Below are 72,089 nucleotides of genomic sequence, written 5' to 3'. Positions count from 1 at the left end.
CACTTTCTTTCATTTTTTTTCCTTTCTTCTCTCCTTCACTGATGGTCAGACTTACATCATAATCTGACAGTTCTCCCAGCCTCTCCCACTCGCTTCCTCATCTGTTCCCACAGGAATTTTTTTGAATCCCTTCTTTGTACCTGCTTCTCATAAAACTCCAACTAAGACATCGTGTCACCGAATACTCTTGCTCATGTTTCTGGCCATTACCACCTATGCATTTCATCTGATTAGATCAGAAAACCAATTGGGATTGGGTTGTTTCTCACTTCAGGTTGAATAGAGGACAGGTATCTTATCTCCCTTCCCCTGCCTATCATGTCTTTCCCAATGTTGGTTGGAAAATTCTATCTGCAAGCCCAGGGCTACCTTCCCCACCACTCCACCCCCATCAAGACAAAAGGCCTGAAATATTTTAAGTCAAACAATGCCCTCATCTTGACACTGTGTGTCAGATGTCACTCTCCTTGATAGGCTGCCTGGCTGTGAATGCTGTGACCCAAGATTGTGCTCTCAACCTCAGATCCCTCCTCAAAGTCATTCTGATGACAAGACACTATGTAGAAATGCACTATGTCCCCCACTCCCAGGCTACATCCACTTGGTCCCACTGGGCCATTTATGTGTTCCATTGTTAAGGCCTAAGCTTCTTGCTTAATCTTCATCCCAAATCACTTTTCCAATACTGTTTAGTTCCAATGTTTCCTCAAGAAGACTGATACTCATCATTTGTCTTTCCAGACCTCCCCCAAATCTACAGCCCAGCACCCAGCAAGACGACCTCATGCTTCTACAGTCAGAGAGAACTTCCAGATATAACTGTCTGTGTAATTTTGAATCGTGCCTCTCTTCTCTACCTGTAGGGAGATCTTCTGCTTGACCTTGGATACAACTTTGGCCTAAGGAAACAGTGGTCACAGCTGTAACGTTGGATATTAGTTTTCATTTATCATGCTGGCATACATCCATCTGATAGGCTAATCTATACCCTGAACCTACCCAGTTCCAGGGAATAACACAAATATTAGGTCCTTGCTCCTCCTTCTACCTGCTTTAGCAATATCTCATGGACAAATCCCAATATGTAAGATAGAAAAATGGAGTAAAGGAGCCAATTTTCTCTCTCCAAGATCTTTCTTTCTAAAATAAATGGTGAATTGAATATCAGACAGAACTAAATATTTGAGACATACACTCTAATAGTTCATGGTAGAAAATGAAATGAAGATAAAGGCATACTAGGTGCAGTATTTTCCTTCAAAAAACCCAAGACTGAAAAATTCATAGCAACAAGTCCAGAATAAGCAGTTTCAGATTTCCAGTTCAGTAAATGAATCATTAAGTATTTCTTTAGTACTTGGTTAGTTGCATGTTCAAATGGTGTGAAGCCCTGGCAATATAAAACAGGATGGTACCTCCAAGGCACTTACAATGTGCTTGTTGAGTGTTGATCTTTCCCAAGATCAACACTTGGGAAAAATTCTACAGCAATAGAAGAAAGTTCAATAATGGCACACATTTGGTGTAAAACAGAACTTCAGAGAATAGGTAGCTTTCTGAAGGCAGGAGTGTTCTGAGAAGGCCCCGTGGAGAAGAAAATTGAGGCTGAATGTTGATGAGGCCAGATTTGATACTGGAAGAGAGACAAACTCTGCAGAGAACAGAGTGTGGCTTCTAATCACTGAGAATTACAAAAACATGAGGACACTGTGACTCCTCAAGCTCAGAGCATCTGGTTAGTGGTACCCAAGTTGCATAGGATGCTTAAGGCTGGTAGTGCCCAGTACAAAACATTCAAGTGCTGCTCCTAGAGGCAGTGAGAGGTTTTCCTAAGCACCAGTCTGGGCTCTAGAGTCAGCTGTCTCAAGACAGAGTTTGCAGATGCTGAGAGCCTGGCTAAATGACATCTTAGTAGTCACCTCCTCTGAAAATTTTCTTCCTCCAAATATCTGTAACTTAATCTTTTCATTTTACCTCCTCCCAAATAGACTGTGGGTAGAGATGCTTGAAATCCTTGCAACCCATGTTCACCCATCAGCCAGAGTGGCCACAGCCAGAGCACTTACACCTGGGAAACTCTCTCTAGCCCATCACATCCTACTGTTGTTCATCACATGCTCTGATTTGATGTGAGTAGTCACCATGGCCAGGTGAATCCCAATAGCTATAGACAATGTCAAGAGCTCTGAATTATGACTTGGGGTCCTTTTGTCAAGTAGTCTTTATGACATATAAATAATATAAGTTAAATGTTTAAAAAGCCAATTCAGATGCAAGTTCAAGTTGAGTATCAACACTTTATTATAGTCCTTAAAGAATTGGAAAACAGTATCCTACTAAACTGTGTTCTACCAAGAGTTAACCTTGCTAAGTAATATGTTACTTGAGTAGAGAAGAGAGTAGAGGGAAAGAAATGTCCCTGTAATTGATTATTTACCTATTCAGTGCTTTTCTGTCACCACAACTTCACAAAATAGGAATGGCACCCCCATTTTACAGATGAGGAAATAGGTGTTCACAAAGATAAAAGAATCTTCCCAAGTTCTATAGCCTGAATATAGTAGGGCCAGTTCACACCTCTGACATGATGATGCCACTGTGTTGAACTTTTGATTTTTAGTTGTCTGACAATGCACCATTTCATAACACGCCTATGCATGTTCAAATCTTCCCCTCAGAGATCGTAAGTGTTCCCAGGCAGCTTCCCTGAATGAAAGGCTTCCCAGAATGTGAACATTTTTCATAAATGCATTAAATAGGAGCTTTGAGGCGTTACCTTCATATATATTTATGAGTAAAAAATCATGTAAACCCAAATAGATCATGGGTTATTTTCCATAAAAATATAGGGGAAAATACATTGCAATATGATCACCCGGTTTTCCACCTTAGATACACTCCCGCAAAGCTGAGCATAAAGTGAAAAAGTACAGATTTTATATCAAGGCATCTTTCATATATGAGTTCAAAAAACCCTGACTAAAAGCAAAAAGGCATTCTTGTCTCTAAGATAAATCCATTAAGTTATAGGCTAGTTTACAAATCCGTCAAATTCTAAATATCCATATCAAACTTTTGCACTGATGGTTTTATACCAGAATATAGCAACCTCAACTTTGGAACACAATATGCACTAAATCACACGACACTATCTCTCCCAGTGAAACATATATGGGTCTTTGCTCCTCAAGTTTGTACTACTGACTCACTTTCGAGGATTTTTTTTTTTTTTTTTTTTTTTTTGGTACTTTTATCTCCCTCCAGGCTTTGGAACCCAGTTATCCATCACCTGGAATATTGCAACTACCCTCTGGTTGGTCTCTTTTGCAGAGGTATATCACAGGTATCTCCAGCTTTCTTCCTATCCTAGTTCATTCTCCTTACTGCTACAAAGTCGCTCCCTGTTCAAAATCCCCCGTCAGTTACTAACCAGTTTTCAAAAGTCCAAGTTTCTTTACTTGACGCTGAAGTACCTTACTGATATGATCCCAGTTTGGCTACACTAAGCTTCTCCATTTCCCAGCTTGGCACCTCCTTACGCACCTCCTTCCTTGGGTCATGTGTGTGCACTTCAAGATGCCTTTCCTTGTTTGCCTGCCTGTCCAAATCCAATTCCTGAATTTAAATAATCCAGCATTGGGTTTACTCCTCCAATGGAGCACGTGTTGCATCAGATAATTGTAATTTACCTTGACATATCTATTCACACCATGAGATCTCTAGTTTCTTGAAGTCGAAGACTGTGTATTATTTAGTCCTGGTGCTCTCAGCTCTTAGCACTAGTCTGAGATGTGGTAGGTATGAATAAAGGGCTATTGGGGGGATAAATGAATGAAGGGAGGTCATGAATTGGTAGTACTCCAGACTTCCTTGTGACGTATCCTTATGAAACAGCCAACTGATTTAGAGAGGTTGAGTTTATATTTTGGTACACCACAATTCAGCACATAACATGAGAAAAAAAATGTATTCCTTTTCTATATTTTATTCCTCATTCACCATTCTTTATGGTCTTATTTTTGAAGGCACAGCACACAACTTTACTGAATAAATAATGAATGAATACCTTCCCATTTTATAATTCAAAAATTTCAGAGTTGAAGGTGAGGTGCTTATGAGGACAGTCAGAGCTAATAATATTTACAGAGAATTTATTATGTGCCTGGCACTGTGCTAGGCATTTCATGTGGATTATCTCATTTAAATCTCAGAGCATTTTACCCTAGATACTATTCTTATTCTCATTCTACAGATTAAGAAAACGAAACAGACACAGGAACTTAACACAGGCAGTGTCATGTGAAATGTCCTTTCAAAACTATTGTCCTGCCTTGTTCTTTGATGGAGCAACACATTGAATGTAAACATTTCGGTTTTCTTTTCCTAGTTGCAGGGTTTGCCTCTGTAAATCCCTGTAGTTTCTGGATGCACACAGGTCAACTGTAAAGCTTGTACAATACGTAGTTTTCTACAACCAAAGTTTCATTGGCAAGTTTCTGTCCCACAGTCCCTTAAGTCAAGCTCAGTTATTCCTACAGCAAACCTTTAATTTTGCTTCTCTTTATTTTTTCCCCAGTTTCTGTTGCTTTTATTCTCCCAGCCCCAGTTCTGAAAAAGAACCAAATTACATGACAGAAAGAAAGTCCTTTTTTTCCTCTACTGAGCAAATAAATTGAGATGCAGCTTACTTTGTGTGTGTGGGGAACGGGGAGGCGGGGAATATTTTCTAAGAAAATGTCAGGAACTCAGTTTAAGGTAATTTATTTATACCAGCAAATGAATGCTTTGCTACAGCGAGCTGAGTGAAATACCTCACCGGAGAAAGGAGAGATTGTTAAGTCCAGGAACATTAAGACAACCTTAGCTGAGTGAAACATGACAGATCTTTTAATCTGTAATTAAATGACTCCCCTGTCACAGCAAAACACTTGAGAAGGCTCTGGGACCCTTCCTTTAAGTGTACTTTATGAGTGTGATCTAAAAGGCACGCTTTCGATTTGTTGTGAAACAACAAATGTGTCGGTTGTGAGACGCACTGACAAACCATTGAGTAATGCCTTTCAATGGTTTGTTTCAAAAATTTGCATAAGCAGATATGAGGAAATCTGGGATAAACAATAAGATGGTTCACTGTTACGCAACTACATTTTCATAGGACTGTTCATTTCTGATTTGCTTAGCAAAGGAAAAGCTTTAACATACTTGCCTTAAAAAGAATAATTTATAAGTCCCCATTTCACAGGTCGGGAGCATGAGAGTGTGGGGAAAAAAACAAAAGCAATTTCTGCTTAGAATGGCAGTTTTCGAGTTGATATAATGTAACTCTAAATATCATAGGCAGTTGTTGCATGAGAAAGAAAAAACTTGCCTCTATCTGATTCCACAAGGCTTTCTTTTTCTTTTTAAGATGTTTTTATTCTTATTTTTTTAAAACATCTTTATTGGAGTATAATTGCTTTACAACGGTGTGCCAGTTTCTGCTGTACAACAAAGTGAATCAGCTCTATGTATATGTATATCCTCCTATCCCCTCCCTCTTGCGTCTCCCTCGCACCCACCCTACCTCACCCCTCTAGGTGGTCACGAAGCACCGAGCTCATCTCCCTGTGCTAGGCAGCTGCTTCCCACTAGCTATTTATATTACATTTGGTAGTGTATATATGTCAATGCTACTCTCTCACTTCTCGCCCTTAATTTTATAAGCATAATTCCAATAGGAATATATGTCAAACTACTTAAGTGAATATTCTAAGATCTTATGAATCATTAAATTGTAGATGAGTAAGCTATAGAAAGCTTTTAGTAAGAACTCAAGTGACTTCCAAGGATCATAAATAAAAGGGGAAAAAAAATAAGGGAATTTTAATCACAAAGTGTTAAGGATATATAAAGTTCCTTTAAAAAAATTATTTTAGCTCTCTAGTTTCTAACATATAACTTGAATTAAGCCAAACTGATTTTGAGCTGACCCTCTAAATTTGGATATCTTATACAAGATCAGATGGTGTTTGATAGCATATTTAGATCACTGGTTAGCTTTGAGGAAAGGAAGATTAGTTGGCATAGAGATGTCATTAAGTTTATAAATTCGTTTTCACCCATATTAATTTATATGCTATAATAGTTTATCATGCTTAAGAAGCAATATTATAATATTAAGTAGGCCACAAACACAGAGTATTTTCTGTAAGCTTCCTCATTTTTCTTTTGAGATTTTAGAGTTTTTTAATGTCCATTTCTTCAGTGGGTGCATTTTGAAATTATTAGAATTAACAACTTAAAAAGGGTAGAGCAACGGAAAAATGGAGAACGCAAACAATTGGCTCTCGCAGATTTAATTTCAGATTCTAGGCGTGACGTGATTTTTCGAAACAACCACCAAAGAAGTGCTTACCTCGAAAATCTAGAAATGCAAACGCGGATAGATCTTTGGAAACTAGAAATCACTACAGCCCACATAATGGGGAAGCACGCGGCCCTTCGGCGCTCAATGTCAAGAGCAAATGTGCAGGTGTCTCCACAGCGCAGCCAGGGTAACAGAGCCGTGAGCGGCCTCCACCCTCCGTGAGGGTTTCACAACTGATGCTCTGCATTTGTTTGCACTGGATGCAATTATGTGTGCTTGTTTATTATATATTTATACATATATAACTTGATCTGCCCTGAGGCCAAGAAGAAACTAGCAATTGCAACTCAAAGCAACTATTTACACACATTCAATTCTGAAGTATTGCTTCCGGCCCTAAGTTCACAGCAGGTATTCCCACTCTGAAGAACTCCTCCACCGAATGGGAAGCGCTTGAACCCGATGCTCAGAAGCCCGTCTGCGCAATGCCCACCGAGTCAGAGGCCCAGCTGCTGCAGACACTCCATGGGTCTGTGTTGAGGTATGCTTCCAAGCAGGGGCTGGGAAGGACCCGGGTCACTGGTGGCCCAAAGAGAACATCTGTACTGGTTGCTTAGGAGGACTCGGGGGGGGGTTTTAAAGTCAATTTAAACCGCCTGTCAAAGGCTCCCCTTTGCACAATGCTGAACCCCTCTCTCTCTCTCCCTGCGTCCGCAGCCCCTTGGCTTCCCAGGAATCGCAGGAGGGGAAGGGGAAACAAAAGATAAGATAGCAAAAGTGGTGAGCTCATACTGGTCATAGCTCATCTCAAAAGTATATCATGGCTGAGTAATATTCCAGAGTGTGTATATATATATATATATATATATATATATATATATATATATATATATCTCACATCTCAGCCATAAAAAAGTGTACATATATATATATATATATATATATATCACATCTCAGCCATAAAAAAGAATGAAATAATGCCATTTGCAGCAACATGGATGGACCTAGGGATTATCATACTAAGTGAAGTAAGTCAGACAAAGACAAATATCATACAATATCGCTTACATGTGGAATCTTAAAAAATGATGCAAATGAACTTACTTGCAAAACAGAAACAGACTCACAGACATAGAAAACAAACTTATGGTTACTAAAGGGGAAGGGAGGGAGGGATAAATTAGGAGCTCTGGATTAACATATACACACTACTATATATAAAATAGATAACTAATAAGGACCTACTGTATAACACAGGGAACTATACTCAATATTTTGTAATAAGTGATAAGGGAAAAGAATCTGAAAAAGAATATATATATTATAAAAGAATATATATTTTATATATATTATTAAAAGAATGTATATATATACACATACATTATAGCTGAATCACTTTGCTGTACAACTGAAACTAACACAACATTGTAAATCAACTATACTTCATTTAAAAAAATACACATGGATTTGAAAAGAAAAGCATTTCAATTGCTAGTTTTATTTTATTTTATATTCAAGATAAACCCTTTGAGAACACACACACACAATTTCTTATGGATATGAGGGACAATGAGAAAAAAAAACACTTTATGAAGACTAGTGAAGAGTACAACCTACTTCTCACTAAGAGCTTGAAGTGTGCATCAAAAATGTATAACTGATTCACTTTGTTGTAAAGCAGAAACTAACACACTATTGTAAAGCAATTATACTCCAATAAAGATGTTAAAATAAAAGAGGCCTGATTCATTGATAGACGAATGGATAAAGAAGATGTAGCACATATATACAATGGAATATTACTCAGCCATAAAAAGAAATGAATCTGAGTTATTTGTAGGGAGGTGGATGGACCTAGAGTCTGTCATACAAAGTGAAGTAAGTCAGAAAGAGAAAAACGAATACCATATGCTAACACATATATATGGAATCTAAAAACAGAAAAAATGGTTCTGAAGAACCTAGGGGCAGGACAGGAATAAAGATGCAGATGTACAGAATGGACTTGATGGAACGGAGAGGGGGGGAAGGGTAAGCTGGGATGAAGTGAGAGAGTGACATGGACTTATATACACTACCAAATGTAAAATAGATAGCTAGTGGGAAGCAGCTGCATAGCACAGGGAGATCAGCTCAGTGCTTTGTGACCACCTAGAGGGGTGGGATAGGGAGGGTGGGAGGGAAATGCAAGAGGGAGGAGATATGGGGATATATGTATATGTATGGCTGATTCACTTTGTTATAAAGCAGAAACTAACACACCATTGTAAAGCAATGATACTCCAATAAAGATGTTAAAAAAAAAAAAAAAAAGAGGCCTGAGATATAAACACAGCATGGGCTCCACCAGTTTGCAGAACCATATTGTTCTGTCCACATGATACCCTGAGACTTAATTCTATTCTTTTAGATGGGGTATTTGGCAGAAACCCACTTCAACCTTGCCACAATCTTAAATGAGCTACCATTATCATTTTTTACCAGTCATGTTCTCTTTGATGGAGACCCTACAAATTATGACAGTGTCCTGGAACGAAGATTGGCCGGGGTGAATATGGGGAGAATGGGCATTTGGCATCACTGATTCATACTTTGTTCACTTCAAAAGGTAAACCAACTCTTTTTTCCATTTTTAAGAGTTTGTTTTTGAGGATTCAATTTTATGTGTCCGTGTGCATGGGTTTGAAAGGACTGGGATAAACCTTTCCTAGCCAGTACTTATTACTTCACACACAGAAAAGCAACCTCACAGCAGGTCCAGATCTGGCCTAGAAGACTGAGGGCCACATGATCCCTTGACACTATGGGTAATGACTTTTGTCCCTTTACATTCTTAGGAAGCCGTTCTATCTGGGTGGGTACTTGCATGTGGAGGGCTGCATGCTGAATTCACTGCTAAGTTGTGGTTGGTGTCCCAAGCTATGTCACGGGCCCACCACACCTAACTACCATAAAGAAGCAATTTAAATCAGTTTCAGAAATTGTGCATGTCAAATCCCATTCCACGGCCACCTCAAGTCCACCATCTTGCCAGGATATTCACCTTACACGTTACTTTAAATCCCCTACATGTGAACCTTCAAGTTGCGAACTTTCAAAGATGAGAACGTGCATTCGCATGTCCCATCACGTAAGTTAGTTCACACATCTGGTGTACACTGTCATCTGTGTGCATCCTCTACAAGTGGTTGTGCTTCTGCGTCCTTTACTGTACAGTACTGTATAGAGTACAGTATCTTTATTTCAAGCCCAGGATGTCTGGAAATAAGCATAAAAGCAGTGGCGTACTTTTCAATGTACTGTACTGTAAGATTTAAAATGTTTTCTTTATTCTTGTGTTTGTTTTCTATGTATTATTTGTGTGAAAAGTATTATAAACCTACTGCAGTACAGTACTATACAGCCGATTGTGTTAGTTGGGTACCTAGGCTAACTTTGTTGGACTTCAAACATATTGGACCTAAGAACGTGCTCTGGGAAGAGAACTCATACGTATGCAGGGGACTTACTGTAGTGTATTAAGGCTTTTAGACATTTGGAAAAAGATGGTTAAAGATTTTCCAATATCCTTTTCTCCTCCCTCATTGTAATTATAGAATCCCCTGTCACCACTGACCTTTTGTGAGCAGCATTCATCCCTGCTGCCCCACCCAGAAACTACAATTCCCAGCCTGCTTTGCATCTGGTTGTGGTCATGTGACTAATGGGAGGTGAGGGGAAGCGATGTGTGCACCTACTGAATTACTTCTCTAGAAAGGAAGCTGCTTCCCTTCTAGGGAGGAGGAAACACTGAGCAGCCAATCTAGACTCAGAGGTGAAATCCAATGCCTCCTATCTTCCCTGGATCTTCTGCCCAATATAAACAAAATATGAGAGAGAAATACATGCATATCTTGTTTAATCCATTGTAGTTTGGCCAGTTAGCCTGCACCTTAAATAATACATCAAGCTGTAAAGAAACCTGTTTAACTATTAATAACCTGGTGCAACCAAAATTTATGATGATAGAACCAGAAGTTCTACTGAAAAACTAGTGCTCCAACAACATGGTGATTTAAAGAATGGGGGAAGGTAACTAACTCATACCTTAGAATTTGTATATTTTCAAATATATTCTAAGGTTATCATACAATTGTATTGTTTATTCTATCCAGATTTTTAAACAGGCATTTTGGGTTTTTTCGTTTCTTTTCCTTTACCTATTTTATTTAATACATGTAATATTATGTTATATATATGTATGTTGGTTATAAAGTATAACAAGATCATGGACAAAAAGAAATTTTTTAAATAAAATTCTCTCTTTACCTTAGGAAAAAAATATCATGAACACTTATGAGCATTTCATCAAAGCTAGTAACTAGAATCTTACTAATAACTTGCATCTTCTTATGTGTTTCTGATCACCTAATACCTCTAGCACCAGCTCAGAGGTGCTCAGGATTTGATATTTTAAGAAAAAAATAAAATAAAAAATATGTTAATATCACTTGTAATCACACATAGATGTTAACCATGATTCAGACTTTGGGTTTAGTTCTGAAACTTTAAACATTCTAAGCCTGGTTCTGTAGAACACTATATTAATTCCTCCCTCAAGATCTTCTGAATAGTTCATAATGCAATAGTGAAGGTAAAAGGCCACTGCTTAGAGCCTCACATATGGGCGTGGATTGGAAAAGAGGATCCGAAGGAAAGAGGAGTACAGATGGTGGAAAAGAGGTCAAGTCTTCCCAGCACAGCCAAGGAGAGGGCATGTGGAGTCAAACAACCAGGGCTTTGGCATGCATTCCTATCTGTGGGTAAGAAGCTGAGATGTGGGTAAGGGGACTGATGAAGAATACTCTTCTGTAATCTTTGAATCAGTGATAAGGTGATGTCTCTCAATACCTTGATGCATATAAAATGCACGTTTAGAACAGTGCCTGGCACATAGTCAGCATTGTTTAAGTGTTGCTAAAACTGCTATACTTGGGAAGGACATAGAAAAGCTACTTCACCATATAAGCTATTCCTTTGGATAAAGACCATGGGAATTCACTGGCGGTCCAGTGGTTAGAACTCTGCACTTTCACTGCAGAGGGCACAGGTTCATTCCCTGGTCAGGGGACTAAGAACCTGCAAGCCTCGGGGTGAGGCCACAAATAAATAAATAAATAAATAAAAATAGATAAGGACCGTGAACATGTAAAGTGATCCCTTTATTGATTTACACTGAGACATTGGGATTTAAGCTACTAGAATGTTCTTACATTACAGTAATTTACATTCTAGTGACTTGGTTTAAATAAACGGATCATCGTTACTTATGTTTATCTAGTTTGTTGATGTATCCCCAAGACTTAGCATTATGTTTGACACATCGTGGATGCTCAACAATATTTATTGAATAAATGTCTAAGAAATTAAAATTTTCCAAGGAATTTTCCTATTAAAAGCATCCAGGTTGCTCTCTGGCACTGACATAACAAATATTCCACGAGGCAGGAAGACAGCAGATTCCTAAATAAATTCTTGTAATTCAGAAACTTTTGAATGTGACTGATGGTTTCAGAACCCGACTGCTGAATGGAATTATCTGAAGGAAACTTATAAGTACAAATTCCTGGGCCTGACACAAGAAAATCTCAATCAGTAGATCTATACTTTTGGTTTTTTTGTTTGTTTTACTTAGTTAAGGTCAAATTTTATCTGCAATTTAATAACCTGCTCTATAGATTAAATCATAAGAGACTACAAAAATATCAATTTCACAAGAATACTTCTTCATGAATAAATGATACCCCATTGAGTGAATATGCTATAGTTTATTACTTTTTATTTTCATTGAACACTTAAGGTGCTTGCATTCCTTCTATCACTATTATATATTTAAAAGTTAATTTGTATATTTAAAAGTGCATTTGTTGACAAAGGGTAGAGCTTTTTAAAACACATTTTGTTGGGGTTTGTATCCTGGTTTGTTTTTCCTGAGGTTTTTTTCCAGGTTTGTTTATTAATGTCTATCTCCTCATTTGTAAACTATCAAAGCAACTGTCAAGATCTGCGCTAGATTTCTCCCCAGCACAATGAGATTGGAGGGATGTTCCAAGAGGAAAGAGACTAGTGTAACAAGTTATTTAAACCTCCATTTTATAGGGTAAATACCCTTTAGGTCCCCTATAAATATACAACCAATCCTATTCTGGTTTTGTTTTCTGAATGTCTCAGATTTTTCTGCGCTTTTCCAGAATACTGTGGTTACCAAATTTAGAATCGTAACCTTATACCTTGAGTACTGAGAAGAATAATTCCTTATAATAGTCTTGACTGGTGTCTAGACTTCAAACTTCTACCCTAAACAATACATTCTGCTACTAATGTAAAAGTTTCAAAAAGGCAAAATCACAACTCATTTAAATATAAAATGAAGAAGCATCAAAGTGAGGGAATTAATGACTGAGGAAACCAGTAAGATGTTAAAAGTAGTTCAAGGAAGAACAGACTATACACATATACATATATCTGTACATGTATTCATTTACGTATGTACCTGTATACATATATGTGTATGTGTATTATAAAATTAGGAATGCTAGACTAAAGTTGTTAGTAGATGCAATACTGATTAATATTTTATAATATAATAAAATCTCAGGTTTGGGCTCATCTTTTCTACAGAATATAAATCAATTTTATCAAAATTTATTTACATCATCATCAGTTTTTTACAATCTAACTTCTGCCCCTACTGAGTTACAATACAGCTTAGTCAATAGAAAAGCAATCAAAGGTGCACATTCCCAAACAACTAGATAAACCCAGCATTTCACTGAAAAAACACCCAGTAATCACTTCTGCATCATCACTTATAATTCATCTTTATTGCTATTTCAGCATTTATAATATAGTCTATGTCATGCCCCTTCTCCACCGTCCAAATTAATTCCAGAATACACCTGCCACTCAATACAGGTCAATTTTTGCCATTTCCTGCACACTCCATAAGTTTCTTCCTGCTCTACCCAAAATTCCTTCCAAATAATTCAGCCAACCTGTGTAGTAGATACCTGGCACAGAATAGTGAACGGATATACTTTCTACTCCCATGGAGTTTACAGTCTAAAACAACATTTCCTTTTTTCTCTACGATACTGACACTCAGCACTTAAGATGAATGTGTTGTGTGAGCTTTGAATTCCTGATTGGTTTACAAAATTATTTAGGATGGGGATTCTGTTTTAACCTTTAATTTTGACTAACTTCTGCAACATCTACTACTTTTTTGTTTAAAAGTGATAACTGTTACTTGAGAGGCAGGGACTGTATATAAAAACTCACTTCTCCAGTCTCCATGTCCAAGAGTTTCTGGAACAATTTTGCTATCAAACTTTCCTGATGTTGCTAGTTGAGATTATCCTAACTTATGATTCTAAAGCTTTGGCTTCAGAGTGATAGCTGTCATGTAATTATAGATTAAAATGAGCATAAATACGCAGGTGCTGATCTATAAAAACATCTGTACTGTGAAGCAAACCACTTATAAAACATCAACAGAGGAAAATTTCTGGAGGAGGAGATAAGAGCGGTTACATTCCTAGTGTTTGTTACAGAGACTACTATTTCCTTAATTCTTTAGTTTATTAAGAGTTCCCCACTACAGTGGAAATCTCATTCTCTTTTGCTAAGAACGAGTAGGTAAAAGTTATGCGTGTCTATGAGGCTGTGCATTTCAAAAAGAAAGTAAGAGAAAGTATAGTTCCACAAGGTTAAAATATTAGCATAAAACAATCTCAAGTCCTTGGTTATATTATTATGAGCCTCTATTCGAAACAGTCACAGAAAAGTGCCTCATGAAAGGTTCAGATATTTCCAAATGGAAATGGAAGATCTGATCTGAATGCAAACTCAAAAGACCATCTACCATAGTAATTTTATGTGATACTTGTGTCATCTTGTTAACAATTCCTGAAAATGAACAGAGTGTAAGCTCTGGTAAGGAAACTATTTTTTAAATTAAAATTTCTTTCTCTATTGTAAGTTTCTTATGAAGAATGTGCATCCCATATCTTTCCAGTGGAAGCACAGTAAGTTTAGGTAGAGTCAAATTGCTTGCTTCATCAGTTAAAGGTCGATGGTTAGAAATAAGATGACAATGAATTTGCACTTAGGACTGAATGAACTTGATAATCATCTACCAAATGCATTAGACTAAGGAAGAGCTTCATTTCCATCTGCCATTAGTCTCCTAATCAAATTGCCTAAACACCATAAAGCCTCACAGCAAGATAGAACAAACACTCAAAATGATTTTTTTTTTTTTAATTATCTCGTTTTCTTCCTGAGCTCTCTGCCAACCCCTCCTGGTCCTTATTACAAGAATTGAAAATAAATTCAGGCACAAACCAAACAAATAATAAAATTTGAAGTAATGAAAGCTAAAATTATTTCATTTTCTGCTATCTTCTGTGAAATTATAGAAATTCACACTAGAAGCACTTTAATGCTTCTTATGAAAATACGACCAATATTTTAGAATAAGTTTCTGAAAGTAAGATAAAATTATAGCTGCTAAAAACAATTCCTGAAACCAAAGACTTTATGACTGATTGACACAGGTGACCAAAGCACGAGAAGATTTAACACCAAGAGGTAAAATTCAGGGGCTTCCCTGGTGGCGCAGTGGTTGAGAGTCCGCCTGCCGATGCAGGGGACACGGGTTCGTGCCCCGGTCCGGGAAGATCCCACATGCCGCAGAGCGGCTGGGCCCGTGAACCATGGCCGCTGAGCATGCGCGTCTGGAGCCTGTGCTCCGCAACGGGAGAGGTCACAACAGTGAGAGGCCCGCGTACCGCAAAAAAAAAAAAAAAAGTTAAAATTCAGAGGCTAATCATTTGCTGTAAGAGAGAAACAGCAAGGATCTGGATGGAAAAAACAGCATGGGCTTGGCAGAACATGTCATGCTAGAGCTAGACCAAAAGTAAAGTATTTAAACTCCCTTCTTGTCTACTTAATAGAATTCCAGAATTGGTAACCATGAAACAATATCTTCTTGAAAGCACCCAGATAAATCTGATGTTGGTGGTCCAAGACCATACTTTAAGAAAAAGTGCTTTAGAGAATCATCACCTCATGGAAGCTAACGTTAATATTTTTTTAAGTTATTTTTTTGGTGTGAATGTGATGACATTCATCTCTCAAGTATCTATGGAAATTGAGGAAGAGCCATGACATAGCTAATCTAAAAAAATAGATGACAAAAGTATAGATGATTGACTCTCCAATACCTTATTCATATTCCTAATTTTGTCTAATGTAATTTTAGAGTAAAGTGATGTTTCTAGCCACATGCTAGGTACGTTGTGAGAAAAGAGGCCCCAATGACATGTTGAATCATCGAAAAGAGATCAGATGATGGTTCTTCTCCATGACAAGCTTTTGAAATGGGGTAGATTACCGTAATACTGTACAATATGGGAGCTGGGATTTTATCCTCTTTTATGCCAATGTTGGATGATGCCATAGTGAGTGGAAATTTCCAGTTAGGAGAAAGATTCAAAATGACAGTGGAGGAAAAAACAAATGATCTTGTAATCGACTAAAACCTCAGCCAGAGTGGATGCTCGATAAACTCTCCAAACACAAAAATGCAACAAAAAACACAAAAATATAGATTAGATGTGGGTGAACAAGATGCTTGGTGCACAGGACAGTGCCTCAGAAGAACCATTACTGCTCACATCGCCACATTTCTCCAACAATCATCAGAATTGTGAATTTTCAAAAAAACCGGCTCCGAGCCGGAAGCTTTCGTTTGCAGTGGAAACGACTTACTCTTTAATTTTCAGACAAGTATTTTCTTCCACTTGAACTTCTTCTGGGCCCTAAATAGACACTGCTAATGTACTTTTTAAAAAAAAAAAAAAAAAAAGTCAGAATTTTAAAGAAGCAGTGCATGAAGCTTTAAGACCAGTTCATTAAATGTGCATCATTAATATTGGTTTTTAATCTTAGCTCTCTTGTCCCCTCATTGGGCACACACCACTTTCATTAACTTTCAGGGAGTTGCACACATGCATGAAGGGAAAGAAAGTTCTTCAGAGTAATGAGGCCAGAAGTGTATGACAGCTTCATCGCTTTTCCCCCTTGCTTCGTACTTACACAGAGTACCACTCGGCTACCTCCAAATAAGGCTTCTCAGCCTTAGTTTCTAAACATAGATATATCAAGCCATTCTTTGTTGTTTCATAACCATTGCCACTGTAATTTTATAGAAACGTGTATTTTCATAATGAGAGGAACGATTTAAGTGATTTTCTTTAACATCTGCTAACTTCCATGATTGCCATGAATTCGGTCTCGGAATTTGCTAGGGGCTATTCTAGAGCTAACAGAAGAAGGTCCCTGCTGGATTTGAGCTTACAATTTAAAGAAACAAAGCAAATAATAAAATAAGCATAATAACGTGTTTGTATAGTGTTTATGATTAACAAATTGCTTTCCCATGCCTTATTTCAGTTAACGCTTCAAACTACCTTTCGGAAGAACAATGTGACATGATTACCCCAGTTTAAGTATGGACTAGCTGAAAGGTGTAGGTGTTTTTAAGTTACTCAGGGTCACCGAGTCAGGGCAGTAACAGCCCAGGCTATGTTCATCTTTGCTGACTCTGACACTAATGTTCAAATGCTCTTTCCACGCACCAAGTTAATGTAACTTTCAATAATTGCTGTACATTACCCCATAGGTGGAAAGATTGGACTGCTGCCCCTTTGAGAGGAACAATACATTCTTACACTATTTACATCGTTTTCCTGCAGTTGATGGGAGTTGACTTGAGACTTAGGTGGGAAAGAAACAGAGAAAAACAGAAAAACCTATTTTGAACATGACCTAAGGGCAAGCAGAATTTAAAACTGGGAAGGGGAAAAAGAAGAGAGAACAAAGCAAAGACTAGATCCCCTTGAAAGAACATGAAAGATCGTAAGAAAGACAAAAATGTAAAGGGGATTCCGCATGAAATAAAGTCACATGAAATGGTTTAGAGAGAATGATGTTTACCATTTCTAAATTTTAAGGCAGGGCACTTTGGGGTTCTCTTCAGAGGTGTGACTGAGACGTTAAAGTAAAAAGAAAAACCACGGTTCATAGTGAAATCTTAGCAAGCCCTCTTTATATCTGAACTGAATCCAAAACGACTGGAGGTGGAAATTGAGAAATACGACTTGGCTCTTGGGAAGAAAAAAGGGTGAATACTAAAACTATACTGAGAGAATGGAGAAGCAAGATACAAAGGGGGCAGGAGAATCAATAAGGAATCAAAGATCTTAACCCTTTAAAGTCTTAGCACTAGGATAAACAGTGCAATTTATCCCGTGAATTAGGAAAATGGTGGAAACAAAGCAAGAAATTTAGTGTTTCCTGAAGTCCTGACTCTGAAGATTAGGGTTTGAGATTGCCGAAGATAATCATGTTAATTAAATTAAGACACAGTCAAGGATAATACATTCCAGCTTATATGTGGATGCACTTCTGCCTTTTTTTTTTTTCTTTTTTTACTAGTCAGTATGAACCGAGACACGATCAACTGCCTTCTGTTAATGGATGCATTCCATTTAGCTGATATTTGGATAATTATTTTCTGAAATATCTTCAGATACTTAAAACAGAAACAATGTCTAAGTTCTGATGGGAATAATAGCTCATTTTTCAAAAACAGATGAGATATTTGTCTCATCTTTCTTCAGGTTCTATTTTTTCATTCAGGCTTATAATACAGGAGAAGAAATATTGAGATGAATTTCATATTTTCTTAATTATGTTGGTCTTCAGGTCAGGAGAAACCAATCAAGCACATGTGCTGATTAAACTTCTAAGCTTGGTTATGCTCAAGTGGCTAACTTTTAAGATTAGTGAAGCAAAACCCTAGCTCATTTTTCTGTCTATTTATTTAACTTAATTAAATGTGGGATTTTATATTATGCTAAGAAAAGAGTTTTAAAACAGCTTATTTTTTGGCATAATTTGCTAAACCTTTTTATTTTAAACATCTTTATTGGAATATAATTGCTTTACAATGCTGTGTTAGTTTCTGCTTTACAACAAAGTGAATCAGCTATACATATACATATGTTCCCTTATCTCTTCCCTCTTGTGTCTCCCCCCTTCCCACCCTCCCTATCCCACCCCTCTAGGTGGTCACAAAGAACCGAGCTGATCTCCCTATGCTATGCAGCTACTTCCCACTAGCTATTTTACATTTGATAGTGTATATATGTCTATGCCAATCTCTCACTTCATCCCAGCTTACCCTTCCCCCTCCCCGTGTCCTCAAGTCCATTCTCTACATCTGCATCTTTATTCCTGTCCTGGCCTTAGGTTCTTCAAAATCTGGTTTGTTTTTTTTTTAGATTCCATATATATGTGTTAGCATATGGTATTTATTTTTCTCTTTCTGACTTACTTCACTCTGTATGACAGTTTCTAGGTCCATCCACCTCACTACAAATAACTCAGTTTCATTTCTTTTTATGGCTGAGTAATATTCCATTGTATATATGTGCCACATCTTCTTTATCCATTCATCTGTCAATGGACACTTAGGTTGCTTCCATGTCCTGGCTATTGTAAATAGAGCTGCAATGAACATTCTGGTACATGACTGTTTTTGTTTGTTTGTTTGTTTTGTTTTGTTAACATCTTTATTGGAGTATAATTGCTTTACAATGGTGTGTTAGTTTCTGCTTTACATGACTGTTTTTGAATTATGGTTTTCCCAGGGTATATGCCCAGTAGTGGGATCACTGGTTCGCATGGTAGTTCTATTTTTAGTTTTTTAAGGAACCTCCATACTATTCCCCATAGTGGCTGTATCAATTTACATTCCCACCAACAGTGCAAGAGGATTCCCTTTTCTCCACACCCTCTCCAGAATTTATTGTTTGTAGATTTTTTGATGATGGCCATTCTGACCGGTGTGAGGTGATACTTCATTGTAGTTTTGATTTGCATTTCTCTAATGATTAGTGATGTTGAGCATCCTTTCAAATGTTTGTTGGCAATCTGTATATCTTTTTTGCAGAAATGTCTATTTAGGTCTTTTGCCCATTTCTGGATTGGGTTGTTTGTTTTTTTGATATTGAGCTGCATGAGCTGCTTATAAATTTTGGAGATTAATCCTTTGTCAGTTGCTTCATTTGCAAATATTTTCTCCTATTCTGAGGGTTGTCTTTTCATCTTGTTTCCTTTGCTGTGCAAAAGCTTTTAAGTTTTATAAGGTCCCACTTGTTTATTTTTGTTTTTACTTCCATTTTACTTCCATTTCTCTGGCTCAAAAAGGATCTTGCTGTGATTTATGTCATAGACTGTTTTCCCTAAGTATTCCTCTAAGAGCTTTATAGTATCTGGACTTACATTTAAGTTTTAATCGACTTTGAGTTTATTTTTGTGTATGGTGTTAAGGAGTGTTCTGATTTCATTCTTTTACATGTAGCTGTCCAGTTTTCCCAGCACCACTTATTGAAGAGGCTGTCTTTTGTCCAAAGTATATTCTTGCATCCTTTATCAAAACTAAGGTGACCGTATGTGCATGGGTTTATCTCTGGGCTTTCTATCCTGTTCCATTCATCTATATATCTATTTTTGTGCCAGTACCATACTATCTTGATTACTTTAGCTTTATAGTATAGTGTGAAGTCAGGGAGCCTGATTCCTCCAGCTCCGTTTTTCTTTCTCAAGATTGCTTTTGCTATTCGGGGTCTTTTGTGTTTCCATACAAATTGTGAAATTTTTTGTTCTAGTTCTCTGAAAGATGCCATTGGTAGTTCAACAGGGAGTACGTTGAATCTGTAGACTGCTTTGGGTAGTATAGTCATTTTCACAATGTTGATTCTTCAAATGCAAGAATATGATATATCTCTCCATCTGTTATCATCATCTTTAATTTCTTTCGTGTCTTATAGTTTTCTGCATACAGGTCTTTTGTCTGCTTAGGTAGGTTTATTCCTAGGTATTTTATTTATTTTCTTTTTTTTTGCAGTGGTAAATGGGAGTGTTTCCTTAATTTCTCTTTCAGGTTTTTCATCATTAGTGTATAGGAATGGAAGAGATTTCTGTGCATTCATTTTGTATCCTGCTACTTTACCAAATTCATTGATTAGCTCTAGTAGTTTTCTGGAAGCATCTTTATGATTCTCTAACTATACTATCATGTCATCTGCAAACAGTGACAGCTTTATTTCTTCTTTTCTGATTTGGATTCCTTTTATTTCTTTTTCTTCTCTGATTGCTGTGGCTAAAACTTCCAAAACTATGTTGAATAATAGTGGTGACAGTGCACAATCTTGTCTTGTTCCTGATCTTAGAGGAAATGGTTTCAATTTTTCACCATTGAGAATGATGTTGCTTGTGGGTTTGTCATATGTGGCCTTTTTTTGTTGAGTTAAGTTCCCTCTATGCCCACTTTCTGGAGGGTTTTTATCATAAATGGGTGTTGAATTTTGTCAAAAGCTTTTTATACATCGATTGAGATGATCATATGGTGTCTCTCCTTCAATTTGTTAATATGGCTTATCACATTGATTGATTTGCATGTATTGAAGGATCCTTGCGTTCCTGGGATAAACCCCACTTGATCATGGTGTATGATCCTTTTAATGTGCTGTTGGATTCTGTTTGCTAGTATTTTGTTGAGGATTTTTGTATCTATGTTCATCAGTGATATTGGTCTGTAGTTTTCTTTCTTTGTGACTTCTTTGTCTGGTTTTGGTATCAGGGTGATGGTGGTCTCTTAGAATGAGTTTGGGACTGTTCCTCCCTCTGCTATATTTTGGAAGAGTTTGGGAAGGATAGGTTTTAGCTCTTCTCTAAATGTTTGATAGAATTTGCCTGTGAAGCCATCTGGTCCTGGGCTTTTGTTTGTTGGAAGACTTTTAATCCCAGTCTCAATTTCAGTGTTTGTGATTGGTCCCTTTATATTTTCCATTTCTTCCTGGTTCAGTCTTGGAAGGTTGAGCTTTACTAAGAATTTGTCCATTTCTTCCAGGTTGTCCATTTTATTGGCATTTAGTTGCTTATAGTAATCTCTCATGATCCATTGTACTTCTGCAGTGTCAGTTGTTATTTCTCCTTTTTCATTTCTCATTCTATTTATTTGAGTCTTCTCCCTTTTTTAATTTTTTTTTTTTTTTTTTTTTTTTTTGCGGTATGTGGGCCTCTCACTGTTTTGGCCTCTCCCATTGTGGAGCACAGGCCCCGGATGCTCAGGCTCAGCAGCCATGGCTCACGGGCCCAGCCATTCCACGGCATGTGGGATCTTCCCAGACCGGGGCACGAACTTGTGTCCCCTGCATCAGCAGGCGGACTCTCAACCACTGCACCACCAGGGAAGCCCCCTTTTTTTCTTGATTAGTCTGGCTAATGGTTTATCAATTTTATTTATCTTCTCAAAGAACCAGCTTTTAGTTTTATTTATCTTTGCTATCATTTCCTTCATTTCTTTTTCATTTATTTCTGATCTGATCTTTATGATTTGTTTTCTTCTCCTAACTTTGTGTAGTTTTTTGTTCTTCTATCTCTAATTGCTTTAGGTGTAAGAGTAGGTTTTTTATTTGAGATGTTTCTTCTTCCTTGAGGTAGGATTGTATTGCTATAAACTTCCCTCTTCATATTGCTTTTGCTGCATCCCATAGGTTTTGGGTCATAGTGTTTTCATTGTCATTGGTTTCTAGGTATTTTTTGATTTCCTCTTTGATTTCTTCAGTGATCTCTTGGTTATTAAGCAGTGTGTTGTTTAGTCCCCATGTGTTTGTATTTTTTGCAGGTTTTTTTCCTGTAATTGATATCTAGTCTCATAGCATTGTGGTCAGAAAAGATACTTGATATGATTTCAATTTTCTTAAATTTACCAAGGCTTTATTTGTGACTGAAGATATGATGTATCCTGGAGCATGTTCCGTGAGCACTTGAGAAGAAAGTGTATTCTGTTGTTTTGGGATGGAATGTCCTATAAATATCAATGAGTCCATCTTGTTTAATGTATCATTTAAAGCTTGTGTTTCCTTACTTATTTTCATTTTGGATGATCTGTCCATTGGTGAAAGTGGGGTGTTAAAATCCTCTACTATGATTGTGTTACTGTCGATTTCCCCTTTTATGGCTGTTAGCATTTGCCTTATGTATTGAGGTGCTCATATGTTGGGTGCATAAATATTTACAATTGTTATATCTTCTTCTTGGATTGATCCCTTGATCATTATGCAGTGTCCTCCTTTATCTCTTGTAATAGTCTTTATTTTAAAGTCTATTTTGTCTGATATGAGAATTGCTACTCCAGCTTTCTTTTGATTTCCATTTGCATGTAATATCTTTTTCCATCCCCTCACTTTCAGTCTGTGTGTGTCCTTAGGACTGAAGTAGGTTTGAAGTGGGTCTCTTGTAGACAGCATATATATGTGTCTTGTTTTTATATATATATAAAATATATATAGATTTATAAATATATATATTTATATAAAGAAATGTAAGAGAGCAACCAAATCAATAAACAAATCTACCAATGATAATAAACTCTAAATACTAAGCTAAGATATACCTAAAATCAGAAACCAGTCAGTCGCATAGAGCAAAACCCAAGTCTACAGTTGCTCCCAAAGTCTGCCATCTAAATTTTCGGGTGATTTTTTATCTACTCAGGTATTCCACAGATGCAGGGTACATCAAGTTGATTGTGGAGATTTAATCCTTTGCTCGTGAAGCTGCTGGGAGAGATTTCCCTTTCTTTTCTTTGTTCCCACAGCTCCTGGGGTTCAGCTTTGGATTTGGCATCGCCTCTGTGTGTAGGTCACCTGAGGCCATCTATTTCCCGTGCAGACAGGAGGGGGTTAAAGGAGCAGCTGATTCGGGGGCTCTGGCTCACTCAGGCCAGGGGGAGGGAGGGGTACGGATGTGGGGCGAACCTGTGGCGGCAGAGGCTGGCGTGACTTTGCACCAGCCTGAGGCGTGCCGTGCATTCTCCCTGGGAATTTGTCCCTGGATCACGGGACCCCGGCAGTGGCGGGATGCACAGGGTCCTGGGAGGGGAGGTGTGGAGAGTGACCTGTGCTTGCACACAGGCTTCTTGGTGGCTGCAGCCGCAGCATTAGCATCTCATGCCCATCTCTGGGGTCCACGCTGATAGCCGCGGCTCACGCCCGTCTCTGGAGCTCGTTTAGGCGGTGCTTTTAATCCCCTCTCCTCGCGCACTCTGGAACACTGGTCTCTTGCCTCTTCGGCAGCTCCAGACTTTTTCCGGTCTCCCTCCTGGCTAGCTGTGGTGCACTAGCCCCTTCAGGCTGTGTTCACACAGCCAACCCCAGTCCTCTTCCGGAGATCCAACCAAAGCCCGAGCCTCAGCTCCCAGCCCTTGCCCGTCCCGGCAGGTGAGCAGACAAGCCTCTCGGGTTGGTGAGTGCTGCTCGGCACCGATCCTCCGTGCGGGAATCTCCGCTTTGCCCTCTGCACCCTTTTTCTGCGCTCTCCTCCGTGGCCCCGAAGCTTCTCCCCTCAGCCACCCACAGTCTCCGCCCAGGAAGGGGCTCCTAGTGTGTGAACACCTTTCTTCCTTCACAGCTCCCTCCCACTGGTGCAGGTCCCATCCCTGTTCTTCTGTCTCTGTTTTTTCTTTTTTCTTTTGCCCTACCCAAGTACGTGGGGAGTTTCTTGCCTTTGGGGAGGTCTGAGGTCTTCTGCCAGCGTTCGGTGGGTGTTCTATAGGAGAAGTTCCACGTGTAGATGTATTTCTGATGTATCTGTGAGGAGGAAGGTGATCTCCGCGTCTTACTCTTCCGCCATCTTGAAGGTCTCTTCCTGGCTCAACCTCTGTTTCACATTTTGGGTTGTTAAGACAATCTGTAAATGATGTTTCTAATTACTTCAGATTCTTGCTAAGTGCAAAGTGTGCTAATTATTGGAGTTCTATAGATTGTAGTTTTATTTTGTGTCATCCCAACCTTCTAGGTTCTGAAGAATTCTCTTTATAATACATTCAGCAGAGAAAGTGTAGAAACACTTGACAAATTGGTTAATAGAAATAAACCAGGACAAATTTGAATGTGTTTTCTTTTTAAATTTTACATTATCTTCATATAATATATGCTGACAATGTTAAAGAAAAACTTTTACAGGCCCAAAGTTCTCTTTGCATGTAAACTAGGTATCATATAAATAATATTAATCCTTTTTTAGTTCTAGAGTCAAGAAAGAGGCTGACTTTTTTTTTAAGAAGAGTCAATTTTTTTTTACGATAAGTAGCCAAACCACTCTTACAATTCTCCCAAATTAAAAAAAAAAAGAACAACAATCAAAGCAACAATTTCCAAAGCAACAACAAACAAACCTAAACATATAGAAGTTAAATTATTATTATTTTTTAAAATCTTTATTAGAGGATAATGGGAGGGAGATGCAAGAGGGAGGAGATATGGGGATATATGTATATGTAAAGCTGATTCACTTTGTTATAAAGCAGAAACTAGCACACCATTGTAAAGAGGATGACTTTTTAAAAAGATAATGTTTGTTGCCAAGGTTTCGTCCTGTTTATGGTATGATCTAGGAATTTCAAAGGGATGCCTTTACTGATATTTTGATTCTATTTGCTATGGGAAGAGAAAACACAATTCTGACCTTTATCGTGATATAGTTTATGTTCACAGCTATTAAATCCCTATTCCTAGTGAATCATGTGTTTCTCTGCTCCATTTGCAGTGCAAAGTGAAGTTTTGTCCCCTCGTTAGTTTAAATCATCAGTCAAATATGCCTATGAGAACTAAGTAAAGAAATATAATTTTCATCTGACATGAGCCTCACTGGACTGTTTTCCACTAAGGGAGCATACATCCAGCTTTATCATCAATGTTTTAAAATAAGAAGTTCTTGCAATTTAGGGTTGAATGATTCCTCTATACTTTCATGCTCTTTTTGTGATAGATTTTAAATTGCTTGAACCTGCTTTCATTTATGGCACTTTTAATATATAGAAATAATAGAGTTGTCAGTGTCCTCTTTAAGCTGAGGGAGGAAAAACTGTATTTCTTAGAGTTATAAGCAGAAACAGCCTTCTCTGGATAACCTTATGCTCATCCAGGTAACCCTCTAAGGAAATGCTGTTCAGTGCTTGTGTGTTTAGAATAGTTCTTACCTGAGCCATCCTGTGACTTAGGGGAATAACATTCCATCATCCTCTGATGGCCCAACTGTGACAGCGGGAATGTTCCTATGATATTTGTTGGCAAACACGAGTATTGAAAGAGCAAACAATTAAATCAACAACAGTGTAAGATAGCCAAGCTTCCTGGGCATTTGGGTCTTACAAATTGAAGTCCAGAACGGATGTGCAGTAGTTGTTAAGTCAGTAATTACTGAGGGTGTTTTCTAGATGGAGTCTGCTGGAGGCTTAAAATCCACTACCTTGAGAACATCAGGTTGAATAAAGGTCTAAAATGGAGGTCTGTGAATTTTGAGGATGATGATGGACCCAGACTCCGCTAGTCCTATCCCAAATATACTTCACACACACACACACACACACACACACAAAATATATATATATATATATATATATATATATATATATATATATATATATATATGTGTGTGTGTCCTTCTACTCTCACAACCAGAACTAGGCCTGCAGCCCATACTTCAAAGATCAGTGATGCTTCCACAGTCCCTACAGCTAGGTTTTTCTGTAGTTTTCCAATCTACTAAATTGGAAAATTCACGAAATCTGATATTTTGTGTTGAGAATGAGGTCATCCAATCAAAGATAACAGGGCTGCTGGGAACTGTCATGAGATATCTACTTAATTCCAACAAATATGGTTGATTACCATAATTTTATAGAACTGGTAACTTTATTTCAAAAAGAAAAAAAGGAGCAAAGCAGGAGGGAAAAAGTATTAACATTGGTTTTATGATGTTTTCAATCTTGGTTTACTGCTGGTGACCATATAAATACCATTCACCCTGAACAATTCACATATTTTTAAATGTAGCAAAAAAAAAAAAAAAAAAAAAGCAGACCAAAGCATGGCAGAGAATAGGATAGGAGTAAAAAACAAAGAAGAAAAATCTTAAAATGTAAAGGGATTTTTATATGCTGTTTTCTCTGTGAATGGAGCAAATGTCCTAATACATTTTAATGGATTTTAATAGGTAACAGTTTTATAATATTCTTTTTTAACTTCTTGGAATTCTTATTCCTCATGAAATCTACGCCTTAAGAACAGGGAATGCCACAGGCTCTTAATTTTTTTTGCTGACTCCCTCCAATCCTTTTTCTTTTTCACTTAATTTACAAGTGTACTACTTAAATAAAATCTAACATTTTATTTTTAATTTTTAATACAATTTTTAAAGGTTACACTCCATTTACAGTTATTAAAAAATATTGGCTACATTCCTTGTGTTGTACAATACATCATTGTATCCTATCTTACATCCAATAGTTTGTACCTCCCACCATTTTAAATTGATAGGAATCTTAGGAGAGGCTACCTCTTAAGGAAAAGGGATGAAAATGTAGCTTCTTTGATGGTAGAAGCAGTAGGATCTTCCTGGCTATAACTTCTGCTGATGCTTAGAATGCTGAACATTTACTATAATTTAGATGGAATTTTTCAATTCAAAGTAATGCTGGAATCCAAACAGCATAGTGCTAGGAATGCTTTCATCTTAACTGGGGGAAAATGTTGATTTCATTAGCTATAGTATTTACTCAGGAAATTAAAATTTGAATACTGTGACTTGGCTAACTTATTTTACATAAATTCTCCCTTGTTAGATCATCCAATTGTACATGGAGGCTCCCCATTCCTATATAAAAAACAAGAAAGAGAGAGAGAGAGAAAGAGAAGAGAGAGAAGAAGGCATGGAGGGAGGGAAAATTGAAAGACGTAATAGTTAACATATTTTACTTTCTTCTGCCAGGCAAGTGTTTTATATATTTTATCTTAATTAATCATTGTAGCAACCCTATGAGATGGTCCTATTGTCTTCTTCATTTTTCAGATGGAAAACCTGAGGAACAGCAAGTTTAAATGATTTTTCTAGCTAGTAAGTGGAGATAGATCCATTTTTACTTGATTAAAGAATGTGCAATGATAATCTTGTGTTTATCAGTGACAATATGGCTTAATATTTACTAAATGGGATATTAGAAGCTTGATAAATTGAACCCCTTCTCCTCTCCTCATTATTGTTTAAAAGAGAATAAAGTCTTTAGGGACATAAAAATTTATTGCATTTCAGAAAGAAAAATGTGGTCGAGGAGAAATGGATTAAAAATTGATAAAAATGACAGACAAATTGATGATACAAACTATCAATACTGCTGTAGTTCAATATTTATTCCTTTATTTGCAGTCTCTAAAAAATTAACACCAAGAGAAATAATTTTACATATATTCCCTTAAGATTATCAATATTATTTCTCTTCATTGCGTCAACATTAAAGAAGAGGACTTATGTCAGCCCAAAACTCCTGAGGATGAAGACCTTTTTAATTAGTAAGCCAGAATCACAATCTTTGGGATTTCAAATGAAGCTGAATGCATGAAAGCAAGTACAGTAAATCTACACAAAAGACAAATATGCTATGATTTGCACATGCTTATAAATGCTGAAGAAATGTTAGAAGTTACCTTAGTCTGTTTGGGCTATTACAGCAAAGTACTATCGACAGAGTGGCTTATAAACAACAGAAATTTCTCACAGTTCTGGAGGCTGAAAGTCAAAGATCAGGGTGCCAACATGAGTGTGTCCTGGTGAGAACCCTTTTCCAGATTGCAGACTGCAGTCTTCTGTGTTCTCATATGGCAGAAGGGGCAAGAGAGCTCTCTGGGGTCTCTTTTATATGGGCACTAATTCCATCCATGAATGAGGGCTCCACCCAATGACTTATTTCCCAAATGTCCCACTTCCTAATACCATCACACTGAGGGGTAGGATTTCAACATACGAATTTCAGGAGAACACATTCAGTCTGTAACAGATGGATACCAGGAAACTGACACTCAAGAAGAATATGGGGCTTCCCTGGGGGCGCAGTGGTTGAGAGTCCGCCTGCCGATGCAGGGGACACAGGTTCGTGCCCCGGTCCGGGAAGATCCCACATGCCTCGGAGCGGCTGGACCCGTGAGCCATGACCACTGAGCCTGCGCATCCAGAGCCTGTGCTCTGCAATGGGAGAGGCCACAACAGTGAGAGGCCCGCGTACCACAAAAAAAAAGAATATGATGTTCTCTGATACATAGGCTAGAGTGTGAATTTTGATACCCAAATGCCTAGGTTCAAGGTTCAGCTCTGTCACTTACTACCAATGTGACCTTAGGCCATTACCTAACTTCTTCGTTGCCTCAGTTTCCTCATCTCTGGAGTCTAACCGTTTTTGCCAATATTATCTTTCCATCTTTGCTGGCTGCTCCCCCCTGGCCTAGAGCGTAAACTCCCAGATATTTTCCAGATAGATGAGGTGGCTTTTATCAACCTAGGGCTATTCTCAAAAGGGTGAAGCTGTGAGCTATTAGTAGCCAACACTCACAAAGGGGGTATGGGTGCACTGGCTCCTTTAAACAAAACATTACCATCTTATCTTAAAGTGGCCTTGGAAGCTTTGACCTAAGAATTTACAGATGGGAGCCATATATTAGCTAAGGTCACCTGCTGGCATATTTGACTTCCTTAGTATGAAAGTTTGGAATTCTATAAATGGGTGAAAAAAATCCACCAAGTTTTAAGAAATAATTAAATATGAAAATTTACATTAAACACTGCAAATTAAAGACGGATTGTTTGTCTTTAAAAGACCAACCAAAACTTTCATTTTTGAAGTAGTAGCCTTTAGAGGTAATTAGCTACTTCTAAGATTTTTTTCCTATTATTTCTGTTGGATTTCACCACTGATTGGTGAAAGGTGGGTGACACCCACCTTTCCATACCTGGAGTAGCTTAAAATCAGACTGAAGACTCAATTCTACCCTTTGTCCCATGACTTTGATAAGACTGTTCAGACTAATGAATGTTCTGCAGTTCTACTATGAAGCACTCGTGCTGCTCATCTGATAACTCCATTCTCCACCTAAGAAAACTTCTTCATAGCAATAGTGTTTACATGGTAGTAATTATCAATGGCATGCTTCTGCATGAGAACTTTCTACAAGATTTCTGGTGGTATTTTTCAGTCCCATAATATAAAAGTTGGAATGGATTTGCACATTAACCAACCACTCTCCCTATTGACAGATAAGAACATTGAGGTTTATAGAAAGTAATGACTTTTACAAATTATCAGTGCTGATTAAGGGTGGAATGTGAACCGAGCATGAGTTCTACTGTGAAGTAGTTTATTACTTTTTCACTGCACCACACATCTTTATATTTCTACTGTTTAATGAGACTAAATTCAAGATTATCTGTTATCTATCTATTTGCCTATCTATCATCTATCTAATTTGTTTATACACCAGCTTGCTTCAGAAAGGATTTAGGCTGGCTTACAAAAAAAGACACAACACAAAGAGATTTTAGACATTTAATATACGAAGTAGAAGGAACATCAGTTTGGGAAAAATAAGCTAAATCCATGATCAAAGGTAATGGACAAAGTGTATGTTGGGAGACTTTTCCATTGGCTAAAGATAAGACATCCTCTAAGAGCTGAGATTTCTACTCTGCAGAGAAAGAACATGGATTACAGGATCACATCAGTGTGGATCCGTTAGCTGGATTATTGGTTACAATGGATCATAGTCACCATAAAATAAAAATAAGCTAGTTGCTTAAAAGAACAGTCAATACTTTCTGACAAAATTGTTAAACTGTTTTCTTGAAGAGAATGGCACCTGTCCAAAGAAATAAAATGCAAGTGAAATCAGCTTGGTGCCATTGCTCTTTTCTGACCATGTGTTCTGTCAGAACCTAAAAAGAAACTAAATAGAACACGTTTTTTTGTTATAGTTTTGCAAAATTATAAACAGATTTTTGTACTCTTCTAACTTAAAATACAAATATAATTAAGCTCCTGCCTTACTATAATTATACCAGTACATTTAAGAATAGTTTTATGTAAAGTCACAGTACATAGTAAAATTGCTGTCTCACAATATCATTTGCCTACTAAAGTTTGAAACTGTCATTTTAAGGTGAGAAGTCAGAGGTATTTGGGAGGTTCTGAAGGTGTAAAGGACATCAAAAGTCTGAAAGATCACTAAGTCTGTAGTCACAGAAAGCAGTCATCCAAACTATATACATTTTAGAAATAAGCCCAATTTATTTGTTTAAACTCTGCCTGGTTTCTTCAACCATTCTTCAAATATAGCTTATTATGCCTCCAAAAATCACTTAAGAAATGTATGGAAAAAGAAATACAGCTCCAGTTAGATCTGTACCATATCTAGGTCAAGCTCACTAATGTTACATATATGAAGAGAAGATTGTCTCATTATTTATTGTGAAAACGTCACTGGTTGATGAAAGCAGAGAGCCTTTAGCTTTGATTGCTCAGAAGCTCAACATTGGGCTTCCCTGGTGGCGCAGTGGTTGAGAATCCGCCTGCCGATGCAGGGGATACGGGTTCGTGCCCCGGTCCGCGAAGATCCCACATGCCGCGGAGCGGCTGGGCCCGTGAGCCATGGCCGCTGAGCCTGCGCGTCCGGAGCCTGTGCCCCGCAACGGGAGAGGCCACAACAGTGAGAGGCCCGCATACCACAAAAAAAAAAAAAAAAAAAAAGCTCAACATTATTATTCCACCAAGAGATTGATTCAAATCAGCCATATTGCCATTTTGTTATGTATTAGCTGTGGCTTTTCTTAGGATCCAGATTCATGTTTGTGTGTTTTTTTAATGTTTATTTTGTCTCATATTTCATTTCGATAGTCCTTTTGGTCAGATAAGCAAATTTTCTGTCAAACACATTCTTCCCAGAACTCGTGAGATGGACTATTGCATTCAAAAGGCACTCATGTAGGAATCATAAATCGTAGACCAAGAAGTCAAATTCCATTTTTATATCAACTTTGTAGAAAAATTTTCATTTTCCATGAGAGATAAAGGTAAATGATTTCCTTGTGGCCTCAGTCATCTGTGGTCTTCCCAAGATTCCAGTTTCCTTAAAATTTCCAGTTCATTCTGATGATAGAGCTTGAGATTGTTGCTACATAAATCAGTAGACATGGGAGTGTTAATGAGCTGGTTAGTTTTCGGGAGTTTCTTTACTACATATCAGATATTTATAGTGAGAAGACAGGCCATCTGTGAAATAGGCTTTACCACTTCTCCACCATTCCTCAGAAAATCATCAGTAACTATAATCCTCACTTTTTTGAGAGAACAGAATCATCCTTCCTCCACTTATCAAATTGTCTTTTTTGTCCCCTGCAGCATTGGGGAATACTGCTTAAGCAGCTCTGGAATTACCCTTGAAAGTAAATTTTACTTACTGCCTTACTCAGAATAGTATAGAACTTAAAATAATTCTTTTACGAATTTAAAATATTTTTCTATTTACTGACTTCTCAGTGATGGTCTTGATACTGCTTTCTTTCTTCAAATATTTCCTCTTCTTGACATCCTTTCTGGATTATTTTTTCTTCCTATCTAGCAACTTATTATTTTTACCAATGAATTAGAAAGAAGAGAGGTGACCCCCACACCCTTTCACTTGGTGCTAAAAGAGATGGTCCAATCTGTTCTCATAGCACCAGTAATTGGAAAATATTTTGGTCAAGATGTTAAAATACACAGTATATATCTGCTTGTTACTAAAATAGTTCTTTATGTCTCCATACCAACTAATGGAACTCAGATAAACTTTAATCCTCTGCCTACCCTGTGTACACACACACACACACAAACACACACACACACACACACCTTATTTCCTATCTTTAAAATCCAGAAAATCATTACAAATTTATATGGCAAACTGCCTCTTTTAAACACTTATCCTACTGTGATTGCATAAACCAGGAAACATTCCCAGAAATGGAAACATGAAGTCAGCCTGTCATCCCAATCTTTTTCAGTGAATCTCTTTTAATTAGGAAAAATGTGAACAAGGTCAACCTGGCTCCTTTCTGCAATTATCAAGTACTCAAAGAGTCGTGAACCAAGTATCTCAAATCACACCAACACATATATGCATCTTCTTTATCATAGGACCCTTGGACTTGTAATACTACAAGTCTACTAAGTTGAAAGTATGGGCTTTATAGACACATCCTAACCTGCAGGTTTAGGTGCTGCATCACCTGGAGTCCTGGTAAGAAAAGATGCCACACTGAAACTGAGCAATTTGAAGAGAGTCTAATAAAGGATGATTTACAAAGGGCTAGTGCTTAATCTGAGGCTAGCAACTGCCAGAGCTGCTATCCTTAGGTCAGAAAGAAGCAGTGACTCGAACTTGGAACTTGAAAATGGCATGGTTTGGAGAAGGATTGCTGAGAGCAATTTTGGCCTCTGGCAGAGGGAGGCTGCCAACACTTGGAAGGAAGCCTTTAGAAAACATTGCCTAACCTCTCTCCTGTCTGTGCTTCTCATTGGCTGAGCACAACCTGAATCCAGAGAACTGGGAATGTCTGGCCTAGAACCAGCATCCTGGGGCATGGCGCAGGGTGGAAAGGGGGTGGAAAGTGGCACTCAATGGACTAAACGGAAAGTATTCAGCACAGTCTCTACCCTTGAAAATGGTGACCACATGAGGCAACGTGGCAGGCACCAGAAGACACATCCTCCAGTCCAAAGCAGAAAATTTGAACTCTAAAATGGCATTCTAGAAGTGTGATGCTACAAGTAGTCTCTTTGGGATTCAACTGGCACAATCTATCATTATGCCCTTATATCAATTTCTGAAGTAATCTGTCTTTGTATCCCCCATATGGCTGTGTATAGTCACATGCATAGTAAATTCTCAGTAAACTCTTGGTAGAGTCACTGAATAACTTTCTTCTTATGTTCCCTACCACTGCTGCTAGCCTATTATCTTGTATGAGTTTCTGTCAGCAATGTTTCAAAATTCCAAGAACACTCATGTATCCACATGCGGTGGTGTGCCAGACTTGGACAAATAATACAGAATACTGTATTTTGACAGTTGTGATCAAGGCAGTGCAATTGCTGTTACATCCAAGAGAAGTGAGGTCAGCAGCAAATCACCTCTGTCAAATGAGTTCATTTAGAAAATCCTCATGGAATATTTTGTAGTGTTACTGTGACACTGTCTCACAGAGCTAAAATGATATAGATGGACATGTTCAGTAAAAATTCAGAAACTTTCCTTCCTCTCGATTTCTCAATGAAAAAAAGAAAAAGTAGTATTGCCTGCCAGTATCAGGGGTATATAGATGCAAGAACATCTTTATCTGCTACATGAAGATGAATTGCCTGTAACGATTGCCATTTGAAAATTGTGGCCTCAGATTTTAAGCATCCATGTTGTACTTTTAAAAGCAGGTAAGTCCTGTTCCGATGGAAATGCACACGCTTCACTCTTCTGTAGAATATATTGCATCCAAGGAAAGAGTTTATTTTTCTCCTCTAAAATTTCAGTATCTCCAGGGATCTATGGGGGAAAAAAATCTGCACTGGGTAGTGCAATAAAGGTCACACACTAAGTATGCAGCTGTATTACTTTTGAGGCACAGAAGCAAACTCTTTAAGTTCTAGTAGCTAATTAAGATAAAGATTTGCTTGGCATGCAATTTTGCTACCTTAACATCTTTTATATTGAAGCCACTCTGACTTACAGAGCATTGTACATTTTAGTCGTTGACCCATAAAGTACAAATGAGAGCTGGTTAAAGGATAACAATGGACATTCTGAATAACTTGCTGAGAAATGCCTCAAACTTGGAAGACATTTTAATAATAATTCTCCAACCAATTCCGTTAAAGACTAGAGAAACACAAAGAGAAAATTTGAATTACACAGCTCCTCTTGCTGTAGTTTAAAGGTATTTCAAGCTAAATTTAAGCCTCTTGGATATGATATCATGCTGTTTTGGAGCCAGCAAATACAAGATACTACTAATAAAGCCCAATTAATGATAAACTATATTTCTTTCCTTCACATTTCGCTCCCAGTGAATGTCACTTATATCTCAAAACTATATTTTAAAAGCTCTCTTCCTTTAAAGAAATACACCAAGCAAAGATAATTTAAACTGGCTTTATGATACACCTATGACATCTATTTGTTTTGAATAAAAATTATTTTTTTTTGCAAAAAACATACTTGATCACATACATAGAAAATTTTAAGTAATCTTCAAAAAACAAAAATAGCTATAGAGCTAACAAGCTCATTCAATAAAGTAACAGTACACAGTTCAATATAGAAAAACTGAGAGTATTTCTATAAACAAGCAACAATTTTTTAAAACCTCAAAATATAATGTAATTTGCAATTTTGTATTTATTTACAATAGCATCCAAAGAAGAAAATGAATGGGGATAAGCTTAACAAAAGATATTCAAGTCCAGTGAGCCAAAAACTAAAATACATTGCTAAAAAAAATTAAAGAAGACAAAGTATGGACAGATACATCACATTCACAGATGAGAATATTCAGTACTGTTCAGATGTTACTTCTTGTCTAGCTGAGCTATAGATTCACTGCAATCTCAATATAGATTTCAGAAAACTCTTAAATAAAAATTCACAAGCTTATCACAAAATTTATATGGAAATGCAAACAACCTAAGCAAAAAGCATCTAAAAAACTGATAGACTCACACTACCAGACTTTAAGGCTTATTATAAAACCACAGTATTCAAAACAGTGATCTTATCATAAGAATAGATATTTTTAAAAATAAGGTTTTTGGGCTTCCCTGGTGGCGCAGTGGTTGAGAATCCGCCTGCTGATGCAGGGGATACGGGTTCGTGCCCCGGTCCGGGAAGATCCCACATGCCGCGGAGCGACTGGGCCCGTGAGCAATGGCCGCTGAGCCTGCACGTCCGGAGCCTGTGCCCCGCAGCGGGAGAGGCCACGACAGTGAGAGGCCCGCGTACCACAAAAAAAAAAAAAAAAAAGGTTTTTAAAAAATTTGCATCAACTTCAGCCTTTTGTCAATATCTCCTGTGGCATACATTTTAGTTCCACCTGTGTTACATACACAACGCTAGCATGCTCTGGGAATTAATTTATTTGTTTCTGACCACTTTTTCAAATTATAGTTTTGTTTTTTCAAATTTTGGATTTTTTGCATATATATTAACTTCCTGGGACTTCCATAACAAAGTACCACAAACTAGGTGGTTCAAACAATAGAAATGTATTGTCTGACCATAAATTCTGCAGGCTACAAGGCCGAGATCAAGATGTCTGCAGAGCTGGTTCCTTCTGCAGTCTGTGAGGAGGCATAGGACATGCCTCTCTCCAGGTTTCTGGCGTTCCTTTTGGGTTTTATCTGTTATCATCTCAATTTCTGCCTTTATCTTCACAGGGCATTCTCCTTGAGTGTCTGTGTCCAAATTTCCCCTTCTTATAATGACATCAATCATACTTGATTGGAGACCCACTCTAAATCTAATGTAACCTCATTTTAACTCAACTAATTACATCTGTAATGACCCTAATTTCCAACTAAGGTCACATCCTTATAGTGGGAGTTAGTACTTCAACATGTGATTTGGGGAGGGGAGAACACAATTCAACTGTTGATAGCATGTCTGATCATTAATTTCAGTCTTTTTTCTTCTTTTGCCTAAGTCCCTATACTTTTAATTACTTTACTTTCAAGTCTTCTAATGAATTCTACATCTATTCCACTTTTAAGTCCATTCACTGAGTTGTTTCTTATTCATTGTGTTACATGTTCTTTTCCCTATATTTACTTTGTTTTATCTTCTACTTTTTTCTCATTATGTTCACTTCAGTACTTGAACACGTAGACAATAATTATAGAAGATTTCTTAATGTCTTTGTCTACTGATTCCATCATTTTCGCCATTTGTCTTCTCCTTTTGCCTAATTTTTCTCCTGTTAATGGGTTACATTCTTCTTCTTCACATGTCTTTTCATGTCTTGTAATTTTGGACACAGTGAATTTTTGTTGATGAGGACTGGATTTTATAGTCTTCCTTTCAAGGGTGTTAAAGTTTGTTCTGTCAAGTTTTAAAATTAATTGCAGAGCTGCTTGATGTTTCCTTAGCTTGTCTAGAGAAGCCATTATTCTAGGGCATAGCCACATTACAGAGGCATGGCCCTTCTACCATCTTTGCCCAATGCCCCAGACGTTTAATGACTACATTCATTCTATCTGGTTAGAATATAAAGTGTCTTCCAGCCCTATTTGAGGTCTGCAAACTGTTCAGATTATACCTTCCTTGGTGTTCTTTTCCCGATCTCATGACATTTCACCCTACCCATACGAGGCTTGGTATTCATCAACACAATCAAGGGCATCCTATACGGATTTCTAGAGCTTTCTCCATGCACTTCTATCTCCCCTAGTATTCTTCCTTGCAATTTGCAGCTATCTCATTCTTTCCAAAGTGGACTCCATCTCCTCAAACCCTGCGGACCACCATGCTCTCCTTATGATTCCACTCCCTGCGCCATGATCCAGGAAGTGCTTCCACCCAGATAGCCAGAGTAGTCCTCCAACTCCCTTCTTTTGTTTCCCTGTCTCAGGGATCACAGTTCTGTGTTCTGAGTTCTAAAACCTATTACAATTTTTGTCCAGTATTCTAATTATTCATGGCAGGAGAAAAAAATCGGGATCCAGTTACCCCATCATGAACATAGCAGAAGATTTACTATGCATTTCGATAAACAAGTTCTCTAATAGATTTTCTTCTTTAATGGTTAGTGCTTTTGATGATGAAGGTAATCACATTTTCCTCTAATATCTTTATTGTTTTACTTTTAACAATTATATCTGCAATTCATCTGAAATTTTTTTTTTTCTGTATGGTACGTTAGGCCATTTGATATTCAAGATCTTTTTTCCCATTTGAACGTCAAATGGCCTAGTTTATTTATTAAAAACACTTACCTTTTATTGCTTTTACAAATAATGTCACTATATATATATAATTTTCCTTTGGGACTCTGTTCCATCAGTTTGTCCATTTGTATACCACCACCGCACTCTGAATTACTATAGCTCTATAATAATTTAGATAGATAGTCAAAGCCTTTCAGCTTCGTGTTTTACAAAATTGCCTGGGCCCTCCTTGGCCGTTGATATTTCCCAATGTATTTTAAATTCAGCTTGGTGATTTCTAAAATAAATAAACAGATAAATAAATACTATTTTTATAGAATTTTTTATCATGACCTTATTGAATCTTAGACTTGTGTGAGAATAATTTAAATCTTTACCAGGCTTCCAAAACCTCCTGAAATATTTTTAAATTTATATAGATGTTATTTCATTTCTGTTGATTGGTTCTTGGATTTTAAGAAAAAAATATTGCACATCATTATTTAGATATATTCCTATGTGTCTGATTTTTTGATGTGCTTATAACTAATATCTTTCTTACAACTTGTTTCCCTATACATTTGTTGCTGGTACCTAAACATACAATTGTTTCTTGTTTATAATCATCAGTATAGTCACATTGCTCAATTTACTATGAAGTTAATAGCTTTTTAAATTATTTTGGAATTTCTACATGCATAATCATCTTGTTCTACATAATGGCATCTTTATTTCCCTCTTAATTATCCTTACAGTTTTCTTTTTTTTCTCTAGTCTTATTGGTTAGAGACTGAATTAAAATATTGAATTAAAGAGGTGTCATCATCCTGTTTTTAATCTTGAGGGGATATTTTCAATATTTCACAACAGTGTATGTTTATTCCTATAGGTTATTTATGGATATTTTTTGTCAGGTTAAGAAAATTTCTTTCTATTTCTATTTACTCTAACTTGCAAGAAGGTTTTTGTGTATTTGTTTGTTTTCATCATAAATATGTTGAATTTGACCAAATTTTTTTTCTGTATCTTTCACTATGACTATATGACCTTTATTTTTATTCATAATGTAGTTTTATTCAACTGTGTTGATCAATTTTTTAAAAAAATTTTTTTATTTATCTACCTTGAATAAACCCCAGTCAGTCTTGAGAGAGAACTTTCTAATATTTGTTAAGCCATCTTCTCAAACAAATTGATTAAGAACATGTTGGGGGCTTCCCTGGTGGTGAAGTGGTTGAGAACCGCCTGCCAATGCAGGGGACACGGGTTCGTGCCCCAGTCCGGGAAGATCCCACATGCCGCAGAGCGGGTGGGCCCGCGAGCCATGGCCTCTGAGCCTGTGCTCCGCAACGGGAGAGGTCACAACAGAGAGAGGCCCGCGTACCACAGAAAAAAAAAAAAAAAAAAAAAGAACACGCTGGAATTTATCTTGAAATTTGCCACAAAGGGGCTTATGAACATGTCAATTCATACAGTTCCTCAGGGAGGTACATTTTAAAGAGAAAATGGCTGTATAATAGTTGTTATATTGGATAAAATATAATGCAACAGCTAATTAAACATTAGGCTCTTCCTAAAGTTTAACACTATTAGAATTTTAGGAGGGGCTCTCAGGTTTATTAATGTCTATCAGAGAATTGCTGGAGAATCTTATCAGTAATGGTAATTACTTCCAGAAGGAACACCTAATCACATTAGACCATACAATTCTTCCAAGTTTTGGACAGTTCTTTCAAACGTCAAACAAAAGATCTGTTTATTAACTGAGAGGGTCATGAAAAGCTATGAAAACTGCCCAAGATTTCATCCAGTTGTAGAACAAAAGAATGGGTTCACAATGGAAGTTTAAATGGATAGTGGTGGAAAGAATAAAGATACTCTTTGCTGGTACCCTATTGAGTCCAGCTGTATGAGTCCAGTATGTGCACTGTGGCACATACCCTTTGATCCGTTACTTATATTTCTAGTTATTTGGCATGAGAGGATAATCAATGTATGGATCACATATATAGCTATTAATGTTCTCATTGTAACAGGACTTATACCAAAAATAGTGAGACAATGAGAGAAGGTGGGAGGGAGGTGGAAAAGAAAGAAAAATTTTCAATGCTTATCAGTGGTGGAATGACTGTATTATTGGAATCCATCAGTAAAACTAAATAGTTCTCAGCAGCCATACTGAAGATTTTCATTAACATCAATATCAACCATACATTGTTAAATGAACAACAAAAAAGCAGATTCCAATACCATATATTCTCAGTAAAAATAATGTATACACAAATAATGTATATAAAAATCCTGTATATAGTAATGTGGAAAGGCTATATTAAATTATTATAGATTATTTTTATTTTTTTATTTTGGATTCCTTTATATCTTTCTTAAATATGTTTTGCTTTAATAATAAGAAAAAATATTTCTTATAATAATATCTTTTGTTGTAGTTAGACACAAATACAACCTTCCCATATTATTTCATAAAGGCCTCTAAAACGTTTTTTAAAAGATGCTTTCCACAATGTAAAGCAATTCTTTAACATGCTTTACTGAATATATACTAAAAGGCCAAGAGAGATCTTCCGTTTAACTTCTGTGTTATTTCCTACACTGCATTATTGAGAATACAGTTTAGTGTGTTTTTATTCCAACCATGCCTCGCACAAGTAGCACACATTATTTCACCGTAGCCCATGGCATCCTTTGTGCAAATCTGCTGTCAAGTAACCCACCAAATACAATTTATCCAGTCCTCTTTATAGTTGCTGGAGGTTCTGGAATTATAAGGTCCCTGGCTGTATTCTCCAGAGCAATACTTTGTTACTTAGAATTTGCCTGTACAACAAGAGACAGGCATAAGAATGCAGTGTCATCTAGTCAATGATAGCAACAGTCCGAAAAGCGGCGTAAGAACAAGTAGGCAAGTGCTCGAGTGAGTCAGTCAGATTCCTGCGATACCTGTGAAGAATGTGGCACCAAAACACAGTCGCCAGTTGCCCATCTGAAAGCCACAGCTTCTACAGAGCGCTGCATGTCCTCAGTTTCTTTCATTCTGGGAGGAATCTGATTGGAAAAATTATTGCTGACGTGTTCATTAAGAACAAGATTAAGAACACAATAACAAAGAAATAGCAAAAGACTTGAACAGAGGCTTCTCAAATGACCAGTAAGCACATAAAAAGTAACCTGGGCTCACACCAATCAGAATGGCCATCATTCAAAAGTCTACAAATAACAAATGCTCGAAAGGGTGTGGAGAAAATAGAAACCTTCTTCTCTGTTGGTGGGAATGTAAACTGGTGCAGCCACAATGAAAAATAGTATGGAGGTTCCTTCAAAAAACTAAAACTAGAGCTGCCATGTGATCCAGCAATCCCACTCCTGGGCATATACCCAGACAAAACTTTAATTCAAAAAGATACGTACACCCCTACATTCACAGCAGCACTATCCAAGACATGGAAACAACCTAAATGCCCATTGACAGATGAATGGATAGAGAGTATGTGGTACATATATACAATAGAATATTACTCAGCCATAAAAAAGAATAAAATAATTCCTTTTGCAGCAACATGGATGGACATAGAAATTATCATACTGAGTGAAGTAAGTCAGAAACAGAAAGATAAATACCATATGACAGCACTTATATGTGGAATCTAAAATATGACACAAACTCACCTATGAAACGGACTCACAGGCATAGAGAACAAACATGTGATTGCCAAGGGGGAGGGATGGAGTGGGAGTTTGGGATGAGCCGATGCAGACTATTATATATACAATGGATAAACAACAAGGTCCGACTGTATAGCATATAATATACATATATATATCGATACACCTTAGTAGAAAAGAATATGAAATAAAGTGTATATATGTATAACTGAATCACTGTGCTGTACATCAGAAATTAACACAACATTGTAAGTCAACTATAATTTAATAAAATAAAATTTTTAAAAAATTATCTTGGGGCTTCCCTGGTGGCGCAGTGGTTGAGAGTCCGCCTGCCGATGCAGGGGACAAGGGTTCGTGCCCCGGTCCAGGAAGATCCCACATGCCGCGGAGCAACTGGGCCCGTGAGCCACAATTACTGAGCCTGCACGTCGGGAGCCTGTGCTCCGCAACAGGAGAGGCCACAACGGTGAGAGGCCTGCATACCGCAAAAAAAAGTATCTTGGCCTCACAAATACCAAAGAAATGAATATTAAGTAAATGCTATTCTCACCAAAATTAAAAGGACTAGCAATACCAACTGTTGGCTAGGATGTGAAGCAACAGCAATCATCATATTCTGCTGATGGAAATGAAAACTTATACAACTACTTTGGAAAACTGACAGTAGGTAAAGTTCCACAAATGTCTGACTTATGACACAGCAATTATCCAACTCAGTATATAACCAATAGAATTCTGTTTGTATGTACATCAAAAGACCAGTATAAGAATGTTCATCAAAGCACTGTTGAAGCTCCTATTCTCATTCCTAAACATTCATCACAGTAGCACTATTTGCAATACCCCAAAATAGAAACAATGCAAGTGTTCATTAACCCAAATGTCTATGAATTTTGGTATATTCAGAGAATGGAATACCATTCAGCGATGAAAAATAAATGACTTACAGCAACATTCATCAAAAAGAATGATTCTTACTGTAACAATTAAAAAAATCATCCTTGTTGATGAATGTTGTTAGAATCATAATGTTCAATAGTCAACATTACACATAATGCTGAGTAAAAGAAGCCAAACACAAAATATGACACAGCACATGATTCCATTTTTATACAATTCAAAAATTAGTGATGTTACATTATGGTGTGAGAAGTAAGGATAGTAGGTATACTCTGGTTGGGGGAAGAATTTCTGGAAGGAGGCATGAGTGGGCATCTGGCATATTTTTTCCATAGATTTGGTCACTTTATAAAAGTTTTAAATTTGTGCACTTTACTGAGCATGTGTCTTAAGTCAAAAGTTTATTTAAAACATTTTAAAACATGCAAAATTAATCAATGGTATTAAAAACCAGAATAGTCATGATCTTTGGGGAGGGATCTGGGCAGTGCTTGGGAGCAGGTCTGAAGGGGGCATCTAGAATGCAGGTAATGTTCTGTTTCAGGACCTGAATCATGTTTACTTTAGTGTTTTCACTATGATTTGTGATATTTTAGATCTATTTCTATTAAAAATATTTATTAATAATTGTTTAAGATATACATGAATTATTGGAATTTTTTCTTTGTGTGTTATAGTTCACATTTTCTTAAAAAAATAAATTTTATTTATTTATGGCTGTGTTGGGTCTTCGTTTCTGTGCGAGGGTTTTCTCTAGTTGTGGCGAGCGGGGGCCGCTCTTCATCGCTGTGCGCGGGCCTCTCACTATCGCGACCTCTCTTGTTGCAGAGCACAGGCTCCAGACGCGCAGGCTCAGTAATTGTGGCTCACGGGCCCAGTTGCTCTGCGGCATGTGGGATCTTCCCAGACCAGAGCTCCAACCCATGTCCCCTGCATTGGCAGGCGGATTCTCAACCACTGCGCCACCAGGGAAGCCCTTATAGTTCACATTTTTAAACTGCCTGGAAGCAGTAAATTTGTAAATTTTAACAGTAAACAGTAATTTGTCCAGTTTTCCACGCTGATAGGCAAGAACATGTCAACTACACAATCAATATTAAATACTAACTCTGCTAGGCCAGCTCTAAATATGTATTATGTATAGCAGTAGAATGAGATTCTCTATCAGAAGACATATGTACCTGTATGCAAATAATATTTCAGGTGTGATATGATCCGGTCATCTCTGGCATCTGAAATTACACATGAAATTTGAGCCCAAGAATTTGAACTATTTACATTTCAATGGCTTAAAATAAGTTTTATAGTCTCTGACTCTGAAAGAAAGAACAGAATCTTGATTTTTAAAACAATATGTATGTAATTAACAGCTTAAGACTAAATTGTGGTTACTACTAGAACTTAAATCTATCTCGTTCTGCCTGGAATACTGGTGAGTGAAGCCATCAGAGGGCCAGAGGACTCTCCCAAGGAATAACAACCTAACTAAAAAGACCATTAGCACAAATACCACAGGTAATTCAGATTCACATTTTCTTCTGGCCCAGTGACCCCATTTTTCAGATGACTAGCCAAGCCCTAAGAGCAAAATCTAAGTAAACACCCATATGCAAACACAGTGTAACAGAGATCCAAAGTCGCCCTATTTCTGGAACAGCCTGACTCTCTGATGTTGCTGAGAAGAAATTTCTCCTTCTTTGGAATAGGGACCCTGGCACACGGCAGCACTGTCAGATGGAGACAGAAGGAAACAGCACCATGACAAGCATTGTGATGGCCCATTATTAGCACTAGCAGCTAAAGGTGACAGCACCAGCCAAGGCTGCCATCGCTGTAGTTAGAAGGCTTTGTTGAACTTGGAGAGTGGTCACAGCTTCAGTCTCCATCAGAGACAGTAGCAGCTATAAGAAATGACTCAACAAGGATGAAGTCCCTTGTGCATCTTGACTCACTGCAGGAGATGCATACAATTTTTATAGAGGTTGAGAGGGCTTGAGTATATGAAGCTCATGTATGAAGGGTCAATTTGAAAGAGAAAAAAATATTGAAAGAAATTATATTATGAAGATAATTATTTCTGAGTCTCTGAGAAATAGGTGGGGGAGGCTCGAGGGGCAGAGAGGATTTTGGAGATTCCTTAGCTGTGGAGAGTTGGAAGAAAGTTAAGATTATTAACATTAGTTTAACCTTACTGAATCCTAAGGCTGATATTAGAAAACAGATTATACTGCTAATGAAGATGAGTAGCTTGATTTTATAGATTTTTTCCCCATTATCTAAACTTTGCCTATTTCCTAGATATATAAATAAAAGTTATAACTCATCATTCTCTTACATATTACTCCTGATATAGTAGAATTCTTAGGCTAAAGCTTTTTAGATCTTTCCTCATTGAAATTCTTGTCAACTTTTTAAAGCCTAACAGCACAAAATAATATCAAATGCCACCTGCACAACATGACATAGCAAAGAAAGGAACTGTGTAATCCCTTCTCGAATGTACTGTTCAGATCCAACCAGAGTCATAAATCTGTAACATAGTGGCATTTTAGAACAAGCTATTACTCCAGAATTTGAAAACACACAAACTCTAATTAATGCTTTGGTTCTTTTGCCTTGTTCTTTGTTAACTAGTTAACTTTGTTAACTAGTGCCTAAATTCTAAACTTCCAAAGAAGTGTTAAAGAAAACAAAATTCTGAGTAAAGAGTACATTTGGGTAAGACCAGGACTGGAATATTGGCATCCAGGTTTTCCCTCCCAGAACCTAAATGAAAGGGCTAAAAAAAAAAAAAAAGTAAAGTAAAAAAGATGGAAAATCTGCATTGGCATCAGAGATGGCAGAAGTGTACCAATGACATGTTATAAAAAATTAGTGGAATTTCTAATAGAAATAATCCAATTGGGGATAGACTAAAAGATTTGCCTAAGAGCCAACTCCTAACTCTCTCTCCCAAGAAAGGAAAGGAGTGAGAAAATGCATGGTGGAAATCTGGGCAGAACTGCAGCATTTCCTAAAACATGGAGGCAAAAGGCCTGGAGGTGAGGATGGCTGACAGTTTAGGGGAGGAAAATGCCTCTTGGATCTCTTCCACACTGTGGATGAAAGCAATCGGAAACAGATGACATGGGAGGTCAAGTGTAGCCATGGCAATCAGAGTCAATGGCATCAGGGCTGTCTCTTGATGCAGCAGAACCTCATCTGACAACGAGTCACCTTTGATTGTCCCAAGAGGGGAGAAAATAGTTTGAGTGGAAGGTAAAAATGTTCCCTGGTATAATGTCAGATGCCCAAACTGGCCACACTTCCAGCTTCCTCTCTGCTTCCTTCAAGTGACAGACTCACAAAATTGGTCATATAAACTTCTATTAGCCTATGTTCACAAAAGGACTTACACCAGAATATAGCAGTGTTATTCATAATAATCCCCAACAGGAAACAACCTAAAATGCCCATCAAAAGAGAATGGATAAACAAATGGTGTTATATTCATCCAATAAAATGATGTTCATTGATACAAAAAGCATGAACACGGACACATACAACAATATAAATGAACATAAAAACTTTATCTTATAAAGATGTACACACCAAAGAATGCATTTTTATGAGAATATCCATTTATATGAGTTTCACGAAAAGCTAACCAAGGGTGATAGAAATCAGAACAATGATCATCTATGGGGAATTGCCTGAATGGGTGTATGAGAGAATTTGGGAGGCGATGGTAATGTGTTATGTCATGCTATTTACAAGGGTAATTCCATTGTCAAAACTCATTGAATTTGTCAAAACTAATTTTCACAATATGTAAAATTCACCTCAATTAACAAAAAGAAATTATCTGAATACTGTGACTCAATTTTATGCCTTTCATTGCTTTAAAAATCCATGTGTGGCACCCCTCTAATATTGTAAAGTGATGTATAGCATGCATTTTCCTGTGTGCTTAATTTAACTTAGCTTCATTATTTCCATATCCTTATTTTTTTCTTTTAAAACAGCTTTATTAAGATATAATTCATATACTATACAATTCATCCATTTAAAGTGTACAATTCAATGGCTTTTAGTTTATTTACAGAGGTGTTCCCTGGTGGTCCCAGTGGTTAAGACTCTGCACTTCCACGGCAGGGTGCACGGGTTCGACCCCTGGTCGGGGAAATAAGATCCCACGTGGTGCAGTCAAAAAAGGTAACAAAAAGAAAAAGAAAAATATATAGACAGGTATTGTGGAGAAGATCCATGTCCTTATTTTTATTGGACAAATTTTTTTCTTTATTTTATTCTGGTGTCTGTGTGTGTGTGTGTGTGTGTGTGTGTGTGTGTGTGTGTGTGTGTGTATAATAAAGGGATGATTCTGGATCCATTATATGATGAAAGACTCTTTTCCCTTTTGTTTTTGCAAAAGCAACTCTTTCATCCTTTAATCTCAGTTAAAACACACTACAGGGAAATTACCAAATATGAACAAAACTGGCTCTTCTGTTGACTGCACCTATCCAAAATAAAGCTGCTTCCTTTGAGCTAAACCAAAATCACAAATAAGAATTGTTAATTTAACTGCTTCACTGACTTTCTATGAACTGAATGCTTAATAAACTTAGAAAGAAAAAGAACTTCTATATTATCTTATTATCTTATTCTTGGTATTCTAAGAGACCCACTTATATGGTGAGTTTACATTTTTTTAAAAAAAGAGCAAGATAAAAATTTCAACCCTATCAACCTCAAGATAAATGAAAAAAATAAGTTCCTTATTCCTTGCTCTCATGTTATGATATTAAAAGTTTTACCCAGCCTGATATTACTCTCTTAACAAGTCCTGCAAGATACACATCTTCTGAAAGTAGATATCAAGAGAAAACAATTTTATGAAAAGAAGAAATATGAGTCATACTTATTGAATTTTTATGTTTAAAGAAAAATATGTCAATGAAAATTGCCTATAAGATCTAATAAACAATTCCATGAAAGTTATTCTAACCTTCATTCAGCCTTGTTGGGCCCATTTCTAAAGTATCTATAGGGTATAAGGTACACTCACCATTGACTTGTCCCTTTCTGTTCCCTAAACAATCAGTTGTTATTTCCTATAATCATACTTTTGACACCTTCCAGTATTCATGCCCTCTGTCCATCCCCAAAGCTTTCACCTAGTTCAGGTCCACTTTGCATCTCCCCTGGATTATTTTTAAAACTTCCTAGCTGGTCTCCACACTCTAATTCTCTTAGGGCTACAGCACTGATCTTGCTAAACACTATGTCTTAGTCCATTCAGGCTGAGATAACAAAACAACATAGACTGGGTGGTTTATAGACAACAGAAATTTATTTCTCACAGTTCTGGAGTCTGGGAAGTCAAGATCAGGGCGCCAGCAGATTCACTGTCTGGTGAGGGTCCACTTCCTTGCTCATAGACGACAGCCATTTTTTGCTGAATTTCACATAGTGAAAGGGGTGAGGAATCTCTTGGATTTCTTTTAAGGGCACTAACTCCATTCTGAGCACTCTTTGCTCATTATCTAATCACCTCCCGAAGGTCCTACCTCCAATATACCGTCTCATTTGGGGTTAGGTTTCAACATATGAATTTTTGGAGGGACAAAATTATTCAACCTAGAGCACACCGACGGTACAACACTGAGCTCACTTGCCTGCTCAAAAACCTTCCGAAGTTCCTCTGTTGCCCAACAAACTCCATCTAGTCCCTTGGGACAGAAGCACAACTGGCCCAAATTTACCCAACCACCTTTGCTTTGCTGTAATCCTCCGTACATCCAAATCTTGAAAACCTGTCATTAGAAAAGCAATCCATTCTGGCCACAAAAAATTCAAACGGTAGAGCCGTACCAAAAAAATATGATAAAGTGAGTGGTTTTCTACATCCCTTAAACCTCATTTCTAAGGAGTAACTGTTGTTAACATTTCAGTGTGTGTTCTTCATCCCATAAACAAAAAATACCTGTATATTGTATAGAGATTGAAATATGAAAGTAGATTTATGTTTGGGAACTTGCATATTTCCCATGTAACTTTTTACATGAATATTTGTTCAGTCATTTGTGATTTATCTTATTCTTTTCATGATTGTCCTTATTCTGTTAATAGACTGTACTAAATATAATTTATTTAATTGGTTCTTATTAGTGACATTTGGACTACTTCGATTTTTAGCACTTTTATACAACACTTGACTGACTATCTTTGTATCTACATCTTGCATGCACCAGTGAAACAGTATCTGTAGAGAAATTTTTTCAAAGTGAAATAATCTAATCAAATGCCATGCTCATATTTATTTTGAAAAATATCACTCAATTCTTTAAACAACCTGCACCAATTTATGCCCATTTCTCACCTTCCACCTTGACAGCAGTAGGTAATATAAACTACTTTACTCTCTCTGCTTTAATGGGTGAGGACTGGTATGTCCTCTTTAAGTTTCCATTTTAAAAATCATGAGTGAGTTTGAACATCTTTGCGAATATCAATAGGTCATTAAATGTCTCTTTTTTTGAACTCTATTTTTATAGTCTGCCAGAATTTATGGAGTTGTTGGGTTTTTTTGTATTGATTTCTATGAATTTCTTGGGAGTTTATCAATTTCACCATTTTTCTATCATGTCACATACAAATAATTTTCCTATTCTGTGTGTGTATTTACACTCAAATGATTTATTTGTTATTGTCATAAAAATGATTTTAATGTCATCAAATTTATTAATCTTTACTTTATGGAAGTTGTTCTCAAATTAGTGTGCGTAAGAAGCAGATAGGATAGCTATAATGCAGATTCCAGGAAAAGAAGAAATCAGCGTTATGCTAATTACATGAAAGAATTGGAAAACTTCTGTCTCTAGGCTCTGGAATAGTTTAAATAAATTCAGAAGAATCTTTTCTTTAATGTTAAGAAAGAATTATCTTGTAAAATTCTTTAATGCTACGAAAGAATTGTAAAATTATCTAGTCTTGTTATTTTCTCATTGTGTATATTAGCTGTTTGACAAGTATCTCATTTTTTTTTATTTCTTCAAGTTTCTTCAAGTTATTTTTTTCTCCCTTCTGGTCTCAATATTGATAATTTGCATTTTTCAGAAAAAGCATATATTTCTTATGAATTATAAATTTGTTTTCAAAGGTTTGTTTTAATTCATTTTAATAAATAAGTTTATCTTTTATATGTTTTTATGTGTGTGTTTATTTTACTTACACATATCTAATCTGAATATAACTGGAATATATTACCATTTCATATCCCTACATGTAAGAGATGAAATTTCCAAAAGTTAGGGATGAAAATGGACCTCTAAAATAGAGGTTAAAATGACCCTATAAAAGTAGGCATAGCTTTTCAGAGTTAAAGCCTTTAAGGTACTTGAATTGTTCATTTAAAAAGTACAGATGGGGTTTCCCTGGTGGCGCAGTGGTTGAGAATCCGCCTGCCGATGCAGGGGACACGGGTTCGTGCCCCGGTCCGGGAAGATCCCACATGCCGCAGAGCGGCTGGGCCCGTGAGCCATGGCCGCTGAGCCTGCGCGTCCGGAGCCTGCGCTCCGCAATGGGAGAGGCCACAACAGTGAGAGGCCCGCGTACCACAAAAAAAAAAAAAAAAAAAAGAAAAAAAGTACAGATGATAATAAACTTTATAAATTTTAAGCCAAATATACAAGTTAAAATTTCAAGACTTACTTCGTAGAATTTAGAAATGCATGTTTTACACTATACATATAAGAAAAGAAAGGGGAAAAGAAATTTTACTAACCCAATGGAAGGCTAGAAAGAGAATAACAAAACATGGAAAATCAAGGTAAATAGAAAGAAAAAAGTAAGATGTTAAAAATAAATGCAAACATATAAATAATTATAATAATATAAGTGGACCAAGTGGCTTCTAAAAGATAGATATTTTATTTTATTACTTTATTTATATTGAAGTATAGTTGATGTACAATGTTGTGTGTATATATAAATATATATATATATACATACATATTGTTGTGTATGTATACATATACTTTTTCAGATTCTTTTCCCCTATAGATTATTACAGGATATTGAATATATTTCCCTGTGTTATACAGTAGTTCCTTGTAGTTCATTTTATATGTAGTAGTGTGTATCTGTTCATTCCAAATGCCTAATTTATGTCTCCCTCCCACCTTTCCCCTTTGATAACTTTAAGTTTGTTTTCTATGTCTGTGAGTCTACTTCTATTTTGTAAATGAGTTCATTTGTATCATTTTTTTAAATTCCACATACAAGTGATATAATATGATATGTCTTTCTCTGTCTGACTTACTTCACTTAGTATGAGATATTTTAAATACAATTAAAAACCCCAACTGTACACTATTTATGAAATTCCCATCTAAAATTTAATGACACAGGAAGGTTAAAAGGAATGGTTCACCTATATCAGACAAAAATAAATTGAGTAAATAAAGTTACTGCACAACTGTAAAATTAATATATATAAGAAAAAATAACAGCTATAAACTTACACACACATACTAAAGCCTTTAAATTGCAGCAAATAAATTTTTACAGCACTAGCAAGAGTATGTCAGTCCACATAATGGGAGTTTTTTACAAGTCTCCTAGCAATTAATAAATCAAGCAAACAAAAGATACGGATGATTTGAACAGCATAATTAACAAAGTGTTGGTCATATATGGACTGTTGCATCTTGTAATTACAGAATATACATGAAATTTTAAAAATGGAAAGACATTTTAGAATTCAAATCATATTTAAACATAGAAGAAACATTGCCATAATATAGAATATGATATTAATTTTAAAATTCATAACAAAAAGATAATGTGAGAAAATGGAAACATTTTGAAATTACAAAACATGTACATACATAATTTTTGAGTCAAGGAAGAATCATAGTAGCAACTATAAAATACTTCACATTGAAAAAGGTGAAAATATTCACATCAAAATTCATGGAATTTAGGTAACTCAGTTTTTAGAAATTTATAATAATAAATTCCTATAGAAATACAGAAAACTATCAGCAAAATAACCAAAGAGGTTAGAAAAAGAACAACATGGAAACCCTAAATAAGAGTAAGAGCACATTTTCTTAAAAATTACAGAGGGAAAATAAGATAAACTCAGTAAACATACCCAAAAGCTATTTGTTTGAAACAGCTATTTAAGTAAATACACCTCTAACAGGTGTTTTTTTTTTCTTTTAAGAAAACAAAAGACTCAAATAAACAATATAGGAGTAGAAATACACTCTGACAAAATAATACATTGAGCAATATTATACCAATAAATTTGAAAATTTAAATGAATTGTAATATTTCTTAGAAAAATAAAACTTGTCAAATCTGAACACTTATAAAATTCCATTGCTTATAAATTATATTTTATCATTGTCAGCTTGAGTAGTAAGACAAGATGTAAGAAATAAGGATTAAATAAGAAAAAATCAGATCTCACAAATGATATGTTTAGCTACATGAAAATCTAAGATAAACAGAAAAATTATTAGAAGTAATAAGAATCAGTGAGTTTGCTGAAAATAAGAATCTAACAAAAATTATTTGTCTCTCAATTAATAACCAATAAATGTTTTTTTAAAGTACTTTTTATAATTGTAACAAATAAGTTTTCTGGAAATAAGTGTACCAAAATCTGTAGTAGAACTATATAGAAAATACTATACAATTTTATTGAAAATATTTACCTTGTAAATTAAATGGAAGCATACAGTCATGGATAAGAAGATGTAATATTGGATAAATTGAATATAGTTACAATAAAAATTGTAGGGCTTCCCTGGTGGTGCAGTGGTTGAGAATCTGTCTGCCAATGCAGGGCACACGGGTTCGAGCCCTGGTCTGGGAAGATCCCACATGCTGCGGAGCAACTAGGCCTGTGAGCCACAACTACTGAGCCTGCGTCTGGAGCCTGTGCTCCACAACAAGAGAGACCGCGATAGTGAGAGGCCCACGCACCGCGATGAAGAGTGGCCCCCGCTTGCCGCAACTAGAGAAAGCCCTCGCACAGAAACGAAGACCCAACACAGCCAAAAATAAAATAAATAAATAATTTTTTTAAAAAATTGTAACAGGATCTTATTGAAACTAATTTAAATTTTTAATCATTTAAAAACATTTAAAAATGTATTTAGAAGAACAAAGGGTCAAATATATACAAGACAATACTGGAGAAATACTAATTTTGACTGGTGGAGAGGGTGATAGCCTACTGAATAGCAAAGCTCATGATGAAACTGTAGTAATAAAGACAATATATTCTTGACATAATAATAAACAAATAGACCAATTGCACAAAATGGAGATCGCAGAAAAAAAGACTCACATGAATATTATAATTTAATGTAACCCAGAGATGGTATTAAAATTAGAAATGAGGAGGATATAATGTGACCATTCAATAAATGGTGCCTGGACAACTGATTATTCAAATGGAACAAAATAAATCCCTGTAACACTTTACACAAATGCATGCATGTATACACACATGCCCTTCCAGATGGATTAAGACTTAAAGTGAAAAAAGCAAGGTATGAAAATTTCTTAAAATATAAAAGAATATATATATTTGTAGCCAAGGTATGGGTGGATTTTTAATTTAAAAAGAAAGAAAAGACAAATTATGAACTGTAAAGGGATAAATTAGACTACATTAAAATTAAAAGCTTCTACGTATCAAAAGGTGCCATTTAAAAACAAAACTGCAAGCCCATGGCATAAAAATCATATTTGCAATGCATATAATTGATAAAAATATTTAAACATAGAATGTGTCAAAAAAACAGAAAAATTAGTAAGAAAAGTACGAACAACCCAACAGAAAAATAGCTAATGGATATGAAAAGAAAATTCCAAAGTTTGTGCATGAAATCATGCTTAATTTTATAAAATTGAGAAAAACAAATTTGAGCAACATTGAGATAACATTTAATCTGGTCACATAAGCAAACTTAAAAAGAAAAGAGAAAAATAATTACAAATACCATGTGATCTCACATATATGTAGACTGTAAAGAATTTCGGGAAAAAAGCTCATAGATATAGAGAACAGATTGGTGGTTGCCAGACTGGGGGTAGGGTGTGGGTGAAATTGGTGAAGAGAATCAAAGGTACACATTTCCAGTTATAAAATAAATGTCATGGAAATGTAAGGTGCAGCAAAAAGTTATTAATACTGTATTGCATATTTGAAAGTTGCTGCAAGAGTAGATCTTAAAAGTTCTCATCACAAGAAAAAAAATTCTGCAACTATGTATGGTGATGGAAGTTAACTAGACTTATTGTGGTGATCATTTTGCAGTAGACACAAATATTGAATCATTATGTTGTATACCTGAAATTCATATAATGCTGTATGTCAGTTATACCTTAATTTTTAAAATGTTAAAGAAAATAAAGAAAAATCTAATCATCATAGCTGGGCCAGACTGTGGAGCCCCAGGAACCCTCACACACTGTTGATGGGAGGGCAAATAGCCTCAGGCAACTTAGGAGGCATTTTGGCAATATTTTATGATATTAAACATGTGTATATATATATATATATATATATATATATATATATATATATATATATATATCTTGCCCTATGGTCTAGCAATTCTACTTTAAGGTATATGACCTAGAGAAACTGTGACACTTATGCATAAGGATTATGAGATTGTTCATTGTGTCACTGTTTCTAGCAGGCAAACAAAAACTGAATATTTCACCAGCAGATAAATAAAGAAGTTGGGAAATGCTTTCACACACTAAAATAATGTAAAACAGCAATTAAAAACACATGAACCATAACAATACCTATCAAGACAGATAACTATCAAACTGTAATCACACCCTCCTAAAGTTAATAATCATTATTTCAAGGTTAGTATTTTGTGAGATAAAGCCTTTTGATTTTATCTTACCACTTCTGGATAGCATGACCACAGGCATTGCTGCCAACCAAATGTATTGAACTGGTGACTTACCTCTAAGACTGAGGCAGAATGGAAAGTTTCACACGCATACATTCTACTTTTCAATTTTATTTTGAAGTCTTAAAAATCAGTCCCCAAACATAGAGCATTACCAAAAATGTGGTATTCAGTGAAATACTTACTGATAAAACTTTAACAGGAGATGACCTGAATTACTTCCATGTCATTAGCATTCCATTTGCTTCTGTCATGATTTCTGCATAAGTTTATGTGCAGTAACACAATTGCAGAGATTATAAATACAAATTGATAAGAAAATGCACTATAGAAAAAGTCTGTTATTTCCAATGAACAAGACTACGATTATTTTGCAAGATGAAAATGCACTTTTTAAAAGTGTAGCATATAAAGTAATAATTATTCTTTTCCATTATACATTATCCTATAGAGGAAAAATGAAAAATTAAAATAACTATTTTAAATGAAAAGAGCAGGATAATTGGCACAGTGTCTTCTTTCTAGAGGTTTCCAGGTTCTAAAACTGCCAGATACACTTTTAGCCTGGAGTTTTAACAAGCATGAAAGATCATTAATCCAAGGTCATAATAGCAAACTTCCAAGGGAAAATAACCAGTCATGTAGAAATTATTTAAATGACCACAGAAGCATATGTCAATTTAGCTTGGTATTTTGTATAATCCCTGTTGACCACTCTTCTACACATGATAGCAATAATTCAGAAAACTCATCTCTGGACGAAGGGAGATGCATTTTAATTTTCAAACTCTGTTAGGTAAAGAAATAAAGAGGGAGCCACCATGATTACCACAAACCATATATACGCTTACACACAACTCCTGAAAGCTGTGTGCCCACCTTAGTTTAAAAAGCTTGCGCACAAGATTCTCTTATCCCATTTGAGGCCATATTGTTGAGAATTTAGCTCTGTATAAATTTCAAAATTGCCCCTTATTAGGTGTATGATATTATACTTTTTCCCCCTCTGCTCTAAAATGGAAGCAAAGATAATTACCTCTGCCAGGTTTTTGATGGGAAGAAAAGTTTAGCTAATCTTTTTCCTGTAGCATCTAGTAGGGTGGCAAGCAGTACTACATGCCCCCCGAAAGATAACCTTTTACTTAAGGATTGTACAAAATACTAGCACTGATAAATATTAACCAAATATTTTTCCTTCTTTAAACTTAGTTCAATTTTAAGACATTTACTTAACTCCTACTATGTTTTAGGCACCGTGATCAATGAATAAGAAATAGTTTGGGACCTCAACAAATTCAACGTCTAGTAGGGGTGATACAAGTAAACATAATTGTAATGTAATAAATGATAAGATACAGTAATTTCCAACAGCAGGGAAACTTAATCCAACAAAGTGGTAAATGGAAGGTTTCAGAAAGAAACACCTTAGCTGAGTATTGAAAGATAAATAAAAACAAACTAGATTTTTTTAAAACTGAGAAAGATGTTCCAGGCAGAGAAAATAGGCTGAGCATATATGTTTGAGAAACACAGACTCTTTAGTTGGGTAACAAGTGCAAAGAGTAAAATCTCAGGCATAGATAACAGAAATGAAGCTCTTGAGATGGGAAGGGCCAGGTCAAAGTGACCTTATACAATAGGGGTAGAAAATGAGCATCCTTAGACCATTTTTTTAAAGGTCAGATTTTAGGGGGATAGCTATTTTTGGTGGATGGATGGATTCCAAAAATGTCAAGCCTGGAAAATGGGAAACCAATTAAGGAGTTATCATAAAAGTTCAGGTGAGAAAGACAATAAGAGTCTCAAAGAGATGGTGGGTAGGGGCAGGAGTCTAGAAATCTTTAGGAAGTTAAATTGAGAGGACTTGGATGAATGGGTTAAGAGAGAAGACCAAGGCCAAAATGACTCTTAGATTTTATGCTTGGGTGACTAGGTGACTGGAGATTTCTCAAGCACAGATCTGGAGTAGAGATGAGAGAGAGATTTGGGCAGAGAAGATGATGAGCTAAGTTTTAGGTGCCTGGGGAGAATCTGGATGGCAGATTTTGAGGATATCAGCATACGTGCCGAAAAAAAAAAGAAAGAAAGAAAAATGGATGCGGTACTTACAAAAAATTCAGAGTTAGAAAAGACACAATTTGGAGCAGAACTCTGGGAAAAGTCTGTACTGAGAAGATATGAAACGTGAAAATGGCTGAAGAAAAAACAAGAAGAGAAGTCCTCCTAAAAATCCCGAGGAAGAGGAATTTTAAGAAATCAACAGCCACATATTTAATAAAACTCCACCCTAAAACAATTAATATCCACCCCCCACCGCATACTTTTTCTTAAAGATTTTCTAAAGTCATTTTAATTTACCTGAAGATAAATAGTACTTAGCTGTCCTTTAACGCGTATTTCCCACAGCATATATAGTGCCATATTAAAAGTATAAAGGATATTTTCTGTACTCCCAAGATAGTTTTTGGCTTGTTTTGAGTTTTTTTTTTTTTTTTTTTACTAGTTTTAAATTTCTTATAGAATTAAACTTCAGTGAGATGTTCTTATACCTTTCCAAGCCTTGAAATCTTATAGGAAATTATAGGCAGTCTCACTTGGAACGTAAATTCATTCTGTAAAGAAGGAAAGAAACTGAGAGTTTAAGGTATACATTCAACTGAACACCAGAAACATTTTAAAGAGAGCTTTCAAGAATCAGAAGGGAAGAATTCACCAAATCTTTAGTACATGATTTGATCCATGTTCGTTCAATAAAGACTGAGTGCACCCCACCCCCCATTTTCCAGGCACTGTGCAGTGCACTGGGGACAAAAGGACAATGAAAACACAGCATTGGTCCAGCATCCAACATCTCATAGCCTGGAAGAGACATACATAAGGAAGTCAATCATTATCATAATGCGCCAGTAGTCTAAGACGTCTGCAAGATGCTATGAGGGCTCAGAAGAAAATGATCAGTGATAATTTTACATTAATCAAATCGCCAGCTTTAAAAGGGGCAACATATTAAAAATTAACACCTCGTAAATTAAAGTAGGATGTTATATGAAAACTCATTACCAGGGAAAAATATTTTGCTCTTTCTCAGCTTGGTCATCGGGTCTTTACATTAAGGAAAGAGGTTTCATTTGAGTAGGTTCAGTTTTGAGTTTTACTCTCATCTTCCTAAATGACACAATCTGGGTTGAAGAACACTTAGAAAGAGAAGCTGGTGTTTGTTTATGGAAACAAATAACAGGACATCTGTTATTGTTGTAAAATTTAAAGAAAAACGTGTTATTGAGAAAATTTAATTCAGGGTACACTTTATTTCTTGTAAACCAACAGACACCAAATTAACATGTTTGAATATTATTTGTGCAGTATTTTCATGTAAACACTATAAAAAGAGGAAAAATAATTTTCAGACTTCTTATGCTTTTTCTCCTTTTCCTGCATGAGAACAGCAAGCACGAAAAGTTATTTATATGAATATTCTCCATTCAGTGTGTAAATGCATTCTTTTCTTTGCAAATGCCAATGTCTTATCTCCATATTTTCTACTTTGTTATGGAAAAAGATGACAGTCCTACAGATTTACATGCCTTGCCCTGCTGCCCTACAGATGTATATTCAGCAAAGAATAAAAAGGTTTAGAGAATGAGACGCAGACAACTCATAGACAGTCAAAATCAGAAGAACGTTGCTAACATCAGTTTCACTGGGTTTCATAAAGGCAGTCTCCATAGCAACATCATTTTCACAAGACACAGAAATGCTGCATTTTATTTTATTTTTTAATGGAAAAGCTGAAGGTCAGATTATCATTTTTTTCTCATATCCCATTTATCCTCTACCCTCAAACAGGTCCAGTCGCATTCAAAAGGAGATTTATGGACATGAAAGATGGCTCCGTATTTAAGTGGAATAATACCCAACAGAATTTCTTATAGAAATATAGTGTTAGAGGATTTGGGATAAAATAAATCTGAGGGGAACTACTCCTGAAATTAGAAACATATTACTTGACTCTTACTCTGAAAGCTTGGGAGCTAGTTATTTAAACCTGATGTTGTAAATCCAACAAAGGAACTCATTTAAGAGTCGAACTAAATCCAATTTGTGTGACTAAACAGCTTAGGGAAACATTTGGCATCTTTCTGTTTTTCCACTTGCTTTGAGGATTAAGTTTAGGAGAACTATTATAGCTTTAATAAGTTTCATTAATAAAAATGTATCCATATTATCCTTCCAGGTATTATATGCTTTTAGAATGTATATATTTTTTCTTCATGAAAGATAATGGTGGAAGAAGAAATGGAAGGAACATTTGGCAATATTCTTTATTTACTAGGCTGTTTAAGGGATTATTCCTAGAAAAAATTAAGATTCCTTATTAATTTAAAATGGTCTCTTCTTAGTATTCAAACACTAATTATCTAACATCTCTTCAGTTTTAATGCTAAACCGCATTTTAAGATTATAATTGTACTACAATTATATAAGTGCATTTTTAAACTTTTGTTGGAAAACTCTAAAACAAATTTTCACTCAAGAGACTGGAATAACTCCATCATGAACAAATACCTATTTACTCAATAAACCAGAATGAGTCTCTTTGGAGCTTTCATGGTCCATTGACTAAATGCATTAATAGGTGAGAGGTTTTCTGATGTTTTTAAACCAATCACACCTTGCATCAGGCAAACCAGAATGCTGCTAATGAAAATATTTTATGCTATCAGTTAAACAAGTAATTATTTTGTAATACATTCATTCTATATAAAAGATTGTTAAAATTAATTTGTATTGATTATAGTTATAAAAATGAAGAAGAAAATATGAAATTCAAATATATATATATATATATATATATATATATATATATATATATACTATAGACCTTAACAGGTCCTCCAGTACAATGAGGTTTTTTTGTTTGTTTGTTTAGTTGCTTGATAATAATGGAACTAATGCTGCTAGAAGGAAATTATGCAATAACTATTGAAATTGACTTTTATATATTTTATTACGTATAATATCAATTATATAGCTTCTGGATATGAAATGTAGCTTTTTAGGTAAAGGTTTATGTTTTCTAAGAAAAGTCAAATTTACTTGTCCACAAAGAACATTTGGTTGATGGAAAAAGCTTAGGGTCAAGAAATAGCCAACTCTAATGAAATAAAACAAAATTGACAAATGACTAAAAATCTAAACAGATGCAAAGCCATAAGAGTAAACTGAGTTCTGAAAATCAAACCAGTTTCATAAAGATTATAAAAATATGTTAAACCAACATATCAACATCTAATTTTGGTGTTATCCTCCTTTGAATATGGAATATTTATATATGGCAAAATTTATTTTATTAAAGGATCAAAAGTAATCAAATATTATTTATCTTAATGTATCATTGAATGAATGTAGTCTGTCTACTGCTTACATCATTGTAGCATCATTTTACCAATATGTGGTTCCAAAATACACTGTTAGCTTAATAATTCCAATTTTTCTTATACTTTAATACATGTTTGCTACTTAAAACCCTCTAAGGACTTTCTTATCTTTTATAGCAAGGAATCAAATAGAAACATTTTTAGCATCAAAGAGAAACTTATTATTGCATTTACTTTTCTCTGCAGATATTTCTCACCTTATCCATCTGTTCCAATATCTATCATGTTTCTAACCTCCCAACACCATCAGTGCCAGCCTAATTTGTTGTGGTCCTCTGCACTCATTTTTCTGTCCTCCACCTATCCATTTCGGGGTCCCTCTGAGACCCGTATCACTTGACACAGTCTTTTCTATCCTGCCTGCCATTTGCATCTCTCTCTTCCTTTCAACAACAGTATACATTTTGTGTCTTCTGAAAAACCTTTTCCAAATAACCTCACTCTTTCTTAAACCTACCAGCAGAGTATCCGTCAATGGGTCTCCTACAATTATTGTTCATCTATATTTCTTAAGGCTTCATTCATGCTTTCTCTTTTCCTTCGTATTGTTAATTCTAGAGGACAGGGAGAGCAAAATTATCTTGGCTAGGACATGACTTCTGACAAACTTAATGTATTTGAATGACTGTGGAAATCACTAATTTAGGAAGTATTTCCAAATTCCCCCCAAATGGCTGATTGCTCTGATTTATATACTATGTACATTTATAAATGAATTTTACTTTGAGGTTATAGTCAATGAATGACGTGATTATGCAAAAATTATCACTGGTAAAAGCTCATGCTTATGTTTGACTGGAACATGAATTATGGATCAAAATCTTTTGTTGGGTGTATATCCTGTAGATCAACTGTCTCACCTATTGTTCCCGCACAGATGAAAAAGGAGAAAAAAACAAAAACAGCTTTCTTAGACTGGAGATGATGTAAGAAACAGGGAGGAAGGAAGAGAGAAAGAAAACTCTGCTGATGATGTATGTGACTGAAAAAGGAAGTTCAGGAACAGAAAATCTTAGGAGAGCCCAAAATAGGAAGTACTTTTTATGAAACAATGTAGATAAGTAGATAAATACACACCCCAAAGAAATATAAGAATACATCTCTCTTAAATTAGTGTTATTAAGATATAAAACATTTAACGATGGTAGTCTTCTTGTGAAGAATTGTCTTCAGGTATCCATCAGAATCTTCAGAATTTATCCAGGATTCCTTAACCAAGGGATTTGTGTATAGAATTCAAAGGTCATTGAACTTGGAGGGGAAAAAAATAAATTTTTATTTTCATTAACGTCTAAACAAATTAGCATTTCTTCCAATTATGAATGTGGCTAACAAACCACAATAGTTTTAACAATACCTATGCTTGTGTCACCAAGAAATTACTGATACTTTCTTATATTACAACTTGCAAAATAGCATTTATGCTCAAAACTAACTTCAAATTACAGCCATCAGCCCACTGCTAGAACATATTATTTTATGCATTACTAAAAAGCACATATATTACTATCTCAAATATTGAAAGCTTATTATTTTGATAATTGCATTTCCATATAGTTGATCTTCTTTGTGATTCTATTTATTTTTATCTTGTGGATTTATAAACATACTGAGCAGGGCTTCACAGGCTCCACCAGACAGCCAAAGCTGTTCATGGCCTACTAAAGGCTGAGGACCCCTGAACTCAACCTAACATTTAGAAGCCTGCCTTACAGTCAGTTACATTAGCATGAAAGAGTTCAACTGTAGCACACACCCAGGAAAATTCACTTTCTTGTGTTCTTTCGGGAGTCCACTTAATCTATTTCGATGAAATCTTTTTGTGATGAAGTGATTCTCATACTTCCCTAAGAACTGAACAGGGTACAAGGAGAACATGCCCTACGCTAAACATGACGCTATGTGCGACACATAGTGAGTGGGCTGTAAAGTAGGCAAAGTCCCTTCCTGGCCCTGTTGTCCAGGAGACACCAATGGTTCTATATAGCTACAAAGTACAAATATGTGATGCCTGGTCATCGCACTACAACTTGTGGATGATGGAGCAGATAGTGCTAGAGGTGTAGTTAGAAATCATACCTGGAATCTGGCTGCTAGAGTCAGGCAACATGGCTTAGTAACTGCACGTTTGCATCCACATTGTTAATTATTTAAATGTGACCTGGTGGGGGAATGAGCAGCTTGGTACGCCCCAGCTCAGCTTCTTGCAATCTGACAAGATCTCACCGTGGTCAGACAGAACACCATGACCAGGTCTTCTCCAGTGAAGACCTGGGAAGACTCAAGGGGTCATGATCACTGAACATCTCCAGCCTAAAAGCCACTCTTATGCTTTGCTGCAAATCTGTCCTTTGGACTTATCAGCCAAAACTGTAAATGTGTCACAGTTATTATGTGCACCAAACCCAATCATCTACAGAATATTTGGGACGTTGCAATCTTTCTCTAGTTCTGTCAAGATGCTATTTTGATTTTCTTTGATGTGTAACCTAAATTACATTCTAACCACAAAGGTGGGCATATATATATATGCATTAAGTATATACAAATAAACATTACATAACAAATAAAGAAATATGCATGCATATACCAATTCTATTTCCCTTTGATAGGATAAATCACCCCAGGAAACACTACCATTTCTTCTCCTCCTCCCCTTTCCCCTCCCCCTTCTTCTTTTTTTCAGATGTTCATCCAGTGGCTGTAAATCCTGAAGCCTGAAATGGCCAGTCTCAATTTGAAGAAACTAGTGTGTCTCATGATAAAGCCATTTATTCCTTGGTTCCTAAAATCCCCCAACCAAAATATCCTAGAGTCCGGGGATAGAAGCAACATTTTGCATGTGTGTATAAATATGAGAATTGTCACTTTCCCTTCCTCCACCTCCTCTCAGAATCAATGTATTCTGGCTTGGGAGAATCAGCAGTACATATTAACTTCTGGTTCATACTGTATCTTGCAAAACCAGTCTCCTAGCTGGGCCATAACTAGGTCAAAATAATTCTTTCTTTATTTTGGAAGATTGAAATCTTCTAACTTACGGGGTACGTGATAAGACTAGTGAATCCCATGATCCTCAGCCCACACCTTTTTTTTTTAACTATAAGATTAGTTCTTTGGTTAAGAGCAATGTTGCATATGGTACTATGATGAAGCTTATAGATATTCAATAAGTTCAGGGATGAAGGTGTTTATGGCATGGTAAGAAGCAAAGAAAATCGAAATCCAGGATGACAGCATAACTCAGGGAGAATAAATTACTTCCTTCCATGGTGGAAGGAGCCCAAAATCATCATCCTAGAGCCTGGGAAATTGCTGGTACCCCTCTGCCCCATGTATGGTTCTATATTAAAGGGAGTATCCATTAGAAAGCTTTCAGATACAAGTGATAGAGTACCCAATATGGTAGGCTGAATAATAGCACCAAAATATACCCAGATCCTCATACCTAGAACCTGTGAATGTTACCTTATATGCAAAAAGGGACTTTGCAGTTGTGATTCAGTTTAGCATCTTGACGTGGGAGATTATTCTGGATTATCCAGTTAGGCTCTAACTATAATCATGATGGAGAACCATGAGAGGGCTAGCTTTCTTCCTCTTTTTATTTTTTATTTTTTTGGTCACCCTGAGCGGCATGTAGTATCTTAGTTCCCTGACCAGGGATCGAATTCATGCCCCCTCCAGTGGAAGCATGGAGTCTTAACCACTGGGCTGCCAGGGAAGTCCCTTTTCCTCTTTTTATAAGGACACTATTTTCATCATGAGTGTTCGACCTTCACGACCTAATTGCCTTCCAAAGTCCTTACCACCAAATATAATCACATTAGGACTTCAGCATATGAATTTAGGAGGGACATAAACATAAAGTCCATAGCTATGGGCATTAACACGGAACACAAACAACCTCATACTCCAGGCTCTTCCACATACCTCTCCCTCATCCTTCTTTTTACCTAATCTTCACATCCCAGACCACCCAGCAAAAACAAGGAAATAATGTTAACTTATACTTCAGACTATTCTTCCAGGTAAAATAGACAATCTAGTGGAAAGTTCTGCCTACTTCCTTTCTCCGGACAGAATTCCATTCTCCACTGTCCTTCAGAGTTGCACCTGGTAGGGTTGTAATTTTGCACATCTACTTACAGCCAATTTTAGAATTTTTGGAGGAACCTTCTATATATTAGGATTTATTCGCTTTTTTTCTCAGTCAACTGATCCAATGGAACTCCCCAGGGGATTCTAGCCATGGGTAGTGGGACAGGTGGCAGGCGTGCAGCATGATGTATGCTGGGAGGAAGAACCACCCATTTTCTTTACTTAGTGTGTGCTCTGTATCAGTTAGCACCTGACCCCATATGTGCCACTTCCATTTGATGATATGGTGGCGCTGGGCAGGCCCTACCTTCCAGATGGGTGGGTCAGATAACACCCAGTTCACGAGGAGCAAAAGGGTCCTCTGGTGTTACCATCAGGGTCCCAGTCTCTGCCTTCCAGTTTCCAGTACCAAGTCAAGAGCTGTTTCTTGAAAGGAAACAAGTTATTTGACCAGGCAAGCATGACTTTGGTCAAATATTCTAAAGAAGAGGCTTCCAAAATTAGTGGCCTCAGGACTCTGTAAGAAATGCATTTTAATTTGTAAACCAGTATAACATACTTAGACGATCTTGAACAAAAATAAACAAGTTTCAATAAATGTTGCCTTACTATAGGCTATGTACTCCGATATTTTCCTTTCTATTCTATCCTCTTTCATTTTTTTTTTTTTAAACACTGCCCAAGACCTGTTAAATGGCTCTTACAACTCACTAATAGGTCACAACACACAGTTTGAAACCTGCTTCCCTAGAGGCCTCACAGTAATTCTCCTACTGGGATCTGTTAGAGGAACCACAGAACAACCCGATCAGCTACAGAAAGTTCAAGCAAAATTGATTCTGCTGATTCAAAACATCCGAATGGCAGAGCTGCTTGCTCTGCAGGACGTGCTGAAGAAGCTCCCCTGGACCACACTTAAGCTCAGTGGCCCACAGGATCACCCAGTAAGTGGGTCAGAGCAGTACCCCCAATGTGATATCCATTGCCATCAAAATAAAAGGGGCCTATGAAGCATTTTTCCTTCTCCTTAATATAAGATGCAGCAACTGGTCTTTCAGTTTTGAGGAGATTTAACTTCATGTTTCAGCAGTGGGAATGATATGTTTGTTTTCAATACTACCTAAAGTACCTTTCTTATTGATAATCATCCTTCCTCCAGGGAATATGGAAAATGAATCCCACTTTGGGAAGTTGGAGGAGAGAACTGATACAGGAGAAGTCCCTCCCAGACTCAAAAAAATAAATAAAAGGCATTGAGAGAGACTTTCTAGGTCCCAGGTGGGGCTTGAGGGAAGAGGAGGGGAAAACATGGTCAGACCTTCATGTTCAGGCTATGCAATGGATGAATTTGATAAAAACAGCCAGAGAAGTTTAGGAACTCCAGAGCCGTAGGGTTCGGTCCCCAATGGGCCCTAGGGTATTTTCATGATACCTTAGATAAGGGTACCATAAATGCATGTCAATGTGCCTTCCAGGCTGTAAGTGGCTGATTGGCAAAATGAGCTGGAAGAAGAAAAAGATCATCAACTTGATTTTTCTTAGATTTAAGATCAGTGTGGCAGAAATTCCGAGTTTTACATGGGCCTAGAGAAGGAAGCAGGGGATTGCTCACACATAGGCCAACTCTCCCGACTGTCAAAAAAATCCCCCAGGAAGGCAAAAGAATCCTACAGAGGGGCAATATTTGGATCACTTGCAAATGACTGGGAGGTACAGGTAGCAATCAAGACTCCACTGGATCTTCAGCTCCAAGATGCTGTGGAGGAGAAGACTGTCCATTACACCTCACAAGCAACCAGCTACCAGAAGTCATAGCTCCAGAAACCAGAAGGATGGAGCCTGTAGAGAAGTTTCCCAATGCCTGGACATCAGCAGGGGAGAAAACACAGCTCACAGTATAACCAGAGCAGACAGTTTTACAGCAGAAGACACAGAACAGGTGCCCAGCTAGACAAGAGACCCATGAGAGTCTTGACAACACACAACAATTCACACATAGATCTGGAACCCTCCCCTCAGCTTCATGGGAACATGTGAACTATCTCCTCACTTGGAACATAGGATGGGGAACACAGAGGCCTGAAAGGGCGTTTGAATTTTTCTTGCCTCCAGTGACAATGGAAGATTGTTAGGAATTCTTGACCAATTATGGAAAATAATGAAATGACTGTATTTTATAACATATGAATTTATTGCTGTACATAATTATCCTACTACAGCTTCAAACTGGGTTTAAGCTTATGAAACCAAGTGAAAGTGTAATGTTTGAAATTTAATGGTGCACCAAAATGACCTGTGGAGGCTGAATTACAGTGAATAAGGAAAGATGCATTTTCTTTGAAAAAAATGAGCGTTGTGAATAGATAGAAAATTTCCATCTATTCATTCAACAGACAATGAAATTGGGGTTGAGTAGTGTCATTAAAAGTCATGCAATCCAAAACCGCACTTTGCAAATAATAAATGAGACCAAGAGAGATAAAACTGTGTGGGCAACGTCCCACACATACTTAATACAGAACAAGGACTGGAATCCAATCTAGTTCACTGTTTAGTCCAAAAATTAACTAACTCCCTTAAAGTCTCTTTTATGAACACACAACCTAGATTTGCAATTGGAGCATAAAAGTGGAAGAAAACATTTGTATATTAAATTTCCACTCACGGGCTTCCCTGGTGGCGCAGTGGTTGAGAATCCGCCTGTCGATGCAGGGGACACGGGTTCGTGCCCCGGTCCGGGAAGATCCCACATGCTGCGGAGCGGCTGGGCCTGTGAGCCACGGCCGCTGAGCCTGTGCGTCCGGAGCCTGTGCTCCGCAACGGGAGAGGCCACAACAGTGAGAGGCCCGCGTACTGCAAAAAAAAATAAAAAATAAATGAATAAATTTCCACTCACTACACATCAGCTGAAAAGGTGATGGCAAGAGATAAGTGAAACACTTCAATAACCTACTTCTGCAGTATTCATCTATTATGTATGAGCAAAAAGAATGTATAATTGCCATAGAACTTTCAAGAGGAGATTAGAGGGTAAAGAAAATTTTTCTTTAAGAATCTGTGATACTCAAATAAAACATGCATCAGAAATATAGATAATTACAATAAGAGTAAATATTTAGCTGTGAGTCTAAAGGCAGAAAGATACCCTAAAGTAATAGATTTTACATAAAATGACCTTTGTTTCAAAAATAGTAATAAATTGTGTTTGTAACATATATTGAACCATATTCTGGTGAAACAAAGATCTTAGACTAACACCACAACATTAAATATGGACATGTGTATAAATTCTCATATGGGAAAATTTCTTCTCAAACACAGAAATATAGTCCCAGATTCCAACCCATCTCTTATGTTCTATAAAAGGGCAACATTACTACCTACCTCTGGTTCATCCAATTCCCTCTTTCTTAGCTCACTTTCTGCATCCCCTTAACCTCTGAATAGTCTGTCTTCACTTCTCTCAACTCCCTCTAGCGGATGCTCTGGTTTGGGTCATGAATTCACCCTTCTGGACTGATGTGCTCCTTCCCCAGTACTGCGCTTCCCCACCCCCACCCCTCCATGGGGTTACCCTCTGCAGAAGAGAGCCACCTTGATCAAAGTCACAACCCCTCCCCAGGGGCTCCTGGTATCTAATGACTGGTGGATCCAAGGGTATGGAGGCCTGGACACCTTGGCCCCATTTGGCCCAACTCTGAAAGGCCATCTAGCTTCAGCTACATGCCACGTTGGCAGAAGGCTGGGTGTGATTGCAATAGAACTAGTCTTCTCTCTCTGCCCAGTTATACTTCCTTCTCTCTACCACAGTGTTGATCCCAAGAGTACTCCCCACTGCAGCTTCCTGGACTTTAAAGCCAGCCTCAGAGTCAGCTTCCTGGCGATGTGTCCCTAGCTCTCTCTCCTTAACCTGAAATCCCAAACTCTCCATGAAGCTACTCCTACGAAAGGGCTGTTTTGCTCCATCACAGCTACAGAAACTCACAAGAACAACGCCTACAAATAATGAACACAAAATCAAATTTATTACATACATTTAGCATTTTTTTATTGTGGTGAAAACCACATAACATGAAATCTACCATATGAACCAGGTTTTAAGTAAACAGTATAGTATTGTGAACTCTATGAGCACTGTTGTAGAGAGATCTCTGGAAATTTTTCATCTTGCAGGACCCATTGGATGGTAACTTCCTATCTTCCCCTCTCCTCTAGCCCCTGGCAACCACCATTCTACTCTCTATTTCAATGAGTTTAACTACTTGAGATGTCTTAAATAAGTGGAATCATACAGTATTTGTCTTTCTGTGACTGGCTTATTTCAGTTAGCATAATGTCCTCCTGAGGCATCCATGTTGCCACATATGACAGGCTTTCCTCATTTTTCAAGGCTGAATAACCTTCCATTGTATGTACATAAAGCATTTTCTTTATCTATTCATCCATCAATGGACCTTTGAGTTGTTTCCACCTCTTGGCTACTGTGAAAAGCGGTGCAATGAACATGGAAGTGCAAATATCTCTTCAAGATCCCGTCTTCAGTTCTTTTGGATAAATACCCAGAAGTGCATTTTATTATTAATTGTCTTGTTCGCAGATTAACCTTATATACATGTCTTAATATCCTTAGAGATCAATTGGAAAACATGTAAATATACGCATTTGGATTATGTCCCTTATGTCATGATCTTTGCACATTATTCTTTTGCTTACCTTAGAAAACTGTGGTGGGAAGTGTGTTATACACAGGGCTGATTTTATCTTGCCTGAGATGAGGAGTATGAACTAGATCAATTTTTCACAACTTGTGATTTGTGAATGACCAGCAACGTGTCAAAGCCTTCCAGAAAGTTCATGACAACTACCTCCATTTCTCTATTGTCTCATAAAACAATGTAAATAGTTTCCCTTTACAATGGAAAAGATGTGAGCTGATAGAGATCAGGGGAGTGGTCTGTTATTCCCCTGAACATCACTCATGGATTTACAACTCAATTTTACCTGACTGGACACCATGGTAGTTTTGAGGGGCGTGAAGGTTTATTTATTTATTTATTTATTACTCTTTCTTGTAAAGCAAAACTACAAGGAGTTATCATCACCTCACACCAGTCAGAATAGCCATCATCAAAAAGTCTACTGAAACCTTCCGAGACTGAAACAGGAAGAAATAGAAAATATGAAGAGACCAATCACAAGAACTGAAAATGAAACTGAGATAAAAATCTTCCAACAAACAAAAGCCCAGGACCAGATGGCTTCACAGGCAAACTCTATCAAACATTTAGAGAAGAGCTAACACCTATCCTTCTCAAACTCTTCCTAAATATAGCAAAGGGAGGAACACTCCCAAACTTATTCTACGAGGCCACCATCACCCTCATACCAAAACTAAAGATGTCACAAAGAAAGAAAACTACAGGCCAATATCACTGATGAACATAGATGCAAAAATCCTCAACAAAATACTAGCAAACAGAATCCAACAGCACATTAAAAGGATCATACACCATGATCAAGTGGAGTTTAGCCCAGGAATGCAAGGATTCTTTAATACATGCAAATCAATCAATGTGATACACCATATTAACAAATTGAAGGAGAGACACCATATGATCATCTCAATCGACGTATAAAAAGCTTTTGACAAAATTCAACACCCATTTATGATAAAAACCCTCCAGAAAGTAGGCATAGAGGGAACTTTCCTCAGCATAATAAAGGCCATATATGACAAAACTACAGCCAACATCGTCTTCAATGGTGAAAAACTGAAACCATTTCCACTAAGATCAGGAACAAGACAAGGTTGCCCAGTCTCACAACTATTATTCAACATAGTTTTGGAAGATTTAGCGACAGCAATCAGAGAAGAAAAAGAAATAAAAGGAATCCAAATCGGAAAAGAAGAAGTAAAGCTGTCACTGTTTGCAGATGACATGGTACTATACATACAGAATCCTAAAGATGCTACCAGAAAACTACTAGAGCTAATCAATGAATTTGGTAAAGTAGCAGGATACAAAATGAATGCACAGAAATATCTAGCATTCCTGTATACTAATGATGAAAAATCTGAAAGTAAAATTAAGGAAACACTCCCATTTACCATTGCAACAAAAAGAACAAAATATCTAGGAATAAACCTACCTAAGGAGACAAAAGACCTGTATGCAGAAAATGATAAGACACTGTTGAAAGAAATTAAAGATGATACAAATAGATGGAGAGATATACCATGTTCTTTGATTGGAAGAAACAACATTATGAAAATGACTCTACTACCCAAAGCAATCTACAGATTCAATGCAATCCCTATCAAACTACCACTGACATTTTTCACAGAAGTAGAACAAAAAATTTCACAATTTGTATGGAAACACAAAAGATCCCGAATTGCCAAAGCAATCTTGAGAAAGAAAAACGAAGCTGGAGGAATCAGGCTCCCTGACTTCAGACTATACTACAAAGCTACAGTAATCAAGACAATATGGTACTGGCACAAAAACAGAAATATAGATCAATGGAAGAGGATGGAAAACCCAGATATAAACTCATGCACACATGGTCACATTATCTTTGATAAAGGAGGAAAGAATATACAATGGAGAAAAGACAGCCTCTTCAATAAGTGGTGCTGGGAAAACTGGACAGTTACATTTAAAAGTATGAAATTAGAACACTCCCTAACACCATACACAAAAATAAACACAGAATGGATTAAAGACCTAAATGTAAGGCCAGACACTTTCAGACTCTTAGAGGAAAACATAGGCAGAACACTCTATGACATAAATCACAGCAAGATCCTTTTTGACCCACCTCCTAGAGAAATGGAAATAAAAACAAAAATAAACAAATGGGACCTAATGAAACTTTAAAGCTTTTGCACAGCAAAGGAAACCATAAACAAGATGAAAGGCAACCCTCAGAATGGGAGAAAATATTTGCAAATGAAGCAACTGACAAAGGATTAATCTCCAAAATTTACAAGAAACTCATGCAGCTCAATATCAAAGAAACAAACCACCCAATCCAAAAATGGGCAGAAGACCTAAATAGACATTTATCCAAAGAAGTTATACAGATTTCCAACAAACACATGAAAGAATGCTCAACATCATTAATCATTAGAGAAATGCACATCAAAACTACAATGAGATATCATCTCAGGCCGGTCAGAATGGCCATCATCAAAAAATCTAGAAACAATAAATTCTGGAGAAGGTGTGGAGAAAAGGGAAACCTCTTGCACTGTTGGTGGGAATGTAAATTGATACAGCCACTATGAAGAACAGTATGGAGGTTCCTTAAAAAACTACAAATAGCACTACCATATGACCAGCAATCCCACTACTGGGGCATATACACTGTGAAAACCATAATTCAAAAAGAGACAGGTACCAAAATGTTCATTGCAGCTCTATTTACAATAGCTAGGACATGGAAGCAACCTAAGTGTCCATCAACAGATGAATGGGTAAAGAAGACGTGGCACATATATACAATGGAATATTACTGAGCCATAAAAAAGATGAAATTGAGTTATTTGTAGTGAGGTGAGTTGACCTATAGTCTGTCATACAGAGTGAAGTAAGTCAGAAAGATAAAAACAAATACCATATGCTAACACATATATTTGAAATCTAAGAAAAAAAAATGGTCATGAAGAACCTAGGGGCCAGGTGGAAATAAAGACACAGACCTACTAGAGAATGGACTAGAGGGTATGGCGAGGGGGAAGGGTAAGCTGTGACAGAGTGAGAGCATGACATGGACATATATACACTACCAAACGTAAAATAGATAGCTAGTGGGAAGCAGACACATAGCACAGGGAGATCACCTTAGTGCTTTGTGACCACCTAGAGGGGTGGGATAGGGAGGGTGGGAGGGAGGGAGACTCAAGAGGGAAGAGATATGGGAACATATGTATATGTATAACTGATTCACTTTGTTATAAAGCAGAAACTAACACACCATTGTAAAGCAATTATACGCCAATAAAGATGTTTAAAAAAAAGTCTATTGAATAGGAGCACACACTTACAGTGATTTCAATCATGCATTGTTAATATGCTGTGAGTTTAAGTAATCTTTATTTCCAAAAAAGCAAAAATCAAATTAGAGGTATTCCATTTCTGTGTTTTGTCTTTTTAACATTAATTTTTAAACTCAAAGAGTCATTTTAAGATATTAGTTAAGAATTCTGACCTAGTAAAGATTACCCTGAAATTTTAGATTTTCATCCTTTGTATGACTCTAATTATCTTCAATTCAAAATCGTTATTCCTTATGCTTCCTCCTTTTAATGAATGGTCTAATATGACTATATGACTATGTAGGGACTTACTTCCTTGGCAGTCCAGTAGTTAATACTCCATGCTTCCAGAGCAGGGAGAGCAGGTTCAATACCTGGTTGGGGAGCTAAAATCCCACATGCTGCATGGCATGGTGAAACAAACAAACAAACAAACAAATAAATAAATAACTATAAGTATACATTATACAGAATATGACCAAAATTAAGAATAGTAAAAAATTTTATTTTTTTAAATTTTTTTATATATTGGAGTATAGTTGATTAACAATGTTTTGTTAGTTTCAGGTGTACAGCAAAGTGATTCAGTTATACACGTAAAAATATCTATTTTTCAAATTTTTTTCCCATTTAGGTTATTACAGAATATTGAACAGAGTTCCCTGTGCCATACAGTAGGTCCTTGTTGGTAATCTAT

The sequence above is a fragment of the Kogia breviceps genome, chromosome 5 (assembly GCF_026419965.1).
Source record: "Kogia breviceps isolate mKogBre1 chromosome 5, mKogBre1 haplotype 1, whole genome shotgun sequence".
In the NCBI taxonomy this organism is placed as follows: domain Eukaryota; kingdom Metazoa; phylum Chordata; class Mammalia; order Artiodactyla; family Physeteridae; genus Kogia; species Kogia breviceps.
This window is presented reverse-complemented; position numbering follows the sequence as displayed.